The following is a 72089-nucleotide window of genomic DNA, read 5'->3' as shown; positions in this document are numbered from 1 at the left end:
CCCAAATCCATGATAAGTTTGTAGACTTTAGGGACTAAGACCCTACCAATGTCTTCACCGCTTTAACACAGGTCCAATATAGGTTCCTACACTAAATATATCTGCCTGCTTTACCCCTTAATAACAGTGGGGTGGATTAATCATGGAATAATTTGTTTTAAAAATTTGTGCTGTTGTTTTCTGGTGCCTGAATGCATTTCTCCTCGTGCTTTCTCTTGTGCTGTTTCCTGGTTTTGTCACTAACTCGTTCCTGTTTACGTTTGCCTCATATTTCTAAGCTTGTTATCTGGTTCTGACTATGCTTAGTTTCCTTTTCAGTGCTTACATTTGGCTCCCTTGCTTGCCCCCGTTGTGGTTTCTGGAATCTTGTGCGGTAAAGCATGGCATTACCCAGGTAGCTGAGGGGCAGGCCTGAAGCTAAAGGTGGCTGTTATAGGCAAACGACCATTCTTAGACCAGAATCCATTGAGTCCCCTTGTACTAAGTAAATAATAGTATTATTTTGCATAAAAAAAGAGTGTTGACTTAAAGGAATTGTTCAGTGTAAAAATAAAAGGGGTAAATAGATAGGCTGTGCAAAATAAAAAATGTTTCTAATATAGTTAGTGAAAAATTTAATGTATAAAGGCTGGAGTGACTGGATGTCTAACATAATATCCAGAATACTACTTTCTGCTTTGCAGCTCTCTTGGTTTCTACTGATTGGTTAGACTAGTTAGATTAGACTAGAAACAAGTCTGTTAAAGCATTAATCCATATACAGGATGTCAATTTGAGCAATAGAAGTCTCCCATTTCAACTATATCAGGAATAGCAACAAAAAATCTCAAATGTGTCGGCAGTACTCTCCAGTATATTTATCATGCCATATTATGATTGTTAAACCAGCAATATGTTTGCTACTGTATGATTAGACCTTTTTTTTATCTCTTGTAATTTTAAAACATTCAATACAAATTTATGGTTGAAAAAATGATTTAAAAAAAATAAAGATATACAATCCCTTCTAAATACAGTATGATTTAGAACCCGAGTGCCCATAGTTTACTAATGCGGGGTCTACTTTTAGTGATGTTGTCCCATTATGATCTACATCCATAAAGGCATTTTTAGCATTCTGTTCCATGGAAAATATTACTTAAATATTGAGAAAATGTATATTGCTATATTTAACAAACAACTATTACTTATGTAACCTTAATGTTATAAATATCTGAATGAAAAGCATGAAATAGGAGGGGTTATATAGACAAGCTGAGTGTCTTGAGATCTACTGATCACCAGCTAAAGGTCTATTTGTAGATCCCGATCTACCTTATGGGCACCCCTGCTTTAGAATATATACTGTAAATGTCATAAAAGGATTGCATTAACAAAATGCCTATTTGTGAGGCTTTTAACAATGTTAAGCAGGCACAGAACCTGAACAAGACCCCTCTATCAGTTCAACACGCTTCTCTTTTCTTATTTCGTTATCGGAAAAGAGAATACATTGGTTTTCATTCTGTGTTCTGCAGCCAGATGGCACAAGCTATTAAACTCAACCTCACTATAATAAAACACTGATAAAACTAAACAAGCTTTTTGAAGGCATGCGGCGACTCCACTACTTGTTCTGACACCAGATTTTTTAATAAAATAAAGGGTAAGGCTTTCCTCTGATGTTCTCACCATTTCCCATATTACTAACCAAAACTCAGTGGAAACCTAAGCTCACTGTTCTTTCATGAGACTGATTGATCATTTTTTTTTCTTGTGAGAATCCAGTGTGCTTTAGGTTTGTTTGATCAATGTTCTCTTTTCCATAAGGGGTATTTTGGGGATAAAAGGAAAGAACTGTTGTGAATCATACTGTGAAAGGAAACAAAAAAGATGAATGGGTAGAAGCTACAGCAAATGAGAAATGTGAACCCAAATTACACTGGAGTCTGCAATTCCTGTTGCTCGTGGCTACGTTTCATCCAGATTGATGGATATGTTATTAAAGCCAAAAAAAAAAAAATAGAAAGAAAATACCAGATGTAAAGCTTAATTCTTGTATTCTGCCTTGGCATGAACTTATGCAGATGCTTAAGAAAAAATATGTTGTAACTATAAAGTATATTACTTTATAGTTCTTTGATCCAACAAATTACAGTTTAAGCACCAGTGATAGTTTGCAGTGTGTTAATTATGTCATACATTAAAAAGAACTGTATGGGAAACAGATCCAAAGCTTATTTGAAGCATTTTGTTGCTTGAGGGAGTTGTAGCTTTGAGGAAGAGGGACAAAGATCTTGAAAATAATGGGAATCACCCCTATGCATTGTGTCATGTCAAATAACAGGGGCTAATTGTTTTTTAAAATACACAGTGCTGTATTTAAAATTTAGATCATTTCTATTTATTTTGAATGTGGCAATTTAGCTATATATAACCCCTTGGGCATTGCCCTAAAAGTAAATAAGAAGGTATTGGCTTTCTCATACAGAAAGAAGAAAAAGATGAAGTTAACTTTTCAGTGCCATCCAGATTCTGCACTTGAATTAAATGGTCTGCCTGTGTCTAAATGCCCCCAAAAGCTACTGCCAGCATGCTTTTCTCTTGTAGAATAGGCAGCACACCTTAATCTCTCTAATTTACTCAGTGCTCATAATAAAGGACCACCCTTCCAAGTATACTATAATTAAAAATATCATCACAACAGAACATTGACAAATTGTGTAAAACTCCTCAATGATTATTGAAGGAGATGCATGCAATTAATACACAGGGGTTTTACCCACTTGTAAATGCTCTGTTGTGTCAATATTTTCGATTACAGCATGCTATTACTATTTTTGCAATGTGTATTGTAGGCAAAAACATGGGTTTTTGCATTTCTGTTCTGCACTTTGCAACTTACATGACCCTTTAGTAAAATAGTCCCATGTTTCTCTTTTCAATGCATATAGATCAGTGCTGTCCAACTTCTGTGGTACCAAGGGCCGATAATGGAAGCGAATGTTAGTCACTACCTGTTTTTAAACCAACCCACTTTAAACCACACCCATGTTACCACAATACCATGTCCACATTAATGGTGAAAGCACACCAAAAAAACAAATGGTTGGTGCTTACTGCAGGGATATCACTTATCAGTTAAATGTGAAAAAGTTGTCATATTAAGATACAGTATACCTTTAAATCCATATGCCACCCCTGTGACTAACACAGCACCCACCCCCAGCACATGATTAAATACTTTAGGGGCCCCTAACAATATCTTTCAAATGCTAACAAACCCCCAGAACAAATACCATACTAATGTTCCACAGGCAGAGCAGGGCACACACAGGCAAAGTATGGCACACACAGGGAGCATAGGGCAGGCAGAGTATGGCACACACAGGGAGCATAGGGAATACAGAGTATAGCACACACAGGGAGCAAAGTGCAGGCTTAGGGGCATGTTTACTAACATTGGAGATAAATATCTGGAGAAATTTCTGGAGATGTTGCCCATGGCAACCAATCAGCAATTAGATTTAAACAGCCACAGCCAAGTTAGAAAACAAAAGCAAAGATCTGATTGGTTGCTATGGGCAACATCTCCAGAAATCTCTCCAGATATTTATCTCCAATGTTAGTAAACATGCCCCATAGTATGGCACACCCAAGGACCATAGGGCAGGGAGAATGACACACCCAAGGAGCATAGGGTAGGAAGAGTATGGCACACACATAGGGAAGGCAGCACAGAGCAGGAAACCTTTCAGGACTTCTACATACAGTGACACAATGCTGGTGCCCCTCCAGCAGTGTGAACAGGTGAACAATGTGGGCAGTGTCAGTCTGGGTCTCAGGTGTGAACAGTACAGGGTTTTAGGATGTGAACAATAAAGGTGTTACAAGTGTGAACAATGCAGGGGGATTGCATGTATGAACAATACAGGGGAATACAGTTTGAATTTGAGGTTTAAACAATGCAGGGGCCAGTTAATCTCAGTACTGATACCTTTTAAATTTTACATATGGTGAGCAGACACAGCAGGCAGACTTTCATGTGGGGGGCACACAAGGGGGTGCCAGTTGGAACAGCCCTGATATAAATAAAAGGCACAATAAAGGAATACATTAGGTAATGGTACAACCACAATAAATACATTATAAACCCCCGTACAGCAGTCTTGACATTCTTTTTTTATATAACATTTTTTATTAGTTTTTTCATATCAACGGCAACATTGGTACAGACATAATTTGTCATTGGTATAGACATTACGTTTGATTAAACTATGTTTGATGGTGGTCTAGTTTTTTCCATGGTTACATGAAGTCAGAAAGCATTTGATGTCGGAACAGTAATTAGTAGTGATAGTGTAAGGCAAACAGGAAAAAGAAAGGGAAAGATGGAAATGGAGTAAAGGGAAAGAAGGAAATGGAGTAAAGGGAGGGTACAGGGGGAGGTTTAGGGGTATTAAGTAAGAGTAAATGTGGGCGGGGGGAAGGAGTAGGATTAGTAGAGGGCTCTCTCTTCTCTGGGCTTCTCTCGTTGCCCTTTACTTGTTCTTTAGGTAACAGAGGGGTCTTTATCTTCAGTGTGTTGATAGATGGTATTTTTCTTTCCAGTTCTTCCATGTGCAGTCTTGACATTCTTACACCATAAATGTACTGTTAAACTTTGATCCATTCTGAAATAGATGTAATTGCAAACATATTGTAAACGCTCACTACAGAATCCATTTTGAAGATAGGCACAAATATTGGCACAGAATTTTGCCAGTCAAAATGCCATTTGATAAAGTAAATGCACCTACTAGTGCACCCCTATACTTGTCTTGTACTTCACACCTCCCTTGAGCTGGGGTAAATCCAAGGTTGCTTTGTATGTTGCACCCAGTGTCTGACTGGCTCATCGGGATACCAGGAAAACTCCCGGGGGGGCCAAGTGTCAGTGGACCTCTTGCTTCTAACCATTTGGCCTATTCCATGGTCATTCCCTATTTCTTTATGGGAAACAATGCTTAATAATGGAAGAATATAGTAGTAAGTAGATATAAAAGACTAGGAGAAAAAAGAGGTTGAGTGAGGAGAAGAAGAATAATAATTTGGAAACTGGCCCATGGTCTAAGATTTTCTGGTGGGCCCCTGACATCCCAGTAGGTGCTACTACTTGTCCCAACTGAATTATATACAAATTGCATTATTGACTACACATTCTTGAGCATACCCAAATTGATGTTGCACCAATAATGTCAAATTTACCAAACAGCCACAAGTTTAACCCCCTTGTATTGATGAATCCTGCGCAAGTGTCTTCTCCTGCAGTTATTCCAGAATGCTGCAATATGAATCAAAACTATGGTGATGATTGCAGTAATTGCTATCTACACCTTGGATAATTTATTTAATTATAACTCTCCTGAAATAGCAATGGTTTGATCTTGTCATTTAAAGAGACCATTAAACAATGCAATAAATCCCATTAAATACACGTCTCTAGCAATTTAACAATTCTAGTTATTAAAAACCGTCCCTCATGTTGGTTCAACCATAAACTGATCTTCATAATTTAAGTAATTTGAAAGGGCATTTTACCTGATTAAGTTCTCATTCCACTGAGGTTATTGCTCATAAAGTATTGCATTATTGTATTATCTTCCTGGATCATAAGATATCATGAATACATATAAAAGAACATCAATAATTTGGTTCATTAAGCAGCCTAAACCACCGGGGCTGGTGCTTCATTTGCAGTTTAGTTATGTGTAACCTCTCAAAGGGTGTTTATTTCTGCTTCCTTCCTACTCTAAACTGATAATATCACTTCACTTTCTTTCAAGTGGATTACAGAAATGTTACAACAAGACCAATAATCCTTGACCAACCAGTATTGAAGGATTAACGGTGTGAATAGCCCCTCGACTGGCCATACATGCCCAGATGGTAGGGCAGTAGGGTCGTAATTGTCTACACTGCCTGACCAAATCTGAGTATGTTTTGTTAGCTTTACATGTGATATTTTTGTTATGTTAATATGCCCAAATTATGCAAATTAATATCACACATACAGTAACTACTGGTAGCCTATTTAATTGTTCATTACTAAGAAGTCTTTTAATATTAATTGTTGTTAAAACTTTTTGTTTTGATGGATGAAAACTATTACATATGTACCATACTGCGTCAAGAACCACTGTACTAAAAAGCTGTCAAACTTAAAAGGGGTGGTTCACACCCGTATGTTATAGAAAGGAAAATTCTAAGCAACTTTTTAAGCGGTCTTCATTGTTTATCTTGTATAGTTTTTTTTAATTATTTGCCTTATTCTTCTGATTCTTTCCAGGTTTCAAATGGGGGTCACTGACCCCTTCTAAAAAACAAATGCTCTCTACGGCTACAAATGTATTGTTATTGCTATACTAGGGTAATTTGAACCCTAGCTCCCAGATAGCTGACATGGCAAATTGGAGAGCTACTGAATAAAAAGATAAATAACTCAAAAACCACAAATAATAAAAAATGACAACCAATTGCAAATTGTCTCAGAATTTCACTCTCTACATCATACCTGACATGCTGCACCACCAAAGCTGGGTGGGAAAGGGGCTTAAACTCAGGACTGGAGCCTGGCACAGAAATTTTGTAAAGTATGTATGCATTCTTTGATACATTTACCAACACAGAAACTGTAACTCTGGGCAAGCAGGTGATCACTTCTGAAACTATAAAAGAGCAAATGCTACAAGTATTTTCTGACTTTCTTAGTCTGCAAATCACTGCAGGGTAGTGCGGCGGGTAACTTGTTCAGCTTCAGCTTTGACTAGGTGTCAAGGGATGCTGGATGTTTAATTTTAGTAATGCTGGTTAGTAATCCCTGATGGACTTTCAACCTAATCTACTATGGAACCATGTCCGCAAAAACATTTGTGTTTCTTTAGAATGCAATGCAATAGAATGTACCAAGAGGGACTTCAGGACACTTAAGTCATGTGAGAGTAACAAAGTAAACATTTTTAGGTAAAAGTCTGTATAGCTCTAAATTGATTAGAGCATTCTTGTTTGTGATTGGCTGTAGTTTCAAGCTCTCTATCCTCGTTGGCAAATGTAGAAACCGGTGCAGGATTAATTTGAGAAGCGTGCAATTTGGGCCTTTATAATTAGCTTCTTACAGAGTCATGTGACACTTTCATCAGATGGCTGGAGGAGTGAAGACCAGGATGAGGTCCCTAACCAACCGCCCTCACTGTTTATTATATAAATAAAAAATATAAATTGTCACAGCTGTAATTATGTTGGAGGTATGCCCTTGGCTATCATTCCAGGTGGGGGCTTAGTGCTTCAAGACAGCCCACTGATAAAGGGGCTGGCTAGTACGTTTTCTGTAAGTGAACAGTTAATGGTACTGGTTTACGAATTGCAATTTGGTTATTTTCATTATTTATCTAATGAAACAGCTGTAGCCTTTCTCCACCAAACTTGTGTAAAGCTATTTCATTATTCATGGTTTGTTTGGTGTATAAGCTCTGTCTACAGCTCTCATGCAATGGCACACAGTGCAATTTTTAAAAGCCTGACTTTGCATCCCAATGGCACTTGTAGCATTTCCCTTACAGGTTTTGTTTTGGTTTATTTCTATTCTATTATTTTTATATAAAACAATACTGTTGTCAATTCTAATTCTAATTATGGCATGTGAAACTGCTTTGGCCATTCTGGCACTGGATATTTTTACACGTGGTTTCTGCTTGTGTAGAATAAGCAAGTTTGAATTAATCTTTGTTTTCTCCTATTTCAAGTCATCTCTCTTATAGACAGCAGCATTCTGAGGATGAGATTTGTTCCATTAGCTCAATTTGCAGTCTAATTGCAGTAATAGTCACCATGCTGTTTATCTTCTCCTGGGGCCAGTTGTGTTTTAGCCTGCACGCTGAAGGCGAGAATATTTCCTGGAAGAACAGTGCAAAATAAATTACTTTTGCCTTTTATTATTTGCTTCGCTGCCATTATAATACTTGACTGCTTTACAATTGAATGAATTATACAATATTATCAGCTATGAGCAATGGGATAGAATTAAAATCCAAAAACAAAGCAACAGGGAACATTTGAGTTGGCATGGATCTAGATTCCCCAGTAACATATGCAGAAATTCTTATCATATTGGGATTTGTCTTTCATCTAAATGAAATATAGAACACATTCTGGCATGCTTTTTGTGCCCTTTGTTTTAATGAGATTGCAACACATATCTTGTGTCAAAGGTGTCATTTGTTACTGAACAGAAGTAATGAACTCTTAATAATTTGTAATTTGCAACTGAATAAGAATCTATTAAGAATTGTATGTCCGAAACTCAAGTTTGCTACTAAGAGTTTTAATTAAATAAACCACTCAATCAAATTTTTCAAGAAAAAAAAGGTCTTAAATTGGCCCTTACAGCTAATCCCAGTATGAGTACTGTATGTATGTTGAGTTTATGATTGGCAACAAGTTTAAAGAGATTTATAATTTGCTTGCTCCCAATGATGACAAGCCCTACTCACCCTGCCACTAACATGAAACTTGCTATAATTCACATGCTCCTATCTATAGAGGTGTGCAAAACAAATCTGGAAAGTCCACCTTTGGTGGTGGACTTCATCCCTGTAGGTCAGTTGTTTTAAGAGTTGATAGAGGGGGACAAATCAAACCCCCAGCAAATCCAAATGCTATAATGACCTAGTCAATTTACAAATGGCAGAATACTCCAAAAAATATAATAAATAGACAAACTTAAAGAAATATATACATTTCTCATGTAGCTGTTTGCCTCAAAAGTGAACATAAAAATGTTTTAGAAACAACTTAGTAACAATGTTAGACTAGGGCTACCACCAAAATGCTCAAGTCTCTCAAAACATGTCAACAATTCTACAATTCAAGGCTGTGGCTAACCAAGGAGCTAACTAGACATGTTTAGAGAGAGAGCTCCAATAATTTTTAATTTATTTTGCAGCAGAGAGGATAAGGGAGCCAACACTTACCAAATATAATTTCTTTGTTAGTGTTTAGTGGAAAAGCAAAACGTCACAAGACCTAATCCAGAGTGCAGCATCTTGTAGTATACCATGTAGCTGAAACCCACAAACTGTAATGGGCCCGAAGGCGCAGCAGTAATAGTAGTGGACCAAAGAGGAGACAAAACCAGGTTCGAGGTACAAAAGGGTTTATCCAGAAGAGTAGTCAGGGTACAGGCAAAAGATCAATTCAGGCGGCAGACAATGGAGATACGAAAAACAGGCAAAGGTCGATACACGGATAATCAGAATTAGTAGTCACACCCAGGAACACAAGTCAAAGGAACCTATAATTGGGCAATGAAGAAAGGGGCAATGGGGTTTAAATAGTCCAAGTCTTGGCGCCAAAATATTGACGCCCCCACGCTGACGTCCTGACGCCGGCTCCCGATTCTGACGCCGGCGTCCGTTCCGTCTCCGACGACCAATCCCAGATGGAGAAGGCGCTGATGTCACAGGACAGCGCCCGGCAGGAGCCATGCGGTGGAGCAGAAGGTTGCCATCTTGGACGCCATCTTGGGTGAGTGTTGAAGTTTCCATTACAGTACCCCCTTCCCTAGGGGGGGCCTCAGGACCACCGGGACCAGGACGAGAAGGAAACTGTTTGTGGAACCTGCGGACAAGGATGGGAGCATGAACGTCGGAGTTCTTTACCCAGGAGCATTCCTCAGGACCGAAACCCTTCCATTCAATGAGATATTGGAGAGTACCCCTGGAAATGCGGGAATCCAAGATTCGATTGACTTCGAACTCCAAAGAATCATTGACGACAACAGGAGCTGTGGAAGAAGAAGAGGGAGAGGAGACTGCAGGTTTAAGAAGAGACACATGAAACACATTAGGGATCCTCATTTCGGGTGGAAGAAGAAGACGGACAGCCACAGGATTGATGACCTCGATGATGGGAAAGCGACCGATGAACTTGGGACCAAGTTTAGGAGAGGGAATCTTGAGACGAATATTACGAGTAGACAACAAAACCTTGTCACCAAGAGAGTATGTTGGAGAAGCAATCCTCTTTTTGTCGGCAAATTTCTTCTGGGAAGAAGCACTCTTTTCTAAATTAGCCAGATGGCCATCATATGAGCTGCTTGATCATTGGCGGCAGGCACGTTGGTGAGTAGGAGGTCCTGAGGAAATGCCAAAGGGTTTAAACCAAAAACACAGAAAAAAGGAGACTTCTGGGAAGAAGAATGCAGGGAATTGTTGTGGGCAAATTCTGCCCATGGAAGAAGGTCTGACCAGTCATCCTGACACAGGGACACATGACAACGTAGGAACTGTTCCAATGCTTGGTTGACACGTTCGGCGGCCCCATTGGACTGAGGATGGTAAGCGGAAGAAAATTGAAGAGAAATGTTCAAAGCTTTACACAGAGACCTCCAAAATTTAGACACAAACTGAGGACCACGATCAGACACAATTTCAGCAGGAAAACCATGGAGACGAAAAATATGTTTAATGAAGAGTTCAGAAAGTTCCGGGGCAGATGGCAGTTTGCGGAGAGGAGTGAAATGAGCCATCTTACTAAATCTGTCAATCAACACCCAGATGACAGTGTGGCCGGAAGAACTTGGAAGATCGACAATAAAGTCCATGGCAAGATGAGTCCAAGGTCTAGAAGGGATGGGTAATGGCAACAAAAAACCCTTAGGGGGAGAATGTCCAGACTTAGAAATGGCACAGGTGGAACATGATGAAACAAAGTCTTTAACGTCTTTCCTTAAAGATGGCCACCAGACCAAACGAGACAAAAGTTCGGTAGTCTTTTTAATTCCAGGATGACCAGCCTGTTTAGAATTGTGAGAGTGAGACAAGATGGCAGGACGAAACTCTGGAGGAACAAAAGCTAAACCCAGGGGAGTCTCTTCAGGAGCAGAAGCTTGAGCGGAGAGTAACTGAGAAGCGCAGGAAGGAAACAAAGCTGCGATGATCTTGGAAGAAGGAACGACAGGTTCAGGATCTTCGGAGCAAGAGTCTTCAGGAATAAAGCTTCTGGATAATGCGTCGGCCTTCCTGTTCCTGGACCCAGGGCGAAAAGTAATAACAAAATTAAAACGAGAAAAGAAAAGTGCCCACCTGGCTTGCCGGGGATTGAGGCGTTTGAGAGACTGGATAAATTCGAGATTTTTGTGGTCAGTAAAGATCGTTACCGGGACCGAAGAGCCCTCTAATAAGTGTCTCCACTCTTCCAAGGCCAGCTTAACAGCAAGTAGCTCCCGGTTGCCAACGTCATAGTTCTGTTCGGGGGAAGAAAATTTTTTGGAAAAGAAGGCACATGGATGAAGTTTACCATCAGAAGAAGATCTCTGGGATAACACTGCACCAGCACCGATGTCCGAGGCATCCACTTTGATGAAAAAGGGTTGAAGAGGTTCGGGGTGTCTAAGGACTGGAGCGGAGGAGAATGCTTCCTTGAGAAATTTGAAGGCTTCCAAAGCTTGAGGGGGCCAGTGCTGAGGTTTGTTTCCACCACGGATCAAGGCAAGAATTGGAGAAAGTCTGGAAGAGAAGTTTTTAATGAACTGTCTATAGTAATTGGCAAAGCCAACAAACCTTTGAACAGCTTTAACACTGGTAGGAAGAGGCCAGTCCAGGATTGCAGAGACCTTGGCCGGATCCATCTTGAAGCCTAGGGAAGAAATAATGTACCCAAGAAAAGGAATAGAAGAGACTTCAAAGGTGCACTTTTCCAACTTGGCGTAAAGGTTGTTTTTCCTCAGTCTGGATAGTACTTCACGTACTTGGTTGCGATGTTCCTGGAGGTTTTTAGAAAAAATAAGAATATCATCCAAATAGACGACCACACACTGCCCCAATAAATCTCGAAAAATGTCATTAACGAATTCCTGGAAGACCGCAGGGGCATTGCAGAGACCAAAAGGCATGACTAGGTACTCATAATGACCATCACGTGTATTAAAAGCGGTCTTCCATTCGTCCCCCTCACGAATCCGAATGAGGTTATAGGCCCCACGAAGATCCAACTTAGTGAAGAGACTGGCACCCCTAAGCTGATCGAACAGTTCAGAAATGAGAGGAAGAGGGTACCTGTTTTTAATGGTGATCTTGTTAAGTCCTCTGTAATCAATGCAGGGCCGCAAACTACCATCTTTCTTTTCGACAAAGAAGAACCCCGCTCCTGCAGGGGAGACGGAAGGACGAATAAATCCTTTCTGCAGATTCTCCTGGATATAGGATTTCATTGCGGAAGTCTCCGAAGGAGAAAGTGGATAGGTGCGGCCGCGAGGAGGCATGGAGCCGGATAAAAGTTCAATTGGACAGTCGTATGGACGATGAGGTGGAAGGTTTTCGGCAGAATTTTTATTAAAGACATCGGCAAATGCTTGGTACACGGAGGGGAGAGAAGAATTTGAAGACACAGAAGAAATTTTGACGACAGGAACAGCAGGTAAACAGTTCCGTACACAAAATGGACTCCACCTGGAAACTTGTGTAGAGGACCAATCAATAACAGGATTGTGAAGACACAACCAAGGTAGACCTAAAACAACCGGAGTGGAGGGGCAATCAATAAGAAGAAAAGACAGTCTTTCCAGATGCAAAGAGCCCACCTTGAAAGAAAGTTCTTGAGTGGACTGTGAGATGGTCGCAGAAGATAAGGGCCGATCATCGATTGCCAGGACTCGAAGCGGAATCGCCAAGGATTGGAGAGGAATGAAGTGGTTTGCAGCGAACACACGGTCCATAAAATTTCCTGCGGCACCGGAATCAAGAAAGGCCTGAGAAGAGATCTCTTTGGAACCAAACTGGATCTGCACTGGGAGGAGGAAACGTTGAGCAGAAGAATGGGGAGAGCAACAAATCCCACCCAGGTAAGTCTCCCCAAACTTACCTAGGCTTTGGCGTTTCCCGGCTTCACTGGGCATTCCAGAGCAAAGTGAGCTTTGCCCCCGCAATAGAGACATAACCCCGCCGCCCTTCTCCGATTCTTCTCCTGTTCGGAAAGACGGGCCCGTCCGATCTGCATCGGTTCCTCTGCTGGTAATGAAGAGGAAGAAGCAGACGTCGCGGGGGTTGGAGAGGACGAGGTGTAAGCAGGGTCGTGGAGTAACGGTCTCTGGAAGCGGGGAGCCAGGATAGGCTGAAATCGGGAACTTCTCTTTGAGCGTTCACGGTCTAATTCGACCTGGAATTCTCGCTGGCGAGTATTCACGGCCAAAGCGACCAGGTCCTCCCATCTGGGGGGAATTTCACGGGATACCAGATCGTTCTTAATCCGCATGGCTAGACCATTGTAAAAGGCAGCATGGTAACCGTCGTTGTTCCAAGAAGTCTCCGCCACCAGGGTGCGGAATTCAATGGCATACTCGGAGACAGAGCGAACACCTTGCTGCAGTTGAAAAAGCCTAGCGGAGGATGCAGTGGCACGACCTGGAGCATCAAACACGGTGCGAAGCTCTTGGACAAACGCCCTGGCGTTGTCAATCAGCGGATCCTCCTTTTCCCAAAAGGGTGATGCCCACTGCAAAGCTTTTCCCTGCAGACGAGTGATTATATAACCCACCTTTGCACGTTCAGAAACGAACTGACCAGGAAGCAGGGCAAACTGAATCTCGCATTGGTTGATAAAGCCTCTGCACGCTTCAGGATCACCACTGAAGAGAGGTGGAGCAGGAATACGAGGTTCGGAAACCTGGAGCGGAATAGGTATGGCCGGAGCAGGCACAACCGGCGGAGCCACGGGAGACAGAGCAGTCAACTTCTCCAGGATCGCCTCGAGGGCCTGGCCAAAATGGGATTGTTGAGCTTCATAAGTCTTCATCCGAGAAGCCAACCCACGAATAGCCCCTCCGACATCAAGAGGTGCTTGGGCCTCCTCCGAAGGGTCCATGGCCCAATTATACTGTAATGGGCCCGAAGGCGCAGCAGTAATAGTAGTGGACCAAAGAGGAGACAAAACCAGGTTCGAGGTACAAAAGGGTTTATCCAGAAGAGTAGTCAGGGTACAGGCAAAAGATCAATTCAGGTAGCAGACAATGGAGATACGAAAAACAGGCAAAGGTCGATACACGGATAATCAGAATTAGTAGTCACACCCAGGAACACAAGTCAAAGGAACCTATAATTGGGCAATGAAGAAAGGGGCAATGGGGTTTAAATAGTCCAAGTCTTGGCGCCAAAATATTGACACGCTGGCGTCAGACGCTGACGCACTGGCGTCAGACGCTGACGCCAGCGTCCCCACGCTGACGTCCTGACGCCGGCTCCCGATTCTGACGCCGGCGTCCGTTCCGTCGCCGACGACCAATCCCAGATGGAGAAGGCGCTGATGTCACAGGACAGCGCCCGGCAGGAGCCATGCGGTGGAGCAGAAGGTTGCCATCTTGGACGCCATCTTGGGTGAGTGTTGAAGTTTCCATTACACAAACCACCACAACCAAAATCACAGGAGAGCAATGATCAAACACTCTTTATATCTATACAGTGGAGGAATCTATAGAACAGCTCAAACATTCTCTAAGCAGCTGCCCACCCCAGTAGAAAAAAATCTCTAACTCTAATAAATCACTGACAAACCAGATCATATGTTTATTGTGAAACAAAGCTGAAAATCTGGGGCAGAAAATATTTGTGTGTTCAGGGCTGCACCTGAAACCTATTTTCTTCAACAAAGACATAATAAAAATACTGATGTCCTTGATATTCCAATTTGAATGATCCTAAAGGAAGATTTTAGTGACAGCACCAACTTGAAGTTGAATGTAGTGTTAACCTTGACGATTGTGCCTGCCATTGATTGCCATATATTAAGGGAACACTGTCAAGAGACAAAAAACGAATGAGAGAGAAAAGCACTGAATTTGCTGTCATCTGATAAAGACATAAGGGCCCATTTATTATTGGCAATGCATACCAGAAATGATGCAACAGGCACTCACAGATTATATGACCCTATGCAGGGGGCCCAGGAGGTATAGGTATATTTCAACATATATTGGTAAAACAAGGCAACCTCTGGATATGTTGGGGGCCCTACAACTAATTTGCTGTGGGGCCCAGTAACATCGAGTTATGCCACTGTTTTTCTTAAACACATATTTGGTACAATAGGCATATTGTATTAGGCTAAAAACTATGCAATCTGTCTCTAGACCAGAGATGAAATCAAACACGGTTGTCCTGCAAATTAAATTTGTCTGGGCCACTGGCTTTAGAGTTCAGGAAGTAAGGAGTAAGGAGGAAACTAGAGAAGACTCGGGAAAGGCAAGTAGGTACTGGAACAGGAAGGACAGGCAACGTAGGTAATGACAACAGGCAGAACTGAAAAGAAGAAACTAAAACCAATGGACAGGGGTAAATGCAATGTTCAAAGTGCAGGCACATGTTAGGGCAGACAGTGTTAATGATAATGCATCAAACAACAGAAGTCCAGAAACAGTAACATGTATGCACAGGAACAGGTTCAGAATCACCATTATAAGCACGTATTAGTTCACTTTGTGCTGGTATATGCACCAGAGTCATTAGCAACTCTGCACTGGGCACAGAGACATCAGCACCCAGGCCAGAGATTCAACATTACAATACAAACAAGGAGAATCCAGTTCGGATAAAACTCAACAGAAACCAAGAATTGTCCCAGCTCATGTATGTTTTCTGTATAAAGAGTGACAGAAGAGCTTCAACAAGATACGCAAAGGACTCGACATGAATGTTTGCAGAAAAATACACCCAGTACCCCCAAGAGTAAAAGTCAATAGGCAGAGGCAATAAATACAAATATAGCATTGCCTAAATGACATCCGACTAATGTCCACAACCTTTAATTCAACTAATACATTTTATTTAATCACAATTCATATTAAATAACCAGCAAATCAATCCATATCTTAATCTCTAAATAACAATTTATACTCTTTGTGCATATGATTGTTAACCCGCATTATTAAAACAAACTTCATATTTGAAAGTTCTCCGGGTGTCAAAACAGCATGCAGGAACTACATGCCCCACAAGGCATTCCATGGTGATGTTCCGTTCCTTATTGAAATTGTGTGTGGAGGGAATTGTGGGGTTTAGAGGATACAGGCTAAGGACAGCTAGCAGTTGATACAAAGTAAGAGTAGTCAGTCAGCTCAGCAAAGTAGTCAGACAGATCAGCAGAAGAGCAGGGTGCTAGCCTTAGGGAACTGTCAGAAACCATTAAAAATCATAAAAAGTCTGCATATTTTTTAATTGATGTATATTGCAAAGTTGCTTGAAATTATGTTTACTTTTCAAAAAGCGTAAGTTATGTTTTTGTGGAGTTCCCCTTTAAGAAAACAGAATTCTAAGCAACTTTGCAGTATTTATTCATTACAAATGTCTAAGGTTTGTAAGTTATTTGTATATGTATTGCTATTGAAAGCAGTGTTTGTCTGTCCCTTTCTATTCTCTGCCCTGGTGACCCAGACTGTTGATACAATGTCAGACAAGCACCTGATTAATAGACCTGTCTTTGCTGGGCAACTAAGACTTTTGCAACATAAAAAAAGTAATAACCAGTAAAACAATTGCTGCTTTCAACAGCAATTGGTTTTAAAAATACAAATAACTTTAAATAAGTTAAACTTTTTAATTAATGTATTTTGGAAAGTTACTTTTTTAAGTAGGCAAATTTTATTTTGGGGTTGACTTGCCCTTTAAAAAGTGCAGGGGTTCAGTGGTTCAGTTATCAAGACCGACCAATAATCAACTACCATTAGCTATGATTATTTAAACAAGAGCTAGCTTTGCTCTAAACTTCCTTCTAAGCAAATATGGAGCAAGATGGAAGTACCATGACCATGACAGTAATAAAAATACTGCACCCAGTCAACATAGAGTGGTAATTTTGTACTTCTTGTGAATGTGTTTTGTTTCCCCCATTTTCAGTTCACCCTCTCTAAAAACCCTCACCGTGCCCCATGAAATATCTCTATCTAAACTGTAATCTTCTTAAAACAGTTATGTTCCTAAATGTTATGAGGTGTCATTTTTATCATGTATATGATTCTTATAATGTCAAGAGCTTTAATGAGAAAGTGCACAAATACTCTGCCTATGTAAAGAAAAGAAAATGTAAATATTGTTCTTCTACAGGAGACCTACTTCAAAGAAGGTAAATGATTTACTATTAGCAATAACATCTATGACAAGATATGCTTTAGTAATAATCTAGGAAAAAGGCACTAGAGGTAATGGTACAAAGATTTACTTTGAGCAATATCAACAAGGATAAATGATGGAGATACATGTTGCTTAATGCTAATACAAAAGTTAATGTTGGAAATATAAACTTACCAAACTCTTTAGTCTTCACATAGGGGGTTATTTATCAAAGGTCAAGTTTGTGAGGTTTTTTATACCTTGAATAAACTCACAACTCAAATGTTTGCTTATTTATGAGAATACTCGAATCAGTGCATTCAGGAGGAAAAACTTGATTACTCAAATTTATTGCGTTATCGGTGGAAAAAACTTGAATCGTTTATCGAGTTTTCAAGCGAAAACCACCGAAAAAAACTTGAACATCAACTCGACCTTTGATAAATAACCATCTAAATGTACTAGTCATATGTATGCCTTTTCTGAGGGTCTGGTAATAATAATAGTAGTAATAAGAAGAAGAAGAAGAAGAATCCATTAAAATAGTCTTTCACCATGAATGCAAGGTATAAAATAGTCTAAGTTTAAATCTATAAATATGAAATTCTCCTGTAGTCTACATCCAGCAGACAGATTATACCTACGGTATGTCTGCAAGCCCAGGATTAACTTAAAAAAACCTACATCCAAGATACTAGTCAGTAGTATCCTATCCCCTAGTATCAATGTTTGCAGCATTACCAAATTAAGTGCCCACTTTCACCAATTTTATTTATTCTTTTTATGGAAATAAAACTCAATATACACTAAGGGGCAGATTTATCAATGCAAGGAATATTAATGGATAATTATCAATCCCTAGAATTAACAGTTAAGCGTTTGCCTCTTTTTACTTTAGTACTGAACCCTTATTGCACCAATTCTTTTTACCCCTCATCTCACCAAAAGGGTACTGGTTGATTCAGGGAAAACAACCTATATAAAGCATTACACACCCCTCGTTTCGCTATAAGAATATTAAATGGCACAGAACAGTTACATACATTTAGCTAGAAATTAAGCTGAAAGACAAGTGCAATTATATCATAGAAATCCAAAGATTCTTATATAATCCTATATTCTTATATCAAATACCAAGTATACTTGGCTAAACTTAGGTCAGTCAAAGTATGCATATCTGTAGAGTATATAGAGCTTAGAGTTCTGTTTTATTTTAGATGAAAAACCGCACAAATTCTATCACTATGCCACAAACGCATGATATCTTTGTAGCCATAACACAAGTGGATAACTCAGACCAGGGGTGCTGCACCAATGAGGCAAGCTGAAAAATTCACCTCAGGTGGCAGCGACAAGTAGGTTGCAGCAAAAAATGTATGCGGCCCCCCCGACCTCCTCCTCTGGAGCAGGAAAAGGTAAATGAGGGGGGCCTCAGGCGGCTCCTGCCTTAGAAATGGTGCTGACTCTTCTTCACTGTTCACCAACTCACTCCCACCAGCATAATATGAAAAATCTCCATCTAAACGACTACAGTGAATGCTGATGAAGGTACTAGGGTTCTGGAGATAAAACTCTAATACAATTAGGGATGTACCGAATCCAGGATTCGGTTTGGGAGTTGGCCAGGATTCTGCCTTTTTCAGCAGGATTCGGATTTGGCCGAATCCTTCTGCCTGGCTAATTCAAACAATAACAACAAAAGGGTCATGAAATAACCATTTACTAATTTCACTTATAGCCAGAAAATATTTAATGCCCTCAAACTTAAATCATGTGACAATGCAGAATGTCCTTACTGATAATCTCACAACAGTGTAAAAAAAATACCTTAATATCTTTTGCACATGTAATGACTGAATCTTTAATTATGGAGCCAGGTTATTACTATTATTCAGTGAGTCAACATTAGTAGCGGAATAGCAGCAGAGCATACTTAAAGGCCAGATAGGCATTAATATAGATAATGATTTCCAAAATAGAAATTTGCATATTAATAAAATAATGCATCCCCTGCAAAATAATATAGGGTAATATAAGTCACAACTGATTCACCTTTGATTTCTCCTTCCTGTATAAAATAGCTTTATATCAGAGGTTGTGGGACTTTTTAGCCTGATTTGCTAGCGAACATTTCTCTAAGCCTCGCAGTTCCTCTGCTTTATACAGTCTTTGTGCAAAAAAGTTGCCTACAAAAGAAGCCTGCATAAACTGGTAATAATCTATTATTTGTGATGGAAGCAGCAAGGCAGTTTTTTGGACTTATTTTTCTTTCAATTGTAAGAAGTTATTTTTAAAAAATGCAGAGTATACACTAAAATTACTAAGTACTCAGTGAAAATGTATTTAACCTTTCATAATAAAACCTAGTTTGACTTGGAACAAGGCATAACTGTGATGTGAATTTGAAATCTCTTGGTAATTTTTAAGTTCTGCTTGTTTACAGATGGAATTTTAAATAGACCTATGAGTTCATGCCAGGTGAGGTGATGTAATCCAATGGTCATGCAGCCTCTTTTCTTATCTAGGGTTATTTTACTTATTGGAATAATTGTTCATTAAAGAAATACACATTGATTGCAGAAAATTATGTATAAATATGATTTTTACACAAGTTATTTTATTTTAATTCCTTTTTGTTTTTTTCTGTTTTGGTCTTGAATACTAATAAAGAATATATATATATATATATATATATATATATATATATATATATATATATATATATATATATATATATATATATATACCTGTGTTAAAAATAACATATGTGTGCCAAGTTGTTCTTATTAAATTACTAAGATTAAAGTCACTAAGCTCTTTGCAGTGACATCTGGAGCTTGTGAAGGATGCAGTCTATCCCCAACTATCTTCTTACTTATGCTGGATAAGGAGATAAAGATTATCATTGAGGCTGACTGACGATACTAATACAGTATCTAAAACTGCGGTCAAATGCAGGTAAATGCTATAGATAGAGGAGGTAGAGTTCATGTACCTGTATAGTGTGGTTATGAAGGATGGAGGAACTGATGTAGATGGACAAACAGCTATATGGAAGACAAATATGCCCTTCATACAGCTGTACTCACTGTGGAAAGCCGAAGAGAAATATCATTGCCACCCAAACTCAGAATTTTGGACAAATCTCAAGGCCATACAGGTTTGAGATCACCACAGCCTTCAAGTGAACCACTGCTTGAGAAGGATCCTTTTGGTGTTCTGGCCCAACATTATCTCCAATGAACACCTGTGGAGACAAGTAAAGGAGGAGGAGCAGATCACCACTCACATCAAAAAGGAGAAACTGCTTTTGAATATTACAATCTTTGTGTATGAAGAGTAACATACTCATACTGTCGTAGCACAAAAATATAAAACTGAAATGTTCTGCTGATGATCTTACAGGACACCATAGACCTTTGCCATCCCACCATTATTTACATGCATGAAAACATCACAAATGTTAAGTTACATTCTGAAGCATTAATGTGGCCCCTTTAAAGGTCTCTTGTAGGCAAGAAGGCCACTATACACAAATAAGTGAATACATCTCTGTAAAAATATAAGGAAAGTCACAATAAATGACCCCACCAGTGATGGTGACCATGTCTAAGGAAATCAAACTCAGAAGCCATTAATTGAAAAGACAGCATGTGACTGGGCTGTTTTTCCTGAACTGTAAAACATTATTGTGGGCAGTATTTGCCATTTCAGTTGCTATTAGTTACAGTTTTGTTGGAAAGTATGGATTATGCTCTAAGCGGACAAAGCTTAACTAAAAATCCAGATGGCTTCTTATATAGCTCTAATCATATTTAATACCTTAAATGTAATGGCAGAGCAACATTCCAATTTGCAATTTCCCATTAGTAAGACTTAAAAAAAAGTTAATCGTGTTGGCAGAATAAATATGATTTACATGTTTACTTGGATTCCTGCTGCAAAGCCAAGTGTTTAATTGGCTTTCCATCTAATAACTATTTAACACCTGTTTAAATAAATAGATGTTAAAAATAGAGTCTCAAGCTCATAAATATACCCATGAAGAGCGAATTCAGAATAGGTTTCTGAAACATGGAAAATAAAATCAGTTGCCTCCTACAGGTGTTACTGACCATGTTCTGAATATATTCTGCCATAGTATCTGAACATGATACTATGAAAAGACAAATATAAGTGGTCCTCTGCACTCAACCCATTATTAATATATTTAGGACATTGAGACATTGTGTGCCTAAAAGGAGAACCAAACCCTAAAGTTAAAAAAACCCTACCCCCCACCCTACATAGACCCCCCTCCATCTTCCTCCCCCCAGCCTAGCTGCTACCCCGGGAAATGCCCTTAACTCTTAACTTACCCCTCCGTGCAGATTCTGTCCAGCAGAGTTCATGGGCGCTATCTTCAGCCGCTTCGGTAATCTTCGGAATGAGTTTCGTGCGTTTCGAAACAGAAAACTGCTCCAACGGTGCATGCGCCGCTACGCCAGTCTCATTCCGAAGATTACAGAAGAGAAGAAAATGGCTGCCGTGAACTCCGCTGGACAGAATCTGCACGGAGTGGTAAATAAAGAGTTAGGGGCATTTGCCCGGGGTAGCAGCTAGGCTTTAATCTATTAAAAAATGCCTTACCCTTTAAAGAAAACAGGGATTGTTTGTCCATATATTGAAATATATTTAAGATGGCCAACTACGCCAAAGTCATCTGACTTATTTGGCCAGCTTAAATTTATTGCAATATATGGACAAACAATCCAATTTAAAGGGTAAGCCATTTTTAGTAGCTTAAAGCACAAAATGTCTCAGTGTCCTAAATATTTTGATAGTGGGTTGAGTGCAGAGGACCTCTTGTATTTTTTTATGTGAATTTTGTGGTCACAGCCTCATTGCACCCCTGCCTAATGGTTTTAAAAATTAGTGATGAGCACAACTTTCCCTTGTTTGTTATAGTTTATGAAGGAGCAATGGCCAGCTCCATGTTATAGTTCCCACCCTTCCCAGCTATAGTCAGGTGATCCCAATGGTGACCAATAAAAGGGCAAACATGTTTGGGAGTTTAAACCTTGAAAGCAGCGAGTAAGTTGCAGGTAAAACTTAGTCCCTGTGTAAAATGTATACTAAGCAATAGAATTCTTAATGAATCAGATGCAAGTTAAGTGTAGGAACAGGCCAGATATGGGATGACTTTGACGTAGTTGACCAGCTTAAATATATTGCAATACATGGACAAACAATCCTTGTTTTGTTTAAAGGGTAAGGCATTTTTAAGTAGCTTAAGGCACAAAATGTCTCAATGTCTTAAATATATTGATAATGGGTTGAGTGCAGAGGACCTCTTGTATTTGTCTATATGTATTTTGGGGTCACAGCCTCATTGCACCCCCGCCTAATGGTTTTAAAAATTAGTGGTGAGCACAACTTTCCCTTGTTTGTTATAATAATCCTATGAAAATATATTATTTGCTCATTTCCCTATCCAAGGGAAACATATTACATATTCAGCTATTGCTTCTGTGGAAGAAAATCACTTGTAGCTAGTGACAGAAATATTCTTTCCATACTACAGCTTTGAATTAAACACTGTATGGTTTGAGCAGCAGAAAAACAAGTGTCTCTATGCCATTGTACTTGAAGCCACATAAAAATCTAGTGTTTTCTTCATTCAGTAATTTCCATGCCTAACTGTAATTTATCTCATGTTATAAAAGGAGTCAGGAGTAATCACAATTTTATAGTTTTTATTGCTAACCTGAGGCTAAATGCAACACCAATTTACTCCCTATTAGAAAACACATTGTACTGGCATTTCCATTGGAAAACTAGCAATTCATTAATGAATCCATGCACTGCAACGGCTCTTTGCACACACAGGAGACAAAATCTCATAAATGAAGTGCCCCTGATGGCTTGAAGGTTTTGTATTCTATCTTGGAAACTTCTAACCTCTACAGGCATACAGATTAAACAATCATTTTGGCAGCTTTATTTATGTTACAAATTACTCCCTAATTATTGTTCAGATTATATTAGTGCTTTTAAGATGTAAATACTATGGCAAACAATATCACTGTAATGGTAGACACTGGAATTATTTCTGAATCTGGTTTGTATAAAATTATTTATGGAAAATTGTAATATGAATAAGAGTCTGACCAATGTAGCAAAACACTGGCCAAATGGGCTTTCCACACTGTGTAACATCAGGCAAGTCACTGAAGTAAGCATATTCATGGGAGCTGCCTGTAATACACCTACTGCATGAATAATATTTCAAGAAAATAAGTATATGAGTAATAACTGAAAAAATTCTCCACAATTAGCATATCTTCTATAATAGAACCAGTCATATAGTGAACCATAGTCAAACCCTACCTTGCGTATTGAGGTGTAGGCACAACTGACAAATTTGGGAGCTAAAATGTAGATTCCCTAATAACAGCTTTAAATCTTTGGAGGTAATTATGGAACAACTTTAAGCAACGATTTTGGCTATTTCTCCAATTGTATTTCCAGTTATATCCAGGTTCAGGTTCAGCTTAGTCAGATGCATCACAAAACCTTAAGCTGACCCTAACCCGCAAAATGTTGCCACTGTAGAACCCAGGCTCAACCAGTACCCGTGTCTTCTTGCTCTGTGCGCTACTTCTGTTCCCGCGTCTGGGTCCAAGACAGGGAATGTTTGGGAGCAGTAGAGGAATATACTTCTCCAGTCTTACCTGCACCCAAGCTTCAAGTTGAACCAGGCCAACCAGTGGTCAACCCATGGGTCGTCTAGGGTTTAGGGTCAACCCGCACATCACTAAGATACACCTTAATTTTGAAATAGTGCCATAGGTTCCTCATTAGATAGAGATCAGGGCTATTACTGGGCCATTGTTGTACATTTCCTTATTTTATTTTAATAATTACAATGTAACATTAGCCTTATTTGGGATTATTGTCCTGTCATAATGAAACAGTATTTAACAATATTTTGAACCAGTCATTAGTTCTTTAACAAATTGCCTATTCCCTGCTTTGATATTTGGCCAAAAGACTCTGTCTTAGTCTCATCTGACCACTACACATTTTCACATAAAGTAACTTAGTTAATTATGCTTTTTGACAGGCTCTCACATGGTCTTTTTAAGAAATGCCAGCTTCCTATGCAGGCTGATGTTATGCAGAGCACCAGTGTTTTCAAGGGTCTATTAAATTGGCGGCTACAAGCTTTTTACACTTGTTATTTTAATTAAAACAAATCAGTTTTTATAGCTTATCCCTTCATTGCTTAATAGAAACAGCGACTAAAATGAAATAAATTACAACTTTTAAAATGTATTCTTTGCCCCTTTCTTGCTTTCTGGTAGATAAACCAGATATCTAGGAAACTTACAGTAAAATACTTTTTTTAACTTGTCTCAAGGATTTGGGCTGTGGTCAACTAGAATAAAGACTTGTTACTAGAGGTGATATACTTAAAATGCTCCTTTCCACATCTTAATGGAAAATAGAATCTTATGATGGCTTATGATTTCAGCTGGAAATGGGGCTCCTATTGCAAAAGAACACATGAAATCAGGCTTAAGTGATGCACCTTCAGGAATTCCTTGTTTTACATGATCCAGCAACAATATATGAAGCATGGTGCTGAAAACTATGGGTATTTTGAATGATATTCCCTGTAGTATGAAAGGTATATTACTATACCCTTTAGTTTATGGGTTTTCATGTGCATTCATTGTTGCAGCTGTGGCAGTAAAATAGCAATGTCTTGTCAGATTTTGCCTGAACAAACACATAGCAATAATATTTTAATTCTCAGATGTCACATTAGGTTGTAGTCTCTGAGAATTGATTTAATATATTATTTTCTTTGAGATTGTCTATCCCGCTAAGGCAGTTATGGTGCCTTACTATAATATAGACACTTCATTATCTATATCCAGGTGGGAAGCTTTGTAGTTTTGTTCTATGAAATGAACAGCCAACAGTTGAACGTGGAGCCCATGTGTTACTTATTTAAAGCAAAGTAACGACACAATAAAAACACACAACACCGCTCAGATATGACTGGGACAAATAACTCAGTTAAATGAAGCACACAGATAAAATGATGGTTTACAGATGGAGGTTTCTAAATTGGCCTGCTTGGAGTTTGAAGTTATATACAATATACAGTTTATCTTAATATGGTTTTATACCTTTGGAATCACAAGATACTGTATAGTACATTGTATGTGATTATTTTAAGCAATGGGAGCATTAAAACTATATTTGTGTTATCTATCCTTTCTGAAACAAGAAAGAAAATATCCCAAAAGCTGCTGAAAACAAAATGCCGACCTAAGTATACTTACATCTGTTATGTGCTTAATTGCAGTTATAACATTGGTAGGAGCTGAATGGCCTCACTTGGCTGAGCCAAGAGAGAACATTACCAAAAGCACTAAATGTTTCAAGACTTGTGGCTGTTTGTCAAGTGAATGATAAATTTCTATACTAGTATCTGAACATGTATTGTGTTGTAATACAACCAGTTCATTTAACAACTTGCGCTGCTTATGATTCCAAATTCCATAAATATTGCTGGGTAACATTCAGTTTATGGTCCTTGTTTGCCATAGTGAGGCATGAAATATGGCAGCTCACACAAAAGAATGATGTTAATATTTTCCAAATGTCTGTTTTCTAGTTTTTGAGCAAATTTACTTTTTATAAATAAATTAATGGTCACTATAATGACCTCAAACGATAATTTCTGCAATCACTCCAAAGAATCGCAAAAAACTAGGGATGCACCGAATCCAGGATTCGGTTCGGGATTCGGGCAGGTTTCCGCTTTTTTCAGCAGGATTCAGCCGAATCCTTCTGCCCGGCCGAACCAAATCCAAATTTGCATATGCAAATTAGGGCCAGGGAGGGAAATCACACAACCTTTTGTCACAAAACAAGAAAGTAAAAATGTTTTCCCCTTCTCACCCCTAATTAGCAAATTAGGATTCAGTTCTGTATTTTGCTGAATCTTTCGAAAATGATTCAGGGGTTCGGCTGAATCCAAAATAGTGGTTTCGGTGCATCCCTACTAAAAACAAACTGAAGTTTGTCAACAAATGTACCAATGTACACAAAGATAAAAGCATCCTATATAATAAAGTTGAAATGTCTCTGCGTCCAGTCCCTGTGTCCGTGGGATTGCGCTACTGCGCATGTGTGGGATGTAGATTAGATGTATCTTGATTGGCTGTGGCGCACAGTCATGCAGATGAGCCACATGTCTATTGGCCGCGAGGCAGACTCGTGCAGCTTCTGAAAAGCTTTCCGTTAGTTACAGGGCGGGGTTTCTAGGCTTCTTTTCTGCAAGGGGCATGGTTTTCAGAATGTGATTGGTCGAGAGGCGGGCGCTCGTGGCTTTCGAGAGCTGTGATTGGTGTTCTTTTTGCTCCGGGCCCTGTGCTCAGATTGCGGGTTTTCAATCAGCGCTTAGCCGGCCGATTAGTGACATGCTGAGCTCCGGAGGCGGTGGTGACCGAGGGCGACTCCGACATTTACTGCGGTCAAGTGTGGCTGGGCTTTGTGAACTGAAGCTACTGAGAGATAGACAGGAGGTCCGTGTCCAGAGAGCGCTACAAGGTGGAGAGGTAAATGCTATATAGAGACGTACTCTATCAGTCCGAATCACTTTCATTGTTCAGTGCCAGTAAATGAAGCGAATGTGGTCAATCTGAAATGCAGCTCTGCATAGTAACATCCCATGTGAGACATACACTGGCAGTCATGCACAATGTGCAGAATGGATAATAACTAGGCTGTTCTACTGGGGCCTGCCTCATACACTATGGAATGTTTGACAAACCTCTCATACCCGTGCTGTGTACTACCTTAACATCCCCATGTTATCCTATATAATAAAGTTGAAGTGTCTCTGCGTCCAGTCCCTGTGTCCGTGGGATTGCGCTACTGCGCATGTGCCCCACGGACCGTCTCTGGCGAATTTTTTTTAGACTAGAACAATTCTGTTTTTATAAATGTTTGACTACATATGTTCTAGCGCCCGTTAATTTAACGGGCTTAATGTCTAGTATATAATATTATGTAAACCTCGTATCATTTTATGAAAGCAATTTATAACTGGAAATAATAAAAGATTCATTGATTCAAAACGGCCATGGTAAAGCAGTTCATGGAAGAACTACCCCGTCCTTTAGCTTAAAACCACTGTAAACTGTGCATAAATAGAAAAATATTAAGTCCATTTGAGACTAAAGTATTCTCACTGTGTTTGGATTCAGCTAAATTATACTTGAGCCAAGCTCAGCAAGACCAACTAAATTTGTTCACCGTAGAATGTTAATAAGCACAGATATATGAGCACCAAAGGTTAATGACAGGTGAAGCCCAGTGGAGTTACTGTACATGTGACGTAATGTTCATTGAACAAAACTCTGTGTGCTCATGTTGTCTATTGACAATTTCACTTCACAGCACCATTAATCTCAACTATACGTAGCTGATATCTGCTAAATTCTATTAAAAGTTTCATGCATGTTGGATGAGGCATCTCTTTCAGCATGAAATCAAATGCTTTGAAGTTGGTCACCTGTGCTCCCTCTATAACGTAGGTGCATATTATAGTTGCTTTGTTTTTGGTATGATTTGGCCAATTCAATCACATGTTGAATGTCGCTACTAATAAATGTCTATGTATATTTAACTTTTGCTTCCTACTGGCTAATTTATTTGTGTGAGACAAGATTATGCCTGCTATAAGTAAAGGACATTTTGTGTGTGCAGTAGCTAAAGATTCCATAGTCCTGATCAAGAGGGTATTTTGTTTATAGCTCTGACGGTAGGTTTATTTCTTTATGTCAAAAAAAGCAGTACTCCTCCTTATCGGAAAATAGGGTTTCCCCAGAAGAATACCCAGACGAAAAATACTTCCATATAGTTAATATTATACATATATTTACTGGGTGGTACCTTATACCAAGTACCGGCAAGACTCATCTGATTGTGCCTTATTAGCAGAAATGCATATTGCAACATTTATTACTAATTTGAACATTACATTTCTGCTATACTGTAAATCACCATAGACCTTTTTATAATAAACCCTTATTGCCTATATTTTTTTAAAAGGTGCATTTTATCAACAACAACACAAACGCACCAACACAATACAGTGACTGATAAATTGGTATAGGGTTAGTGTCGGTTAGTGTTGGCTATTAGCACAGGCTTATACAGACAGGATAGTACAATCACTTAAAGGAACAGTTCAGTGTGAAAATAAAAACTGTGTAAATAGATAGGCTGTGCAAAATAAATAATGTTTCTAATATAGTTAGTTAGCAAAAATGTAATGTGTAACATGCTGGAGTGACTGGATGTCTAACATAATAGCCAGAACACTTCTTCCTGCTTTTCAGTTCTATAACTCTGAGCAAGTCAGCGACTTGAAGGGGGCTACATGGTACATTTCTGTTCAGTGAGTTTGAAATTGATCCTCAGCATTCAGCTCAAATTCAAAAGCAACAGATATGAACCATGTGCCCCCCCTTCAAGTCACTGATTGGTTACTGCTTGGTAACCAGGGTAACAAGTCAGTGTAAACCAAGAGAGCTGCAAAGCAGGAAGTAGTGTTCTGGCTATTATGTTAGACATCCAGTCACTCCAGCCTTTATAAATTACATTTTTGGCTAACTAACTATATTAGAAACATTTTTTATTTTGCACAGCCTATCTATTTACACAGTTTTTATTTTTACACTGAACAATTCCTTTAAAGGAGAAGGAAAGCTACCAAGGCAGTTTATTACCAATAGATTAAAAACAACAATGCAAGCTAGAACACCATTTTATTCTTTAGAATGCTTTTCCATACCTGAGTAATCAGCTCTAGAAACTGTCTCTGTTTGTTTAGGATAGCAGCTGCCATATTAGACTTCCTGTCTGAGTCTCTCCCTGCTCACTCATTGCTCTGAACTTAGATTACAGCAGTGAGGGGAGGAGGGAGGGGGAGAGGAGCAAACTGAGCATGCTCATGCCGAGATTTATGCTGAAAACAGGAAGCCCATGTGTACACAATAGAAGGAAAGAAATGCTTTTGACAGATGACTCAGAGCAGCATTACTTTGAGGCTTTACTGGTATTTATATAGACCTTTCTGATAAAGCTTACTTAATTGTAGCCTTTCCTTCTCCTTTAAAGTTATAGTTGTCGATATGTATGAGTCTGTATTTAGTGGTATACAGCAGGTTGCATCCAGAGAATAGGGTAAGTGTCCAGGAAGTCCTGATCACACCAGTCCCCCCACATCTTATCAAACCTATCATATGCCCCCCTCATTTCCTAGGTTAATTTTATGAAGGGAAGGGGGTGCATAATCACTGCTTTTTTAGCATAGAACTTGATCATGCATAACCGCACTCTTGCTGCGTTGTTGACTTATTGCCTATGTGTTTAAAAGTAAATAGATAAGTACTGTATGTATTACTATCATGCTTCCTTTTATACTTGCCTAAATCCCTTAAAGCAACTAAGTTTAGTTTATAATTAAATATATATATATATATATATATATGTACCTTATAATGATATGTTTTTATATCATTTACCCCTAAATGCAAGTTGCTGCCTTCTTCTGAGTTAATTGATTCCCATTTCCTGAAACATCTTTCCTCTTTCATTTCTTTTTTTATAACTCTTTATTTAACATAGAGTTTTCATTTTCATCTGTACAACATCTATGTGTATGACATTATAAACCTCAGGTCAGCATATTATTACACATTATACAGAAAAAATAAAATAAAGTAGCATGGCATCCATAATAGAGAAAGAAGTCATATGCATCCTAGGTTTACCTGTTCCCAGTAAAGGGAAAGCTCTTCTGAATAATTGCAAACAGTGGCAGCATTCCGTAAATGTATACAGAGAGGAAAAGGAGAACAGAAACAGCAGGTAGAAGAAAAGAGAGAGTAGGGGAAGAAAAAGAGAAGGAAAATAAAGGAACATCATAAAGGCAGCAAAACTATCCGAGCTCGGGGGTGAATTGAAAAAATAAAAGGATCCCTGTCCGGGAACAAGTTAACATGTCGTCGGGGGATGTAAAGTGTCCCAAGGAGACCAAACTTTCTCGTAATTTGGTAAACGGGAGGCGTGCAAAGCAGCCATATATTCCATCCGTCGTATGTCCTGGATAGCTGTTTTTAGTTCGGTTGCTGTGGGAGGTTGAAGCTTCTTCCAGTTGCGGGCTATAACCCGTCTAGAAGCAGTTAAAATCAAATTGGCTAATTTTTGGCTATGCTTCTTAAGCCCGGGGAGTGGAGATCCGAGCAGAATAGAGAGTGGGTTTCGTTGTATATCGGTACCAAACAGTGAACCCAACATGTCCCGCACCTCTTGCCAATAATATACCAAGAGAGGGCACGTCCAGAAAACGTGGTAGAGAGTCCCCACATCGCCACATTGCCGCCAACACTCTGGGGACACTGTTGGGTAAAATGAGTGGAGCTTACTCGGCGTCAAATACCATTGCATAAGAATCTTATAATTGGTTTCCTTGTGAGTCACACATACCGAAGCCCTTCTGAGATTCTCCCAAATTAGCGACCATTGCGAGAGGGTTATCACTTCCCCAAGCACCTGTTCCCAGGCCAGCATATACCCATGTTTCAAGAAAGAGGGCTCGGAATAGGTATTAAGTATGCCATAAATGTCGGATATAAGCCCCTTCCTGGATTCTCTAGTTGCCATAGTCGAATCCAAAGGACTGAGCACCGAAGGGGCCTGAGAGCCCACCATTGCCAGGGCAAAGTGTTTAATTTGAATATACTGGTAAAACAACGAATTGCTGAGCTCGTATTTGGCTTGAAGTTCCTGAAAAGAATACAGTTTACGAATGAGCGGATGATAAAGATCCCTGAGCTGCATTAGGCCGGCCTGTCGCCAGGGCTGTGCAAATGAATCCTTGAGCCCTGGAGGAAAGTAAGGGTTGCCCCAAAGAGGGCTTAGCCTATCCTCTTTCATTTCTGACCTCTCTATATTTATTTTTTGAAAAACTCAGTTTTGCTACAAAGCTTTCTGACATTAATTTACTCTCAGAATGACAACCAGTTTTAGGCAGGTCCACCTGGTAGGGTTTTGCTTCTCTGATTCCTGCCTGTTGTTAGCCCTAACAAACTGGCAGCAGTTTCCTCACTGCCTACTGAGTTGAGTTATCCTACAATAGCATAAATCTGGTTATGGAACTGTGGAACCCCCTCCCTAAGCTGATTCTGTCTTGTCTTTGGCTTAGAATGATATGGTTTTGTGAAAGCTTCTGCTAGCAAGGGACTCTGTTCCTCTGTTACGGAATTAATCAGGTGATTCTCATTCTTGAGCATCCGCCAGAAATACTCAGCTGATTTTCATCTGAGGCAGCATTTCAGGCCATTCAAGCTGGAGGTCATTATTCTGTTTTGCTTTTAAAACACTGTATTCCTTTATGTTCCACCAAACGGAATTCTTTTATGCTAGCAGCTGTAATATTCTTGATTTCTGCTAGTTACATTAATGCCCTTATTTTCATTCCAGAAATGTATTTTTAGCTGTCTGTTTCAATTATGAAGTAACTAAAGTTTTTTTTGCCAGAAATCATCCCTGGTCTTCAGTTCCTCTGGGGTTGGCATAACACTGGGAAATGAGTCATTTCATAAAGATTTGCCACTTTAGCAGAATGATTTATTTCATCTAACATAAAGGGAATTAACAAAAGTTATAACACTGAGACAAAATAAAAGTGGAGAGAGATTGGTTGAATTTCCCACCATAGTCACAAACCTTTATCTCCATGTCTGTAAATGTATCTTTTAAACAGACAGTTTCCAGATTGATTTAAACAACGATTGTACCTTTCAGAGAAGAGATTCCCTGCCACTTTGAATAGGCCAAGATGGTATGGACATATGCTTTATCACATGAACTTTGAGTGATTTTCTAATTAATGAATGCAACATTACATGAGTTAATTCTATTAGGCATAGTCTCCTGTTAAAAGGGCAGTAAAACCACCTGGCACATTTTTAGGTTTAGCGCCAGTGCACAGATCATCCATCCCCTCTCATCAACCACATCTACACTTGCACCAACTTAACTGGGGCCCATTAGACATCCAGCCACCCAAATGCAAAGCCAAACCACCATCTTTGCTCAAGTGACTTTCATTCCCATCATTTATGAAATATGTATAGAAGCCCAATATCCCACCTATTTTATGTTGGCAATTGTCACCTATTTTATGTTGGCAATAAACTACTTTTATATATAAAATATACTTTTTTGTTATTCATTTCTTATTATACAGAAAACAGGGCTTGTAACAAACATCATAACCAAATTAGACAGGTGCATAAATGTGGGCACCCCAACAGAGATATTACATCAATACTTAGTTGAGCCTCCTTTTGCAAATGTAACAGCCTATAGACACCTCCGATTTGATGAGTGTCTGGATTCTGTATGGCGGTATTTTTGTCCATACAAAATCTCTCAGTTAAATTTGATGGCTGCCGAGAATGGACAGCCTGCTGCAAATCATCCCATAGATTTTCGATGATATTCAAGTCGGAGGACTGTGACGGCCATTCCAGAATATTGTACTTCTCCCTCTGCATAAATTCCTTTGTAAATTTCTAAGTGTGTTAAGGGTCATTTTCTTGTTGGAATATCCAACCCCTGTATAACTTCAACTTTGTGACTGATGCTTGAACATTATCCTGAATAATTTGATGATATTGGGTTGAAATCATCCGACCCTCTACTCTAACAAGGGTCCCAGTCCCTGAACTATCCACACAGTCCCACAGCATGATGGAACCTCCACCAAATTTGAGTGTAGGTAGCAGGTGTTTTTCTTGGAATGCGGTGTTCTTCTTCCGCCATGCAAAGCGCTTTTTGTTATGACCAAATAACTACATTTTTGTATCATAAGTCCAAAGCACTTTGTTCCAAAATGACTGTGGCTTGTCTAAATGAGCTTAGTGACTCTGTTTGTGAAGTGAGTGCAGAAAGGGCTTCTTTCTCATCATCCTACAATACAGATGTTCTTTGTGCAAATTGCGCTGAATTGTAGAACGATGTACAGATACACCATCAGCAGCAAGATGCTCTTGCAGGTCTTTGGAGGAGATCTTTGGGTTGTCTGTAACCATTCTCACAATCCTCCTCATATGCCGCTCCTGTATTTTTCTTAGCCTGCCAGACCTTTGTTTTACAGCAACTGTGCCTGTGGCCTTCCATTTCCTGATTACATTCCTTACAGTTGAAACTGACAGTTTAAACCTCTGAGATAGTTTTTTGTAGCCTTCCCCTAAACCATGATACTGAACAATCTTTGTTTTCAGATCTTTTGAGAGTTGCTTTGAGGATCCCATGCTGTCACTCATCAGAGGAGAGTCAAACAGAAGAACAACTTACAATTGGCCACCTTAAATACTGTACTGTACCTTTTCTTTTCTTAAGATTGGACACACCTGCCTATGAAGTTAAAGGCTTAACAAGCTAATCCAACCAATTTGGTGTTGCCAGTAATCAGTATTGAGCAGTTACATGCATTGAAATTAGCAAAATTACAAATTTTTGCACAGACAGTTTTTCACATTTGATTTAAGTTTATACAACTGAATACTGCTTCACTAAAAATCTTTGTTCAGAAAACACCCCAGATGTTCCTGGGAAATGAAAGACATACCATCTTTTTTGTTGAAACTGGAGTAAATTATTATGCAGGCTGAGAGGGGTTCCCAAACATTTTCATATGACTGTAAATATCTTACTTTTTTCTAGAATCTAGATTTGCACTTGCTATTTAAGTCACAGAAGCTGGAAAAATAGGATTGTTGAAGTGGACAGTAGTTTTTTTTAGTGTTTTCTTGTTTTCATATAAAAAAACTGGCATTCAGGCACTCAAAGATTTCACTAAGGGAACACATAAACTAAATAAAGTTTTCTTTTACTTTTAATATTTATGGCTCTTGGCCCTGAGCATTCTGGATAACAGGTCCCATACCTGTCGAGAGAGAGAGATTCTATTCAACTTTATAAAGAAGCAGTGGCAGTTTTGGTTCATGCAGTACCCTCTGGACCCAGCTGGAACATATTGTGTAAACTATAAACACAATCTCATTAGACTAAATTAGGTATCCCATGGGAAAAGAATTGTCTTTTTTAAAATGTTTGCATTACAACTCTTACAGTAGATCTTGTGTTCTGTAGATGATCCTACTATGGCAATGAAAGTTTTGGACAATATACTAACATATATGTAGAGGTTTGCACAAAATAACATAAAGAGATGGAGCCAATAAAAGAAATAAATGCTGAGTTTGAAATTAATATTAAAAACATTCTCTAGATAAAGGCTTATATTGCCCTGCTATAAAATAGATATATTTGCAGCACTTTAGCAGAGTGGTAACAGGGTGTTTCACAGACGCGTCCCATTTTGACACTGGAAACAGGTCAGGTCTAATGGGGATTCATGGTTGGGGTAAACTAATTGGAATAGACAAGACTGAAATTTAAATCCTATTATAGAAAGTACTTGCTTCTGTAATCTGAGTACAAAACAGATAGAATTACCCTGAAGAGCCTCACTAAAAGCTAGGGAGAATTTCTATCATTGCATGCAATCTAAAATTACAGGTCAGTGGATTTAGGGGAATTTATTTTATGTATAAAAAACAGTTTATATATTATAGAAAGTTATACACTGCAGCAAAAGATTTCTGTCAGATAACACAGCATCATTATAACTTGCTACAAAGGGTAACTGAAATGGTTTTAATTTCATCAGTCCTTCAGTATTTCATCAACCGTTGCCAGAGACTACCTGTGATACTTAGTTGGGGAAGTGACTTTACGTGCAGAGGAAGTGATGCGCAATTGTACATGTGATGTCACTTTCACAAGCTGAGTGTGCAGTTAGCTTCAGTGTCTTGGGTGGCACCGGACCTAAATAGCACTGATGAATTCCTTCATTGCAGGAATTTTCAGAATATAGGAGACCAATTTTATGTATAATTTTAATTTTGGTATAATTAAATAATTTTCCCAGATATATAAGGGTGGCAGGCTTAGATTTTGAAACTTTCTATCTGTGGGTCACAGAGAAAATCATGGGGGTAGTTCACCTTTAAATTAATTGAGGTAGACAGATATGTATGATGTAGATAGATTGAGGTAGACAATTTGCAATTGGTCTTTTTTTATTTTTTATGTTTTTTATGTTTTTTCAGTTTAAAAAAGCAAACAAGCAGGGGTTCCAAGTGACCCCTATTCAAGAGCTTGAAAGAGGCAGAAGAGGCAATATGGGAAAATATTTAAAAAATATTTTAAAAAATATCAAAAACATTCAAAAAACAAATTGCAAAGTTTCTAATAGAATAAATAAAAATGAACCAAATGATGAACTACCCATTTGTACTTGTTTTAAAACACAAACCTACAGGAAACTGGATTTTTCTAAATATCAGCCTATTAGTATACAATGAAAGTTATTTATACTCTACAAATATTCTGTGCTAGATTCTTATCTGCCGAATGGGCGGCTGCTGTAACATATCATGTACGGTAGCTGTTACTTTAAGGCTGCCCTGTTGGCCATAAATGTGATCTGAGTCAGACCCAGATCTGCAGTTGCAGTAAGCTTTTAAATGGCAGTTAAATTTGTTCTGATATCATTAATTTAATATATTATTGACCTACATTTTTATAGTCTAGGAATACCGCAAATCTATCTTAGTAAATAAAATGACAGCCTAACTGAACAATCAACAGCAATTTAAAGCAAAACATGAGCTACCATTGAAAGGTTTAAATAATATTTTTATATGTAAAACAAATGTTTCAGTAATGTGAGTCACTTACCTATTTCTTTTCATCATCCTGTTGATTCCCCCCCACTCTCTTCACCAGGCCCGGACTGTCAATCTGTAGGTTCTGGCAAATGCCAGAGAGGCTTCTGTAAGATGCCATAGAAACTGACTATTATGTTGGCTGGTGGGGGCTGTTTGGGCCTCTATGTACTAGGAATGCCAGCGCCATTTTTGAATCCCAGTTCAGTCCTGCTCTTCACCATTTAATTGTATAATCAGTGCATGGGGATAGACACCAGGTCCCCCATTCTGGTGCACAAACAAGATTTTGAGATGATGCAAGGCTTGCCTTATTAACAGTGCCCACAAAATGGCACCTGCCTGCTTGTTAGAATTATGAATTCCCAGAGCAAAGGAAACTAGATTCAAATAATTTATATAGTGTAATTTAAGTTTTTTTCGCTTGACTAATGTGATTTGGAATAATATTTTCAGGTAACAGGTCCCCTTTGATGAGTAGAGTTTTGCTGGCAGTAATGTTGGATCTGTATGTATACAGTGATCCAAAAGATTTGTGATATGGAGGTGACCTAGAACTTAAGCCCCTCACATATTTGATGAGTACCTGACCCTGGATTGAATCTCAGCTTTTTATGTTTATGACTGAACATGTCTGTGTTATCCCAGCATGCATATCGAGCCAAAAACATGGCTGCCTTGGCAGAGTCAGACTGGGGGCCTTCACACACCCCAAACCAAAATCGCAACCCCCCTACGCCCCCCGCTAAATCCTCTCCCCTCCCGTCACATACCTAATTTTGTAACTTGTTGTGGCTGCAATTGTGCTGGGGGCAGGTGAAGGTGCAGAGCCCAGGGTTTCCAACGCTGGGCAGGTCTGGTTGGCCAGGCCCACCACGTTTATTTCTGTCGTCCTGCAAGCCCAGTCCAACCCTAAACCTTGGATCCAAATTCACAGAATAAATGCACTTTTATCAATTTTAGCCGCTTCCCCAATTCAATAGAAAAGTGTTATTTACAAAGAATGACATAAAAATTCACTGAATAAAAATATTTTTCCTTTTACAATATGATGGTAGTTCTGCTCCATTTGCTTCTCTAAATTGCAGTCTCTTGCAGGAAAGTAATTCCTCCTTTGGAGCAGATATTCAGACTGTGAGAATGAAAATGTTATGTTGTCAAGATTTCAAGTTTTGCTCTCTGGCTGCATTAGTAATTTCTCTAATCAAACTTGTTGGACAATATTCTGTCAGAGAGTAGAAAACAAAAGCTGATTTGACTAGATGCAGATGGATCTTTCCAAATCAATCATTAGATCTACATAACAGTTCCTCTTTCAAATGGTTGTCCAGGAGCATAGTGATGCTTTTTCCACAGCTTCTTTTTTCCTAGCCAGGCTTTTACTCCTTGCACAAAGCTTCAGTCTATATTTGGAACGTGCTGCCGCATTCCTTTTAACGCTACAGATTTGTAACTCTCAAAAGCTTTTTTCCCTCAAATAAACCCATGCCCTGACCCCTCAGAATATGAAATCTCATCTGTTATTGACATTGCCGTTTGTTCAACCTCCTCTGCTTGTGTGATTCTGGAACTCCACTCAATAACACATCCGTCAAATATGCATTCTTCTCAGTCTTCACCTCGTCAGGGATCAACGGAGTCAATAAATTAACTGACAAAAATTAATTAGTTAGCAATTAATCAAGTAGCAAAATGATTGCCTGCAAATAATGCTTCCCACCCTGGCCTGTCCAATTACTTAATCTAGCTAAGATTTCAAGATTGGGAAAGCTAACTACACACATACGTATCTGATGATTTTAACCTTCACAACATGATTGTCGTTTGCTGGAGGACTAACATTTCCTAGGCTAGATTATAATCTTCTGAAATGATTTCATAGAATACTCTTTATTATTACTCTTTAATCATATGTATGTATATAAAATATGGAGAGGATTTGTTTCTGCTCCTGTGGCTCAGTTGCACACATCTCCCTTCATTAAAAAGAATTTAAAGGGGCGGTTTACATTTAAATTAACCTTTATTATGTTATAGAATGGCTAATTCTAAACAAATTTTCAATTGACCTTCATTCTTTCTTTTTTTTAGTTTCTGCATTATTTGCCTTCTTCTTCTGACTCTTTCCAATTTTCAAATGGGGTTCACTGACCCCATAAAAAAAACAAATACTCTGTAAGGCATACAATTTATTGTTATTGCTGCTTTTCATTATTCAAAGTCCTATTCATATGGCAGTCTCTCATTCAAATCATTGCATTGTTGCTAGGATACTTTGGGACCTAGCAACCAGATTACTGATATTGCAAACTAAGAGCTGACGATTAAAAAGCTAAATAACCACAACTAATTTGAAAAAATTTAAACCATTTGCAAATTGTCTTAGAATATCACCACATCATACTAAAAATGTATTTTTAAAGGTGAACACCCCTTTATTCCTTGCTTTATTGTAGTGATGCTAATAAACAGTTTGTTTGCTAGAGTAAACTGCAAGCTAAGCATCTCCAGCTATCCAACAGCTGGAGGGCCAACGTAATCCCTGCTGTGTACACAATAATGTCTTCTGATAAACTCAGATTTTGTAGGCAGCTTTCTACAGCATAAGGCTGGGTTATTTGTAGTAGGAGGTGAAAAGGCTTGTAAAACAAAGGCAGAGCATTATCTGCATGGAGCCAGCTGCCAGATCCAGGCAGCACTGAATTCAATTATTCTAACCGTTCTCTTGCTCCAGCGAAGGCTTTAGCTGCACTTTTTCAATGGGGGCACAAGAGAATTCACTAGTATCTGCAGCAGTCATGTGTTCCCTGCTACCTCCAGCTAGGCAATGAAAGATATCTTCATGTGTCAGCAGAAAGATGCCCTTGCAAGCCAGCAGCTGTTCAGCAGAGATATAGCACCATTACAGACCAGACGCAGTCACTAAGAGGGACTTGTTAACGATTCCCTTTCAGAAAGCTATTTGCACAGTGAAGGCCTCCAGTCTTATAGCATAGCAATGAGCGAATGAACACGAAAGGCCAACAGCTGCACCCAGGTTGGCAGATACACTGCCATATAAAATCTACACAGAACATTAACTACGTCCCCAATACTTCACACTTCATCTGGGAAAGCACTCTTCCATTCTGCAAACTGTGTCAGACCTCCCAAGTTGCTGAAGGCTCCACATATAGCAGAGAAGGGGAAAGCTGTAGATTCATTGATTATTGGAGGGGTGTTAAATAACAAAAGGCTGTGTTAACAGAATTATAAAGCTGCATACAGACTTCTAACCAGGGTCAGAACTAGGGGTAGGCAGAAGAGGCACGTGCCTAGGATGAAAAGGTAGAGGGTCACTAGACACATGCCTCTTCTGACACCTTCCCCTAGTTTGGACCCTTGTGGCCCCCCAACTGCAGGAGAAATTCAGCACATGCTCTCTTTCATGCATGCATGCTTTCTCGTCTTGTGCTTGCACTTGTTCGTTCGCTCGTGCATTCGTGCTTCCTCAGACCACGCGCTCGTTCACGTGTGCGCACGAGGAGGGCGGCATGGCCAGGCGGGTTGCCTAGGGCGTCCCACTGGCTTGGCCCAGCACTGCACCTAACTCTGGTTTGTTAAAACATTTCCTGACAATCAATGATGTTGGGATTTATGGTTAAGATGGAAGTCTGCTCTGTTTCCCGCACTGACCACTGTGTGTGCACATTAGGCAGCAACATCACATCAGCATCCTTGTCTCCATCCCCCGAGCAGTTGAAAAATACCAGCACTAGTGGTTGGTTTTTATTTCCTAGTGACATCATATAGGGGTATAACTAGTGTCTCAATCTCAGTAGCAGGAAGTGTGCGTAAATCTGAAATCTCTAAAGGGAAGTGTCCCTAAAGAACTCATTTTAAAAATAATCTTATGCTTGCTAAACACTACTATAGACTGGAAAAAAATTCTTTAATCAGTGGTGATGTATTCTTGCATAGCTGTATAGAATGTCATAGAAAGTGCATTTAAAGACAGATTCTAGAGCCACTGCATAAGTCCCCAAGCACATCTCTACTTTCTGTGCTTGAGCAGCTGTATCATATGTTGTGTAGAAAATCTAATCAGTTTCCAAGTGCAATTTACAGATCACATTCAAAGACTAATACCAAAGCCATTTCTTAGAGTGCAAAGGCTCCCACTCACAATATATTCAATGGCTTTGGTACAACAATGCATGTAGAACTCTACAGAACTGTCAACTTTTAAAATCTGGTTATAGGTGGACCTGAAAATTTTCTGGCCCAGAAGTGATGTCAGCAGAAGTGATGTCACATGCATGCACACAACCTCTCTATCAGTTTCCAAGGTGTTAGGCAGCAGCCATATTGCATGTTTTCTAATTGCCCTTCCAATCCTGGTTAAGAAATATTCACTGACCAACTGATTGACCGTATGGAAGATTTTTACAGTTTTGAAATGAACTTCTTCAGGATCTACATACTTGTGTTTTTGTGGTGTATTCAGCTGTCTGGAGGTCTGCTTATAAACGTGAGAAGTGTTCTATATAGTGTCCAGCCCAGATCTAAGAAAACTATTCATAAGTAAAGCAGTTTGAAAAATTAGGATAATTCCAAATACTTATGTTATAAATTCAGTTCTGTATTCAATATAGATAGGATCTCATGTAAAATGAGGCCACGGATCAATGCACCTGCTTTGGGGGTATTTACAAAATCAGCCTAGCATGACTCAAAGTACAAATCTCACCCTAGCTAGGTAAGTGCAAGATAACCACAGGGATAGGGTTGTCACCTTGTTTTGACCCAGACAGCCTGGTTTTTGTAAGGGCTGTCTGGGTCAAAACTGCCTTCCCAGTTTTCCTAATTATAAAATTGGACAGAACTGTACTTGAATGACTCTTTCATCAGCCAATCACCAATTTCCCATTTCATAATCCTGCCCCTCAACTTCATGAGCCCACCAGTTTTACCCCCTGATGTCACCTGCCTTGACTTATAAAAATAAAAAGGTGGCAACTCTATATAGAGTAGTGGCACAACCATCCCCTATAGCTCTGGATTTTAGATTTCAGTGCAAGTCTATAGGGGAGGCACTTTGAATCTACCTTTATGAATAACTCAAAAATGAAATACTCAAAGTACTTGAAAGCACTCTGTGTGCCACTACCCTAAATGTCATTGTAATACTCTGACTATAAAAGCAAGTAGGAAAGACTGAGCTGACAAGTCCAGAATGCTCAAAAGTTTACCAGCCTGTCCAGTATCTTACTGCATGTCTTGCATTATGAAGGGCTCCTTGTAGCCTTTCTTAGTCTGTAATGGTTTTGGTCATATTAAGGACAGGTAGGTCTTGACGGAACAATAAAAGGGGTTGTTCACCTTTGAGTTAACTTTTAGTATGATGTAGAGAGTGATATTCTGAGACATTTTTGCAATTGGTTTTCATTTTTTATGGTTTTTGAGTTATTTAGCTTTTTATTCAGCAGCTCTCCAGTTTGCAGTTTTAGAAATCTGGTTGCTAGGGTCCAAATTACCCTAGCAACCATGCATTGATATGAGTAAAATACTGGAATATAAACAGGAGAGGCCCTAAATATAAAGATGAGTAATAAAGAGTAGCAACAGTAAATTTGTAGCCTTAGAAAGCATTTGTTTTTAGATGGGGTCATTGACCCCCATTAAAAAATGAACAGGGTCATAAGAAGAAGGCAAATAACTCGAAAGCTATAAAAAAGAAAAAATGAAGGCCAATGGAAAAGTTGCTTAGAACTAGCCATTCTATAACATGCTAAAATCTCCTGATGAAGTGGCGTGAAGCTACGAAATGGCCCCTATCATGTCTGGGCACGCTACATTTGGATTTTAAATATGCCTAATAAATTTCTATTTTTTTTAATGAACTATTTCTGGCCTCCACTGGTGCTCCGTATTCTACAATTTCTCTATAACATACTAAAAGTTAACTTAAAAATGGACCACCCCTATTTCTAAAGTCTAGAGCAGGGGTCCCCAACCTTTTTTACTCGGGCGCCACATTTAAATGTAAAAAGTCCATGTGGATGTCAAATAAGGGCTGTGTGACTGGCTGTTTGGTAGCCTCTATATGGACTGGCAGCCTACAGGAAGCTCTGTTTGGCAGTACACCTGCTTTTTATCTTTTATTAGTTTTCAAGATATTTGTAGTTTTAGCAGTTTTTAAACTGCTAATATGATTTAAAGCAACAACACCACCTGCTGGTCATTTTGGCCAACATGCTACATTTAGCTGAAAATTTATTTCCTAAGTAAAGAAAAATCCTATGATGTAGATCTGCTTGTAAAATGAAGGAAGTGAGCAGAGAAGAGTCATCTGACTTTTTTATGGTCAGTTATAAGTAGAGTAACATCACAAGATGTTTATTTTAGTGATGTGCAGGCTGTCAAAAACACACCCTTGGCAAGTTGCTGGTGGGTGCTGGGAACTCGCTGGCATCATTATGCTCCACTTCCACTTCTAGCAGTTGTTATTTAGACTCACACTTCGCTTTGCTCTGCCCACTTCAGTGATGTCAGGGATGGCCGGGTAGGGACACGGGTATTTAAATATTAACTTGCTGGGCTGGGTACTGTTTTTTTCCTCAGAAATTCATTAAATAAGTAGTCTGCTAATTGTTGGCAATTTCTTGAAATTACTTAACAGCATTGTGCCCAACTACAGTATTTCAATATATCAATATTTAGGTTCACTAGTTTGGGCATTTATAGAAATAAAATAAAAAGATAGAATTATGCCCCTTTAAATACATAAATCCAATATACTGCAGCACACTGCAATTTGTATAAAATTCAAAAGTGTACTTTATTGGCTCAAATAGGAGCAGACATGTGGCAACGTTTCAGGCCTCGCAGGACCCTTTCTCAAGCCTGTGAAATCACATACTGTTCTGTGTTAAATAGAGTAAAATGTGGGTGGGGAAACAGTGAGGGTATTGGGCGGGAACAACAGTATTCATTAGTGATCCTTAATTGCATTACAAATGTCCCAATGTGTTCCAATCCATTTAATTTTCGAATAGCTGAACCAGTGTGTCAGAATCCCATCTTGATTCCTGATAGTGTTCATATTTGTAATAGTGTCCAAAAAGGTACAAAGTTTCTTTCCAATAAGTGTCCCTGTGAATCTGTAACAAACCTCAAGTGATCAAAAGCAAGTGCTAAAAAAGGAAACTAAGTACATCATTAAAATCAGAGGATCTGAGAAGCTTCAACATTACCTTATATGCACATTGTGTTCTGCGTTTCATTCTGTGACCACTAAATCTGTGCAGAAGGTACTCAGCACTCAGAATGTTCCAATACCTAATCATTGTTCAATAACCTTGAGAAAAAATATATTCCAATTAGTAGTTGTTAGTACAATTGCCTACAGCATAACAGTAACAGTAAGATCTATATCACATTGCCTGTTCTCCTACTGGTATATATAAACATAGCCTGAGTATAATCTTTATTTAAACCCCTGGGCCAGACCGTATCTAATCTATGAATCCATTGCATTTCAAGTTTATGCAGTAATGTCAGTCTATTCCCTCCTCTCCTAGGTATCTCAGCCGAATCAATCACCTGGAATCTCAGTTGACTCACTGAGTGCCCTGCCTGTTTAAAATGTGCAGGAACAGGTAATGTAGTTAATCCTTTTCGTATGGTTGACTTGTGTTTGGATATTCTGTCTTTAAACTTTTGCGTTGTTTCCCCCACGTAAAGCAGACCACACGGGCACTTAAGTAGATAAATGACAAATGTTGAATCACAAGTGTAATATTGTCTAATTGCATATTTCTTTCCAGAGTGCGGATGATAGAAATTTTCCCCTTTTACCACTGAATTGCATTGTGTACAATGTAAACATGGGAAAGTCCCAAATTTGGGTTTATTAAGGAAGCAAGTGCGATCCCTCTTCATGCCCCCTATGTCCGCCTTAATTAATCTGTCTTTTAGATTTTTTGCCCTTTTATCAGCCATCATTGGTAGTGTCTGAAAATTGGGAACATCTGGTAAACACGACTGTAATATGTGCCAATGATTTTGTATAATTTGTCCAACTTGTCTGCTGGCTGTACTAAAATTACTTACAAATACCATTCTATTGTCGTCTTGTTTTCTTTCCGGCACCTTAGACAGAAGAGTTTCCCTTTTTTTATAATGTACTTTTTGTTTGCTTCTCTCTAAAGTGTCCCTACTGTATCCCCTCTGATTAAAACGTAATAACATATCCTCCATTTGCTCATCACACTCCTTAGGATCACTTGTGATCCGTTTGACTCTCGCAAACTGTGATACTGGAAGAGAATTTTTTAAGGGTTCTGGATGAAAGCTTTCAAAATGTAAGAAATTGTTCTTATCTGTCTTTTTCCAAAAAAGGCTTGTCTTAAGTGTTTCACCCACCCTAGTAATATTCACATCTAGAAAATTTATTGTTGTATTATTTGAATCGACTGTGAATTTTACATTGCTGTCAATCTGGTTTAGAAAACTGTGAAAGAGGGACAAACTTATATCCGGAAATAAAGAAACCAAACTCTCAGATTTCTATAAACATGGGAAAATCATTCCCTTGGGTGACATACAGAAGAAATGGGGTTGCCACCCGAGAGATGTTTGGTGTTATAATCAGTTACACAACTTCCTCACCAAAGGTTATCATAGAATACACCCATTACAACCTACTGTCTGGGAAAACTTTCTGGAACTTAAGCTCCCATTTTTGAGACCTTTATCTCAAACTTACAAATTACTACAACACAATAAAGCGTATCCTAGTCTCACATTTTTCGACCAATGGGAACGTGAATTAGATATTAACCTTTCTGAAACTAATAGACATAAAATAATGTTGAATGTACACAAAACATCTAGAGCTTCTAGAATAAGAGAGATGAAGTATAAAATCATAACGAGGTGGTATTATGTACCGGCCAAGTTGCATAGTATCTTTCCTTCTTCTACGGATAAATGTTGGCGGTGTGGGATAGGTGTAGGGACATTTAAGCACATCTGGTTCTCCTGCCCGAAAATCACTAAATATTGGAAGCAAATTTGTACCCTTATCTACAATATTACCGGCTATAAATATGGCCATGATGACCATACTCTGTTATTATTCCACATGGACAGGCAATCCAATAGATTAATACCGGATATCCTTTCACAACACTTACTACGAGCAGCCATATCTTTAATCCCCAAGAAATGGAAATCACAAGACCCTCCCACAACCTGTGAATGGACCAATTTAGTTGAAGAGACCAGGAAACTGGAAGAGATAACTGGGTTGTTACATGACTCATTGCACTGCTATAGAACGACCTGGTTACCTTGGTTAGAATTTTATAACTTGTTGTGAAACTCTCTTATTATCTAAAACTGCTCGGGGTGTAACCCCATGTTATACTGTGCTCACTATTCCCAGTCTACGATTTCATTGATGTAAATGAACCTTGTGTAACAGAGATATGACTTGTTAATAACCCTGTACTTATTATCTTGGATGTGAAAATGTGAATTTTTTTTTACTGTCCTCCCCCCCACCCTCTTTCTTTCTGTACCCCCTCTTCACCCCCCTTTTTTGAAAATTTCAATAAACAGAGATTTGGAAAAAAGAGGGACAAACTTTCTTGTGTACCAACCCAAATTAATAACAGATCATCGATGTACCGTAAATGTAAAAGACAGTGTGATTTCCAAAGATGATTCTCATAAATGATCGTGTCCTCTATAAATGACATAAATAGGTTGGCATACGTGGGGGCCACATTACTTCCCATCGCCGTACCTCTCTGTTGTATGTAGAAGGTGTCCCCAAATAAAAAATAGTTTTGATGTAACACTATTTCTAACAACGAAAGTAAAAATGACTTTTGTTCAGTGGTGTAATCTGTAGTATCCAGATAATGTTTAACAGCTCTCAGACCAAAATCATGTGTTATGGATGTGTACAAACTAGTAACATCAAAGCTGACTAGTAGTATATCATGTGTGGGCAATGTTAAATCTTTCAATAATGTGAGCAAATGAGTAGTGTCTTTGACATACGATCTTGTATTCTGTACTAGTGGTTGTAACATTTTATCTAGGTAAATAGCCAGAGGGGACAACACTGAATCTGTACCTGCGCCAATAGGGCGGCCTGGTGGTTTTTGCATATTCTTATGTATCTTTAAATACATAAAGCTTTGATATCACATGTGAAAAGGACCTAAAGGAAAAGTGCAGAGATGTAATAAGGCTTGAATATTACCAGAAAAATTAGATTTTGTTAATGGTATATAAGTTGTTCTTTTGTTTTGTTATTGGCTGAAAATGACAGGCTCTTGTCACAGTAGCAGACAGATGTAACACAAAGACAGACACACCTGATTAACCATGAATACAGCAGCTGCTGCTTTTCTTGGTCACTATTCTCACCCTGCAAAATGGTTTTATATGTTTTGGATTTGAAACCTGCTATTAAATTTACAGCTAGTGTCTACTCTAAAGGTATCAGTTTTCTTTCTTACAGTATTGCCAAAGCACATCAGATTTCTTCTTAATCAGTCCCTCAGCACCCTGTCGGGATTCTATTCCCAGTTTAAAATGTTATAAAAAATACTAAAGCAAAACAATATACGTAGAATTGGGTAAGCATTCTCTTGCTGCTACCAGATTTTCATCTTGACATTTTATTTTGAGTTTTAATATAGAGTTGTTTTCAGTCCTATGGAAACTGGTAAAATGAAATAATGTATTTTAAATTATAATCTAATAAAATATTTAAAATTTAAGTCAGCTTTGATCTTACTGTGGCTTAGCATGAAGGTGGTCATTTGTTTTTTCATTGTTGTGAAGGTTTTATTCAGCTGCTGCTTTGTTTAAAGGAGAAGTTCACCTTAAAATTAACTTTACTCTGATGTAGATGAAGTATGTATGTGTATTTTGTGTATGTTGGGCTACAGTGCTGTACAATGAGCAGTATATGCAATTGCATTCAAGATTAAGTCATGAGAATGAAGACATATGTGATAGAACTTACAGTCTAAGTCATTAGGTAACTTAAAGGGATACTGTCATGGGACAAAGAAAATTTTCAAAATGAATCAGTCAATAGTGCTGCTCCTGCAGAATTCTGTACTGAAGTCCATTTCTCAAAAGAGCAAACAGATTTTTTTTATATTCAATTTTGAAATCTGACATGGGGCTAGAAATATTGTCAATTTCCCAGCTGCCCCAAGTCATGTGACTTGTTCTCTGATAAACTTCAATCACTCTTTACTGCTGTACTGCAAGTTGGAGTGATATCACCCCCTCCTCCCCCCCCCCCCGCAGCCAAACAAAAAAACAATGGGAAGGTAACCAGATAACAGCTCCCTAACACAAGATAACAGCTCACTCAATAGTAAAAACCGATGTCCTACTGAGACTCCTTCAGTTACATTTAGAAGGAAAAACAGCAACCTGCCAGAAAGCATTTTTTTTCCAAATTGCAGGCACAAGTCACATGACTTGGGGCAGCTGGGGAATTGACAAAATGTCTAGCCCCATGTCGGATTTCAAAATTGAATATAAAAAAATGTGTTTGCTCTTTTGAGAAATGGATTTCAGTGCAGAATTCTGCTGGAGTAGCCCTATTAACTGATGACAGGATCCCTTTAATGACACAAATGCAATAAATACAGTCATTTACAGTTGTTGAGCCATTGCTGGATAGATGCTTACACATGGTTTTATTATGTTAACCCATTCCACACCTCCTAACCCAGTCCCTGCCTGATGTGGTTTATTTATTATTCATAAACCTTGTCACTGTGTGTCACTTGTACTGGCCACAGGTGTCTGGTGGGGTACTGACCCCCAAGGGGTGGAGCCATAGCTGTTTAGCTAGTTGGCCTTACTAGCCAATGGTATAAAGGTCTCCAGGCTCTCACCTGGGCACCACCACTTAGAATTGTCCCTCAGGCTTCCCTATACCTTGCATTGCATCTGCCAAAGAGGGATTCAGTGTTTCTTCTCCTCATCTTATGTCTGGGCTGGAACTGAAGAACATCCTACAACTGTAATCTTCCTTCTAGGAAAAGTCTTAGCTTCCTTTAACTGACCAATCCTCTGTGTGCAATTACTTTTAAGACATCTTAGTGACTTAACTTTTGCAATATTCTTTTAAAACATCTAAATTTGGACAATTCTATAAAAAATAATTTGATTTCACGTGTACAAGGTTGCCAATTGTTAATATTGCATGCTGTCAGTTCATAATACTGACCAAATGCTAGAAAAGTTGAACAGAATTACAGGAGTACCAGTGGCGTAACTAGCTCTGGTGGGGCGCAGGTGCAGCATATGCACCCCCCGCCAGATCCCTCCCCTTCAAACTTGTGGGAACTGCACACAATGAGGAAAATGTATGATTTGCGATGAGCCCTGAGTTGTTAAAATCACATTGTGCATGTGCATGTCACAGACACTCCTAACAAAATCCAAGATGGGAACCTATTGTGACAAATTTCTGGTTCAATAAGTTCAATATATAAGATATGGTATTTCTAGCTATATTAATTTTTAGGGTTTAGTTCTCTTTTTATGCAAGATCCTACTTTGTACTGTGTAGCCCTAATAGAAGTGTAATATAAAAGGAAGTGTTGGGCTGGCTCAGCTAAGATTTTGCCTTATATTCTTGAATCTTGAAGAAAACTGATTAGAAATACAGAATGGGAGAGAAGGAAAGAAAGAGAAGTGGAGAAGAGATGATAAAATAACCAAAGGATAAAACCCAAGGTTTTCTGGTGGGCCCTGGCCTGAACTACAGTATAAGTTCAGTATATAGATTAACCTCACCTCTTGCCTTTCCTATGACTTTCCTGCACTGGTGGTGCAGATCTCCTAGACAGTCAGCACAATATGTGAAGAGTTTTTAAAAGAATCGCACATACACCATATTCACTGCAGGTGGCGAGCTTAACCCTTTTATTGTGACCACTGCATCAACGTTTCGGGGGTACAACCTTCCCTTCATCAGCTGGTCACAATAAAAGGGGTAAGCTCCCTGCCTGCAGTGAATATGGTGTTTGTGCTACTCTCTTAAAAATGCTACTCATACTGACCTACAGTATAACACAGGAGTCGTTGGTGGGCTATTAATGACCAGGGCTGTTTAATTTATCAAATAAAGCAAAAGAAAAGTACAAATGCATGTTTAGAATGGAAAGAAATATAACAAGTTGCATGTATAAAGCACTGCGTATCTTGACAGCGCTATATAAATAAATGATGATGATGTATGGACATAGTTTTCTTTAGGTTCCTATACACATTTTGTTGACACTTCTGGCAGTTGATTCTGCAAACATTTGCGTTTAGATTGTCTAGTTGTTGGCCTGTGAACATTCAAAAGCACTGCTCTGATTCTGTGTATATTTGTCTGCAAAATACAAATTTGAGAATGCAGAATGGTGATTTGCAATGTAGTGCCTAAAATCTCACACACTCAGGGTTGGACTGGCATGTTAGGGTCCACAGGACTGCGACTATAGGGCCCTTCATAGGAATTGACAGACCCTTCTCAGATTGCTCCTAACACGTGCCCCACATATTTCTGTGCTTGTGCCTATTTGGGGGAGAGGGGCCAGTGCGGGTGAAGGAACTGGGTCTGCCCATGCCAGGTTTTTCCTGGTGTCCCGCAGGCCCAGTTTGACACTGCACATACTCAAGAAATAAAAATGTTGAAATTATCTGGTAAAGGAATTCTTTACATACTGCAAATTCATTGCTAACAGGAATAAAACCAAGCAGCTTCCGTTTACTGCGCGTGAAAAAGGGAAGTTGAAATGTTCATTGCATTTTTTGTACATGTTTAGTTGTACTGGTTTGGAAATATATTATAAAAATGGCATTGTATTCTCTGCAAAACCAAACTCGGATTTCAGATGGTCTCTTTCTGCTCAGTGCAGATAGTTCACTGAACTATTTTTGTAATAAAAATAAATAATAATAATGTTAATCCATTGCTGCACATGTACAGTACCTGGGCAACATGAAATAATGCTTTGTGCAAGCTTCAGTAAGCGCAGGTATTTGAACTATTTATGTGCTGTTTCTGAAGCAAAATTATCCGCTACTATTCCCTGATAAATGTGACAGTGTAGCTATTACATTCGATATAAAGTAACTATAGATATTCACAAACTCTATAACTAAGCTGAACAGCATATACTTCCCACTGTTGAACCCTTAATGTGTAAAGCTAGAGGCAAATGAGATAAAATGCTGTACATCATCCCTTTTGGTGCTTGCATTTGGTACAGCATTTCCCAAGCAAAGAAATGTGGAGTTGCTCAGAGCTTTGTAGTCAGAGGGGACTTATCTACTGATATACCCTTCTGCATATCCTGCCACTGAACATTGTGCTGGGCTCTGCACAGTATAGTTGGCTCCGTTGCTAAGGTTAGCTTTGTCAGATAGAGTCATGATGGCTCTAAAGATTTGATTGTGTTTGTACATATTAACTATATCAGCTATATAGGCAACCTTTCACATTCAAGCTACTGCAAAATTATGACCCCATCATCTTTAAATAATCTTGTTAATAAGCATGATTCTAGTACCTTTTTAGGGGGGCTGTATAAATCAGAAATCAAAGTATGAAAATATGCATCCCCTATTTTTGTTGTGCCTGAAGTTTAACAGCAATAAAATATCAATAACACATAAAATAACACATTGCATAATTATAATAATAACCTCAGAAGTTTTCTCTTAGAGCTTAGTTTCTTAATAACGTAGAGTGTTTACATCACAGAGATATGTGCGGATGGGCAATAGCTTCACAAGGAGCAGCATTTGCAATATATATTACCAAACTGCTTTTATGAAAATGGCATAAGCTTTGAGCTGAAATCTGTACTGAAGGCTTTTATTCCTTGCAGCAATCATGTATGACAACAATAAACTACTCTAACTCTTGAGAAACTGTAAAGCAGATGAACCTTTCCAGATATATTTTATTGCAGCACTGGGAAGGAAAAATCAATGGTTTACTTTACAGATCAATTTGTCTTCCGTTAAAGCACAGGGATAGACACTGCCAAATGGAAGAAAGGATTCATGAAGGCAGCCCATATACAATAGTTATCTTATAACATCTACCAGTTGGCCATCTTTATTGATCTTTTAAAAAATATATGTAGCTGTCAAATTTACTTTTCTAGCTAATCCTTAGGAAAAAAAGAGACAATCAAGGGGAAACTTTAATGATATCTAGCAAATCCATTCAGTGTTGTTAATCCCAATTAAAGATGGCTATACAGGGAAAGATTAACCCATTTGGTGAGATTGCCACATGAGTGGATCGTAACCCTATCCAAACGATAGGCAACATTAACTGATCCGATCCCCCAGCTTGTGTTTACAGTAAACAGAAAAACTAAACATAATATAGTTGTCAGAGTTGTCATTGCATCTTTTGGGTTAATTCTCACCAACTACTCATTTTATAAAACATTAATGCCTACTTGCAGGGTGGTTATGTTTCCAAAAGTATTCTATCCATGGTCACATCAGCAGCATATAGACCCATGTATACAGTGCCAAAACAGTAGCTCCCCAACTAATGACTGGTCCTGAATTGACCAGATATATAATGGGCAGGTTTGAAAATCCCTTTGGACAAGGACTGCATTATTTTACGATCTCAGTGTCAACACAGTTCCAAGCTCCAAAGGTACAACCACTAACTCTGTGTAAGGTTCCCACCTTTTTCTCTTTGGATTAGCTCTGCAATTGCTTTGTCAACCTTCTGGCAGTTTTGTACTTGGCTCATTACATTATTTGGAGTCATAGTTGCTATACCGAGACTGGGCCAATGTTTCTTCCTAAGAACCCTCTCCCTGAACTAAACATCAATGGCAGAGACAGAACAGTCGTTCCCAAACCATGGGGATGCCCCCAACCCGTGTGTGATGTAGTTGCAGGTAGGCTCAGTATGAAGAACAAGTAGGCTCAGTATGAAAAACAAGTAGGGTTGGATTTGGAGACAATTACTATTTCCTTTCCTAGATACACATGAAAGTCCAGCTAAAAGGTAAATAAAGGTGTGTTTTAAAGTGAAAGCCTTTTTCGATTCTCTAGATATTTCTGGAATGGTGACTGAATGGCTGCTACAACAAGGTTCTCATTTGCAACCTTACTATGAGCTAACATTTTTATTGTGTTATAAAGCATGTTAAAACACAAAGAGACAAATTCACTATCCTCCTAAAATTCACCAGACAGCTTCGCTCACAGCGCAACACTTCGCAAGGTGTAGATTCGCCAGGACAACGCTAATTCACTAAAATCCAAAGTTGCGTCTAGGGTGCTGAACGCTGGCGAAGTTGTGCTAGTGTTACTGCGCCAAGAGAAGTGAAGTTTCGCTAGCGTTGCCTAATTTGCATATGGCGGGAAGTTAAAGTTGAATGGACGTATATGTCGCAGCAAATACATTACACTACACAAGCCCGGGAAACCTTAATAAAAGAAAATAGAGTTGTTATATTGCCCTACACATGAGCTCACTGTATAATTTATGTGCCAAATGTTAGGAAGTGTATTGGGGAAGCCGGTTACCCCAAAAAAAATTTACGCTCCTTTGCAGCCTATCACCCTGAAAAAAGGAAGAGACGCCAGCGTTTTTTGGGACTTAGAAAAATTTTCAACTATTTTTTTTAGGAACTCTTATCTACTCTATTGCACTTCGCTTGGTCTGAGGTGGCAAAGGCAAGTCTGGCGCAAGAGGTAACATTCAGTAAAATCCGCATCTTAGTGAATTTGCATAGTTACGTCCATTCGCCAGAGCGCAACTTCACCTGGTGATTGAGTGCGAATGAGCGCCAGCGCCAGTCTCTTTCGTTAGCGAAGTTACGCCGTTAGTAAATTGGCGAAGTTACGAAATTACGTCACACTGGTGAATTTTCGCCAGTGTTAGTCACTTCGCCCTTAAGTAAATTTGCCCCAAAGAGACTGTATACAGCTGCAGCATGCCTCCTGTCACATGCATACTGGTAGTTATAACAGTATTTATAATCAACTTAAATAGAGATATTTCTGTGGGCCCATATTATAAATGTGCGACTGCCTATTAAATACTAATAAAATCAGTAGAAACATATTTATCTTTAGAACCTATATCAAATCAAACACTTTCCCCCTTTATTAGCAGCTCTTTGATTTATTTTTCTAAAATGACTTAAAGAAGACTTGCCATTTGCACAGAAAATGACTCAAGCCTGATGGTTTTTTGCTGATAAAACAGAAAGCAGACTAAACCTCCAGATTAATGAGAAAGCAGACGACAGAAATTCTAGACTGCTCGGTGTCTGCTCTAATTTCACTTCCTCCTTTAACCGTGTCCAATAAACCTGGCCCTCAGGGCATTGAAGAATAACTGCCTGACTTACACAAATGAACCCAAATTACTATTGAGCACATGGGAATCTGTAGTACGTCACCCACTGAAACACTAGCTTTTGCATAGAATTATGGTTTTGGTTGGCACTGAAACAATGGAACAATAATAAAATGTACTAAATACACAGTACAACAAACGTTTCACACCCTACTGAGTTGCAATATTGCAATAATTAAGCATAAAATAAATGTAAAATAACTTAAAAGTAGGGATTCACCAAATTGATTGTTTTTGGATTTTGGACTTGGTCCACAAAAGATTCATTGGGCTACTGAATCAAATCCAAAGCCTTATTAATACAGATTGAAATAGGGACAAGTCTGAATTCTAAGTCCCATAAAATCAAGGATTGAGATCTAGTTCATTGGAATCTAAAAGATGTTGATCTTATCAAGGTGTGTGATATTTTACGCCAAGCATACGCCAGATTTTTCACCTCTATTTTACATTGCTTCAGTCCTTTGTAATGAAGTTGCTCAAAGAAAAAGCACGTAAAAAAAATTATGCCATTTTTTATACACAGCAATGTTTGGCAAATTATTTTTTATACCACATAATAAATCTCCCCCTTAGACTGTAGATCATTTTCTTAAGTTGGAATTTATCTGAAATACTTAAAAAAAACATATGATATTATAACAATATATGTGGAAGAAGTTAACTATTAACAGGTTTTGACATGGTGTTTCACCCTTACTTACTGTAGGTTACTAGAGATCCTTAATAGCAACTTATAATTTTTTTTTTACAGCTGTATCCATGCTTTCATGCAAGTACATCAGCATATCTGTCTGCTCATTTGACACTTTCTAGAATTACTAGGAGGATATCCTTTGCCTTAATACCCAACTATTGCTCCGGTTCAGCACTCCCAGAGATATTAGGGAGGTTGTAGGGGTGTCAGTTGGATATAAAGATGTCCTGGCTAATAAGCTAAGTTCTCCTCTCGTGCTAAAGGCTGAAGTGGCAAACGCTGGTGACAATTCGCCAGCATTACCGCCCCCAGGGACATCTCCGATTTAATAATGGGCGCAGGCTCCATTTCGCTAGTGAAAGAGATAGGCGCTATCGCTCATTCGCACTCTATCACCAGGTGCCAATTGGCTCTGGCGAATTGACGTTACTCCGCAAATCCACTAAAATTCGGATTTTACTGAACCTTACTTACTTACTTTGCCAGCTCAGACCAGGCGAAGTGCACTGGAGTACATAGATTTTCCTCAATCTTCTGTTACTTATATATTATACTTTAGTGGAAAAAGCATCAAAGTTCAAAAGACGCTGGCGTCTTATCCCTTTTTCAGAGTCTGAGAGAATTTTCGCCTGGCCAAGTATAGCTGGGTGCGTATCGGTCACTGGCAACTTTTCATTCTCAGGTTGATCAGTAAAAAAATGCTGGGAAAGAGGGGTGACTGAGCAATCCATACATTTATTAATTTTCATACTGAATTCCATTATTGATGGTTTCTCGGATCTGTTCCAAATACTACATTGTGTGCCATAATTGTTAACCAGCTTTCACATACTGGATAGCAAAGTTGCTTTGAGTAAATACATTTTACATTCAGTTCCTATACCATCTCTTCTTCTATTTATTGGATAAAACTGTAATCCTTTTCTCGAAAGAACAGCATAACATAAAATCATCTAGCATCTAGTACATCCTGTTCTTCCCCATCACTTCCCCATCTCTCCTGTTTGTTCAGTCTAGTAATAGACTTTTTATGATATCCTGAATGGATATTGACTTGTCAGAGCTTTAGGAGTTCTCCTGTGAATAAGTAATTACTGTCTCACCAAGTACCTTAGCAATGTGTACGCATCAGTGTACCCAAGGCTTTACAAAGGAAAGAAATACAACGATAAATAAACATGTTGGCCAAATAAAAGTAAACACAGGAAAGAAGATCATGTTCTGAGCTTAGCTCCTAACAGTGAGGTATGTACAGTGCAGTCATAAGCCTTTCCTCAAGGGACCTCTCTGCTGTGTTTAGTTCTGCATTCATTAATCACACAAACAGTGAAGACATCCTTCATATATTGTATCCTTCTAGTCAGCACAAAGCTATTAAGAAGATAACTGCTCAAGCTGATATTGATATAATATGCTTAGAGAAGGCACTTCTTAGCACCTGTGAACAGATGTGGCCATGTGCATGTTCTTGGGTGCCAAACGCCCACTGATATGTGAGTGCAAATGTGAGAAGTCACTGAGGTATGGAGGGAACAAAATTATAGACTCATTCATTTATAGTAGCTTACAAGAGCTTTAACTTCAACTTCAACATAATAAATGCCCTAAATGTAGAAGCCCACTACCCAATACTATCCATCTGTTATGGGACTGTTCTTATATCAAAAGCTTCTGGCTGTTGTGATCGGCTCCCTAAAGCCAGAACTGGTGCTATGCTCCCTATCATGGCTCAGTCTTCCGAATTTAGCACCTGCCTTTGTCTTCGGGAGGAGCCCTCAGCTACTCAGATAATGCCAGGTCTTAAAATTAGAGGAGCTAAACTGCTGGATAAGCAAAGGGGTCAGATTGTATACCGTAGTTAGGACGGAAGGCAACACCAGCTCACCAAGGAAGTACTGAGAATACAAGCAGGGTCAGGCAGGCAGAGGTTTCCAGGCAGAGTTCAAGAAAAGTCAGGCAGGCAAGGGTCGGCCCAGGCAGAGTTCAAGCAAGGTCAGATAGGCTAAATTTGGTCCAGGCAGAATTCAAATACGGTCAGTCAGGCAGAGGTTGGTTCAGGCAGAGTTCAAGCAAATCAGACAGACAAGAATCAAAAACTAGGAGATCTGAGTAGAATAAATGCACCCAGGTACTAACAAAAAAGAGCTAACAACGGGTAATGAGATTGGCCCAAGGCCCCTTTTTCACCAAATGACATCATGACGCTCGGCGTATAATCCCAGAAGCGCGCGGCCATAGGAGAGATGCACACCAGAGACCAGGGATCAGGGATCCCAGCTGGCCCCTAGACCCCACTAGACCACCAGGTAACCTTACACTGGAAAGAAGTAGAGAACCATCTAAACACTAAATTATGCTCTAAATATAAACTATCCCCTAAAAGCACTATTAAATCTCTCAGATTACTGAGAGCCTAAATTTTGGAGCATTTCCTACTCTTTACATTACCCAACATTAATTTTAATTGCAGCTAAAAGGATTATCCTTAAAAAACGGTGTTGAATGAACCCCCCCCCCAGATATAACAAATGTCATCACAGAGCTAAAGTACCTATGCACCAACTAAACCGTAGCTTTCAAATATGACAATTATGAAATTTCTGGCAAAATGGAAAATCTTCTTGGGCAACCCCCATGGAACCTTTATATTATTGCACTAGCTTGAACTATTACAAAAAAATAAAGTTAAAACTGGACTATATAATAAATAATTCATTACAGTATTGTCTTTTACTTTTTGTTGTACTAGAAAACTGATCTATTTGAATTTAAAATGTATATTTTATTAGAATGTTAGTATGAGTTCCCTTATTAATCATTGCATGGATTTGAATGCATTTTCTGTCGTAATTTTCCGTTGTTGTTGTAATTAAATATATACAAAAAAACTAAATTACCTTTCTGTCTAACAGAAAGGGAAGCATAGCCATATATATTCCATTTAAGGGAAACTAAATGAAACACACAATTGTTGTATTGCCTGCCTTTCTGTTTACAGATTTATTTTATTCAAATTTACAACTTGTGAACAATGATTACATATTTTGTACCATTTTTGATTACATGTGAGTATATCTCCCTGTAACTCACATCTTGTAAATGCAATGACATTCTGTTTAAATAGCCTCGGCTAATTGCCCACTTACTGGACCCGCCTATACCTTTAATCAAAATGACTGGCAGCTCCCCAAGACTGGTGAGGATGGACACAAATTGGATTGGCTTTTAAAGGAAAGCAGCAGAACTGTTAATCCCTTCAGGAAGCCTCTACACCATATAAAAAATGTGTCAGTGTTGATAATTAACCATTAAATGAAAATGAGGTCTAAATGTCAGAAACCAAAGGAATTGATCAGTTTGCTAAAACATTCTTTTGTAATGCTGGAATCTGAAGTAAGGTTGTATGGTTTCGTTTCTAGATTATCTCCTATTCCCGTGAATACCATTTAATCAGTGTCGCAGATACAAGAATGATATTCGAAATCTGAAATTAAAATAATAAGGGAGCTGTTTAAAGAGGAAATTGCTCTTTAAAAAAAATGAATAGGGTAGTCCATTAACCCATATTTAGGTTGCGCTTTTGCTGAAATCAAATACCGTGTTTAAATTCATGTGCAGTGTAAATGGTATTATATTTATTTTATTATTATTATATTATAACCATAACCTTACAATATGTAAAATGAATGAAAGCTTCTTGTATTGTAATATGAAATACCTCTCTGTCCTACACTTTCTGTAACTTCATAGTAACCACTACCATACAAGCCTGGTGTACTCAAGTCAATCAGCCCAAAATATTGCTGCCCAACTTTTTCTTTCTAGGAAGAAAGATATTCAATATACAAGTTTGGGATCTGTTTTAAAAAATGCAGAGGATCCGAGTTTTTCCAGATAAGCGATTTTCCCTTATTTTGGTATCACCCTTCTTTAATTTTACCTTAAAATAATTTAGAGAGTAAATAAACCTAATAGGATTGTTTTGCCTCCAATAAGGGTTTCTGGATAACGGATCCTATACGTGACACAAATTTTATAATCAGACAAGAGTCCAAAAATGTATTAGATAAATTTATGACTGGCTGTATTTGACTTCTAGGGCTCTAGCCTTCATAGCTTTGATTCACATAGGGGCATATTTACTAAAGGATGAAAGTGAAAATTTTGTGTAGTTTCACCAAAAATTAAGATTTCCCTCAACATTGCCAATTTACTAAAAGGAGAATACACCAAGTTGCGGAGAAATACTTTGCAGTGGTGAAAATTCTCTTTGCATTGGCGTAAATCCACCTCTCTTCTACAGGTGAACTTTCTTCAGTGAAAATTCTCCAATTCACAAAAAGCACAAGAGCGTATTTTCACCAAGAGAAATTGCTCCAGGTCCTGGCTGGTGAACTTCCATTATAAAGTAACCACTCTTAAATCTCCATCATTGCCATTTCCATGCTAATTTTTTCCCTGGCGAAAATTCAGTAAAAAAAATTCTCTAAAGAATTTTCCCCACTACTATTGCATTGGGAAATACACTGGCGAATTTTCACAACAAATTAAGGCCAAGAGAAAAATCACCAGTGTATTTCCCAATGCAATAGTAGTGGGGAAAATTCTTTAGAGAATTTTTTTTACAGAATTTTCGCCAGCTGAAGTTATGATTTTTAGTAAATATGAGATCTGTAAATGTGCCCTATATTCGTTACTCTATTCTGATAACTTTTCTTTTACTAATTGTGCCTAGGTCAGATAAACACATATGGTTTATCCTAAAATGGTGTGGTAGCAGTTCATGATCACAAACTTACCTTCTTCATCTACCTTCAGTATGTGTTCCTAACATGAAGAGGTGTCTCTTCTTAGGAGGGGGTTATAACATATAACTAAGATTTTCAAACTGAACTCAGAACGGATAAACTTTTTGTTTGACCTCACACTGTTCAATGTATTAGATGTTTTACTTGTTGGTATCTTATATTTGTTTACTAGCATATAACTCTTCTTGTAGTTACTCTATACAACACCGTGGAACATGGGCAGTGTATTTGTAATAAGTTACCCTGGTGGTGTAGTGGTGCAGTGGGGACTGCTCCTCTTCTTCTGTGCGCCGGTAAACTAAGGGCTCTCGCATCTTCTTTATTCATAGGTGCATCTGACCTGGTGGCATCCGATTAGCCGAGGGCTCCTCAATAGGTGAAAGGTGGCTGTTAAAGGCGGAGCAAGAGCCGGTTCTGGATTTTGGGTGCCGACTGTTACAGTATTAGGTGCAGGAAGAACTTAAGCCTCCCTTACAATCGCAAGTTCAAGTGCGGTGTTGCTTAACTGGATGCAATGGGGTGCCACTGAAATAGTCAGAAAAAAAAGAGTGACAAAAAGAAGTCTTTGGGTTGATCTTCAGAACCAGTCTGAATGAATTCGATTTTCATAGGGACTGCAAATCAAAGCTAATGCCGAAGAATGTAGAAACACAAATTCTTAATTTCTATTCATAATAGGGCTTAGTATCTCTTTACAGAAGGCAACATGGTGGCTCTGAAAGTAGCACTTCTGCCTTGCACCACTGGATTTCTCAATTCAATCCCAGCCAGGGCATTTTCTGCAAGGAGTTTTTATGTTCTCCTTGTGTTTGCGTGAGTTTCCTCACAAACTCCAAAAACATCCAGGCAGGTTTATTGGCTTCTGCCTAAATTGATGATAGTATGTGTGATTGTTTAGGGACCTTAGATTGTAAGCCCCTCTGAGTCAGTGAATGATGTACAATCTTTGTAAAGTGTTGTGTAAATGTGCCAGGCGTAAAAAGATGTGTTAAAAAATGGTGCATTTATCAAGGTGTGCTTTTTATTTTGTGCCATCAATACAATGGATTTGACACACAGACTCACATCTATCTTTTTCACCACACATTCAAACACATTCTCCTCTAGAATCAAATTCAAATAACTAACACTCACTTTCAAGGCCCTTTATAATGAAGCCCCTCCCCATATTTCATCCCTGATCTCCAAATACACTCCTTCACTAAACCTTCGCTCTGCTTCTGATCTTCGTCTCTTTTCTCCTCTGGTCACTTCTGCCCATTCTCGTCTGCAAGACTTTTCTCTGGCTTCTGTTTTTCTCTGGAACTCTCTGCATCGAGCTGTCAGACTTTTTCCTTCCTTTCCAAACTTTCAAGCGCTCCTTAAAGACCCACCTGTTTAAAGAAGCTTATTCAATGTACCTTAATTAATCAATGTACCTTAATTAATCAATCATTGCTGTATCTTAAATCACAAAATTGTTTCTAAAATCCTATTGTTTCAATTGTACCCTAACCTTTAGTTTGTAGTTTTGTAGGACCCTCTAATACTATTGTACTTTGTAACCCTTGTTTGTTATCCACCATTTATTCCCTGTTTGTTATAACTAAGGTAAAGCACTGCGTATCTTGTTGCCGCTATATAAATAAATAATGATGATGACACCATTATTTTACACGACTTCAGACCTTGTGTAATCCATTAAAATCAATTGAAATTGTGTTGCATTCAGAACTGCAATAAAGCAGTGTTGACTGGTAACTCACAGAAGATTCACTGATAGTAAAGTTATCAGGCCTGGATTTAGAGGTAGGCAGAAGCTGTAAGTGCCTAGGGTGCAATAGTTGGGGTGGCACACAGGGTTCTTCTGTTTATTTACCCCTAGTTCCAGCCCTTCTATATACCTCCAGAATCTGTCGGCTTATGGAGCAGGAGAGTTCAGGAGAGCTATTGTGCCCTTCTCCTCCTTTCACCTGGGAGCGCAGTCAATCATTGGACTTGCCTGAGGCCCCAGTAAGAGTGTTGGCTTTTATTGCTTAAAAGTTTTTTACTTAAGGCATTGTGCTTCACCTTGTGGAAAGACCCCTAATTTTGGAATCCCCAGGTACCAAGCTTTTTGGGTAATAGATCCACCACATAGCGCTTTACAACTACTTATGACACACAACTTAATAAAAATAGGATTTGATATACTGTATATAAATACATACACATGTGGCTTTTACCAGCTTATATCTCTCTCTCTCTTTCCTTGTTTTCAAACTGTTTGCAAAATCCTTCTCTTCATTTTTTGGAGAATATTTCTGGAAACACAACGTCTTTCTGCTAGCAGTGTAAATCAAACCTCAAAGCAATTCCTCGAAACCAATGTAACTTGCTTTGGCAGAATATACTATTCCGCGGTGTGACTTTCATTGTTAATCTTTACTAATGTGTTCTGCTACAAAACATTCTCTCCGAACACAGTAAAGCTGAGCCCACTGACATCACCTTGTGCTTTTTTTTGTCTGAGTTTGCACAAACTGCCATATGGTTCCTCACACTTCATAATCATAATGTTTCCATGCTGAGTGATCCACAACAAAGGCTTCATTGCACACATTTGTACAGTAAACTAACAGTAAACTAACGTGTTGTCTTTAGATTGTCATCTTATTTTGTTTTAAAAAAAAAAAAATCTGATTAGAATTTCTATTCTCTATTGATAACATTATTGAGCATTTTCACTATACAATTATTTCATTGATCTTTTGCTAGTTTCAGGTAATTACAATTTTTTTTTATAGTTTTTAGTTACTTTTTGTGATCTCTCAGGTTATTCTGTATCCTCTAGCTGTCTGCAACTGAAATGGGAGAAATGGGGAGGGTAGCTAGGGGAAAAAAAGTAGAGGGAACAGAAGTTCTCTAGATTCCATTCTTACCAAGGAGCACCCAATCTACTACGTTGCTTAGGTAGTCTCTGAAGCATTGGTATCAGTCTCAGATTGAATTTTTCCCAGGTATTGGGCCCACGGAACAATATTTATTTTTTAAATCCATATTCTCCTAGTTGGTGTTTGACGTACCACTGTAGTATTAGCTCTGGTTTATAAGAATGTAATTAAACACAATATTATTCATATATTTCCTGAAAAAAATATTTTTTCAGAGCTAATCCAATTAATGGGTGACATTAAGATGTATTATTCCTTGACTGACATGAACACAAAATAAGTGGATGACTGAGGAGTCCTGGAAGGCAACTCTTCAAACATATGAACTGGATCAGCATTGAACAGATTCCAAGTGGAGTATTATGCTTTACTTGCATTGCACCAACACCACATTACAGATATTGTACATCCTTTGCATCAGTCTTTGCCAAAGTAGAGTTTATTAAGGTTCCCTGGACATGTATAAGAAAAAGTGGTAACTTCAAGCATTTGCACCAACAAAAGACCTCCATACAACTTAAAATTACCCGCCGTATGCAAATAGCGCAAGATCACTAGTGAATTTTCACAAGCCACAAACGAACAGCTAGCACATCTTCACTATGAAATGCTCGCACTGCCGAAGCAACTAGCGAAAAGTCACCAGTGTTCAGCGACTGGGACGAAACTTTGCATTTTAGTGAATTTGCGTATTCGTACAGCATTTGCGCCTGGCGAAGTGGTGTGATGTGTGAGAAACAGTCTCTGGTGACAATTGGCCCTTTATTAAATCTGCTCCATAGAGATAATCAATTTGTTAGCAACATTTAAGTTAAAATTCCACAAGAAAGCAAAGAATTTCAAAATCACTTAAAGAACAATTTAATAAACTGGTTAGGTTTTCATGGCACAAGAATAACACAAGTTCAAATCTGCCAGAACATGTCTGCTTGTAATTCACGGCAACACTACAAGATGCACTAAGAAATAACACATATTTAATAATAATGTTCCTGAAGCTTATACTTTGACTTCTTAGATCAATCACAAATATTGCTAAGCCTGCACGTAGTCTTGAGTGTTGGGAATACAAAGAGAAAAAAAAAATCTGAATCAGATTGGTCCTTGAATGCCTGCTTAACTACAATACGGTTTGTAAGTTTACTCTTGTGCTACTTTTCAGAAGTTTGCATTCACCTGTCATCTCTATTATCGCATTGCAGTCTTCATCTTCAGTTTGAAAGCTCACTTCTTATTAATTATTGAAGCATTCAGTGGCTTACAGTGTTTCCATTACTGGCTCCTTTTTCCACTGCCTGCAATCCTTTTGCTCACTGGTATACTTTCTTAGTTCCAAGCTAATATAGATATACACGGGAAGTTCAAACTCTGATTTCACCATATCCACACTAGGTATGATTTTATAGCCACAAACATCTGGTAGTGGTGTGAGCCTGAAATGAACTGATAAGGCTGATCTGGAAGCTTTTCTTACAGATCTCAATAATTAATATTTTCATTTTTGATTTAATGTTTCCATCATCTAGATACTTCTATTTACAGAAGTCATCTTATTTCTGTTCTAAATTAACACACTTGTGCTATTCCATGCTGCACAAGAGCCAGACATCTCCAAACATGCTCAATAGCTTAAACCAGAGTTCTCCAAAGGTCATCAAAGCACTTGTTAATGCCACTGGTATTCAGAAACTTTCACAGGAATAAATCTGCTCTGCTCTCTTATTAAGTCAACCAAACCTACTTTACTACACTTATAAACTTACTTCCTACTCTCATAACATATTTTAAATCCTCTGCTTTCCCCATGAAAGCCCAATTCATGACCATCTACTTTAAAAGCAAAATTCATGCAATAAGAAATTATATTTCTTTTAATCATACTACATTGCATCCACCTCCTTACCTAAACCCTTGCTGGCCTCTCCTTTTTTCTTTCACTTGTGAATGAAGAAGTATAGGAACTTCAGACGGCAGCAGCCCCGAAATTGTCCCTGCTCATCTTAATACCTGCTACCCAGATAATGTTATTTCCAATCTACTTTTCAAACCACCTCCTTCCTCCTTATTCAAACAATTATATACCATTATATAGTCTTTGCAAGCCATATGTAAAATTTCCTTCTCCACTTAATCTTTTTGTTGGGATGCCTCAAGCCTCTCTTTTAGGACTAATAGCTTACCAACTTACATGCTTTCCATTACCACATCTATGCCAATGAAAAATAGATTTACCATACTACCCTCTCATCCTCAATCTTGTGCTGTTAAAGGAGACCTTGGTCATATAGTAACTCCGTCTTCTGATTTTGTTAGGCCTCCTTTTGAGTGCCAGAGACACTGCACATGCTCATTTTGCTCAATCTGCTGTTAAGAAGCTAAATTTAGCAGTAATGAGAAATAATCAGAAAGAGAGGTTATATCAGTCATAGAAGCTGTGCTACAGGATTGCTTTTTTGAAATCAATTGTTAAGTGATTCTGAATTAATTAGTAAACAACTTGTAAATTGTAAATGTTATATTGTATTTACACTAAGTCAAATCACTGACAGCAGTCCACAGCATGTGTTGTGAATAAGCAAAAAAGAAGAGGAGCTACTAGGAGCATATTCAGTGGCACATATCTTCACTGCACTGGTACGGAATACCCAGATAGAAGGCGTTACATTTCTAGCCTAATTCTTTTAGTTCTACCTTAAATTAAAGACAGAAATGCCATATTATGGTTATTTCTTTCTCTTATTACAAATAATATTTATTTTTAATTATATTTAAAATAAAATTAAATCTTGATTTATATTAACAAGCCCACACCCAACTGCTCTCTTCATGCATGTTGCCTTGGCATTATCTTTAACTCTACCATCATTGCTGCTCCTGTTATACCGTCACTAACCATGTTGCTTTCACCTATAAAATTCTGCCCCATCTTCCAAGTTTATCTAAGTAATCATCTAGCCCAATCTTGCAACACCCTCATTACCGAATCACCTGCACTACTTTAAAAATTCTCCAGAGCTGCAAATCTTTTATATGTCACCTTATACATCCAGTCTTTAAGAGATCTACCTATATTTTAACATTACTTTAACCTCTATCCTTTGCTCTTGTAATGATGAGGATGTCTTCCTGCATCATATTGCAGGAAGGCCTTCTTCCAGTCCATTTTAAACAAATTATTCAAGTTTTTTTAATATTATTTAAATTTTTCCATAATAAACCAATACTTACTATTTGGTTCTAACTAGCATTACTCTCTTTTGGTGGCAAAACAATCATATTGGGTTTATTTAATAAAATGTTTTTCTCAAGATATGGTGATCCAAACAGAGGTGCTGCTTTCATGAGAATGTTGAGAAACTTGCATTTGGCAGAAAAAGAGGGTTAACAAAAAGCCACTCCTGGTAACTTCTAAGGAGGGATATTTGATTTTGAAATACGAATTTCAGGTCTTGTACTGCAGAGAGTCGTATTGTGCTCTCTGCATTAGCACCTCTGAATAGCACCCCCCCAGATCTACTCCAATGCAAGAATTTTGGGTGAGAGGAGACAGCATTGCTGGACCACCTCAGGGCAGCACCAAATCAGTCCTGGATTCCAAAAAACAGACCCCATTTATGTGCTGTTAGAAAAAACATCAGCTTTTACACAAACACATTTCCAGAATATTTTATTAATAAATACAGTACAAGGTGCTAAGGTTACAGGACAATGTAAATATTAAAGATACATTTCCTAAACAGTTTTACATGCACACCAAGTAAGGAAGCTTGATTCCTTCCTGCATCCTGTTACATGATGCTAAGTATCCTCCAGGTCTCCTCTCTCTGGAATTGCTGATCAATATCCTTGAAGGAGAATGTACTTCTCTTGACTGTCAACTGCGAGAGCACTGGACTGTAAATTGGTTCTGACAAGCAAAGCCTTTGACTTCTCCTCCCCTGTGGATAAAGGCAAACTTGTTTTGTGTGACCATAATAATCTTGTTGAAACGAGTGCTGTGTACTGTAGTTTGTTCAACCTTGTTGTTGTTAAAAAAAATGCTCCATCTACAAAATCATGGCAGAATCCATTATATGAGATTTGGTTTGTATTCCCTCTAGTGACTATTGCCAATTATTACGTCAGACTTTCAGGATACCGGCCCCAAAGGAATTGTAATCAAATATTCCCTTAAGTAGTTCAGTTACAATAAGACAAAAACACACCAAGGTTGTTATTGCTAAAGAACAAAGCGGCTGACTATGTGTTTACGGTTAACTCTTTCACTGCCACCATGTCACTACTGATTTGTTTCATACATTTTTAATTAGAAAAACTTACCCATCTTACCAATATAATACATTCATTCTTTCATTAAACCCTTTAGTGGTAGTATGTTATAGAATGGCCAATTTTAAGCAACATTTCAGTTAGCATTTATTTTTTTATAGTTTTTGAATTATTTGCCCTCTTCTTCTAACTCTTTGCAGCTTTCAAAAGGGGGCTACTGCCCCATCTAAAAACAAATGCCCTGTAAGGCTTCAAATGTATTGTTATTGCTACATTTTATTACTCATTCTTCTGTTCAGGCCCTCTGCTATTCATATTCCAGTCTCTTAGTGAAATCGCTGCTATATTTGTACCCTAGCAACCAAATTGCTGCTGAATAAAAAGCTAAATAACTTTTAATAACATAAAAAATTAAAACCAATTATAAATTGTCTCAGAATATCACTCTCTACACCATACTAAGGGTCAGATTCACTAACCGGTGAAAAATGACAGTGACCGCTTCGCACCCATCGATACACTTCACCAGATGAAAATTCACTCAGACAATGCCAATTCACTAAAATGCTGAGTTTCGTCATGGGCACCAAACGCTGGTGACTTTTTGATAGCGTTACTTCGGTAATGCGAGCAATTGAAAGAGAAGATGCGCTAGCGTTCCTTTTTGCCTAGTGCAACTTCGCTAGAGGTCTTGCGCTCTGGTTAATTTGCATACGGTGGGAAATTTAAAGTTGAATGGACGTCTTTATGTTATATGTTGCAGCAAATACATTACATTTCCATTGTTAATTACACATGTCCAGGGAACCTTAATAAAGACAATATAGTTGTTATAATGCCCTACACATGAACCCACTGTATAATTAATTTTCCATATGCTAGAAAATTTATTGGGGAAACCAGTTACCCAAAAAAAAATTTTTAGGACTTTTGCAGGCTATCACTCTAAAAAAATGAAAAGACGCCAGCGTTTTTTGAACTTTGATGCTTTTTCCACTCACAGAATATGATGTAAGTAACATAAGATAGAGGAAGATCTATGCACTCCAGTGCATCTGAGCTGGCGAAGGCAAGTCTGGTGAAAGAGGTAACGTTCAGTAAAATCCGCATTTTAGTGAATTTGCGGAGTAACTTCAATTCGCCAGAGCGAATTGTCGGCCTGGTGAAAGAGTGCAAATGAGCGCAAGCGTCTATATCTTTTGCTACCGAATTGGCGTCTGAGCCCGTTAATAAATTGCTGATGTCCCTGCGGGCAGTAAACCTGGCGAATTGTCGCCAGTGTTTGCCACTTCGCTCTTTAGTAAATCTGCCCCTAAAAGTTAACTCAGTACTTGTGTTATGATATAGTCATTTCTCCACTGAGTCAGGAATATTGGAATATGACATGCTTTATCCCACTGGCTTAAAAGAGTTGACGGGTGCTTCTATGTAATGGGTTGCCTTGACTTGCATTCACCTGGATATGTTTTGTGAAAAAACACATTTCTTAGGGGCTTATTCACTAAGGGTCGAATATCGAGGGTTAATTAACCCTCGATATTCGACTAGGAATTAAAATCCTTCGACTTTGAATATCGAAGTCGAAGGATTTAGCGCAAATACTGCGATCGTACGATCGAAGGATTATTCCTTCGATCGAATGATTAAATCCTTCGAATCGAACGATTCAAAGGATTTTAATCCAACGATCAAAGGAATATCCTTCGATCAAAAAAACTTAGGAAAGCCTATGGGGACCTTTCCCATGAACTAACATTGACTTCGGTAGCTTTTAGATGGCGAACTAGGGGGTCGAAGTTTTTTTTAAAGAGACAGTACTTCGACTATCGAATGGTCGAATAGTTGAACGATTTTTAGTTCGAATCCTTCGATTCAAAGTCGTAGTCGAAGGTCGAAGTAGCCCATTCGATGGTCGAAGTAGCCCAAAAAATACTTTGAAATTCGAAGTTTTTTTACTTCGAATCCTTCACTCGAATTTAGTGAATCGGCCCCTTCAAGTGTGAGGTGTTACAAAGAAAAAGTCCCTTATGAGCTCATTTTCTCATAGATGAGCAATAACTTTTTTATACTGATAATAGCTAATTTATTTTGGACTTCTGATGTGTATTCACTGAAACAGAAATATTTCTAAAAGTGGTCAAATTTAAAAATATACTTAGCAAACTGGTCTGAATGCTTCTTTGTGGTTTATACATGCCACTGTCATGTAACTGTCGAATTGAAGAAGGAAGTGGATGAGTGAAACAGTGGAAGGGAACTAGAGACATTGGGCATAATCTTGCAGAGCATAAGGCTCATTTATGAATGCAAGTTCAATGTGCAACATGCTAAGGAAACCCTGGTAGTCTCCTTAGGGCAGTTTTTAATCTAAGGGTCCCCTTGTGTTATTTAGGGATATTGTGCAGAGGGGGGTTATTTCAGATATAGAGACACCAAGAAAGGCTGGTGTACACTTCTAGAAGCCGATACTAGCAACATAGTTTTTTGGGAAAGGTGTGCAATGTTTTTTGATGATAAAATATTATACCCATACATTGCCCTTCTCCATCAAACTCAGTTGAAAGTAATAGAATAGAACAGCAGCCAGTAAATACCTTTTACCTGACTTAAGACATGGCTGTCCAAAATATGGAAAGATCCCCAGGTCTCAAGCATTCTGAATAATAGATATTATAGCTGTACTAACTATCAAGTATGGATAAAGGCTGCTAATAATGAAATTAAATTAAATGCTGTGCTTCATTGATTAGTGGGATTGACCTCAACGCTATTAGTGGGGAACAGATTTAGGCTTGATAACATTCAGTTCTAACCGGCATATAAGAGTTGGGTCTAATTTTTAAATCTTAGAACGTGATGGAAATATTCATTTGTCCTTTGGGTTTGGACTATTGGACCTGAATTGAAGGATGTCTCACTGTCTACAGACTACCAGTTAGCAAGCTGTATAGTTGAATAGGCAAGGTGCAATTAAAGAAGCCCATAGTAAAATAAGCTATATGAAATTTACTGGTTAGTGTGTTGTAGGGTTAATAGATACCAAACCTTTGATGGCACAGCTATAGTCACTTGAGAAAGTTTTTTTTATAACTCTCTGCTGCTTTATGATTGTTCAGCCTCCTCTATCTGAGCCACAGCACACATTCTGTCCTTCCTAGAATACTACAATTGCAACTATGTGATGATGTTAGAGGGTTTAAGCAGGTAAACTGAACTGGGGTGGAGATAGGGGCTGGGGCTCAGAATAAAGCCATGCTACTCACTGGAGCTTGACAGAGAGCCATGTAGGCCTAGATGGCATTGACTCTTTCAACCTTTATTTTTATTAGGCCAAAAGGGTCAACAGTAAGCATTTAAGTGTATTGCCATGTACTTCCTACCCTCTAAGCTGATCCAGTGATAATTAGAAACTGGTTCTATGAATCTGTGAAAAAGAAAGCTGTGCTGGAAGTGTCCTAGATAGCTTTCAGAAAAAAGCTAATCATAGATTGGTTACTATGGGTTACAGCCTGGGGCAGATTTGTCAATTTTTTTGGCAAATGAAAGATGTTTACCAATGACTTCCCCTCTAAAAAGGAGAAGAACATGAAAAAAACATCTTTATGAAATATCTGTAAAATACAGGTACTTATGAAGCCTTATATTTAAAAAGTGATAACAGAAATGAGAGACTCAAACTACACTGTGCTTTGGCTTGATTTATTTACCAACTTTGTAAATGGCTTTGGCCTTTAAAAACAAACATTAGACATAATGGTTGTATCAGGGTTAGTAAATGAATGAAAGCATCAATGCATCACTTGTATATTCAAACAAACTTCCCAAGTCTTGACAGCACTAATGGGTCCAAAAGTTGTAAGGAAACTGATGCTGATTCATGTTTAGTAAACAGTGCACGTAATGTCACAGTATATGTGCAGTCATCAAAATAACACACTGGAGTATACATTTTATGTAAATGTGGATACCTGTTGAAGGATGATAACGCATTAGTTAAAAGGCAAATTTCAGATTTATTGGGAGCTTTTTTTATTCTTCTGGAGTAATTAGGCCAGTAAGAGTAATGCCTTGAATTTGTTGGGTTTCATGCTCAGAGACACTAACCAGCTTGTCGTTTCAGGGATTGTACGGCAACAACAAATAAGAGTAGTGTGTTCACAAAGGTTTCATTATTTATTTATTTATAAAGCACCAATATATTATGCAGGTTTCTGATTGGTTGCAATGGTTTGCAGCTGCTTTTCAGTTTAGTGAACTATGTTATTACAGGTTTGCCCCAGCAGCTACATTTTTACTGGTCTAATATCTGTAGCAACCAGCAGGTAGCCCTCACTTGTCCCACGTTTAAATGTAAACAACTAATTGGCCCTCGCAGTCTTGGCATTTCTAATCTCATGATAATACATTTTACCAAATAGTAACATGGAATTAGAAATGTAAAATGCCGGTGGGTCATTATCTCCATGATGACAAGGGATTAGTTGATGTCTTTGTGCTATACGTATAGCACCTGGTGCAAACTTTGCGACTTTAATTACCCAACTCAAATAATTATAGCAAATAGAGTCATTGCTATGGGTTACTGTACTGCGGCAAACATTGCATATATAAAAAAAAGGAAGAAACCGATCACATGGGACCCTTTTTTTCTACAAAGAACAGTTGTAGTATAATGGAAAGGGACTTCTGTAAAGGGTGGTTCACCTTTAAGTAAAGTTTTATAATGACTACTTCTAAGCAACGTTTACATTTTTTCCTTTTTACAGTTTTTGAATTATTTGACTTTTAACTCTTTCCAGCTTTCAAATGGGGGTCACGGACCCCATCTAAAAAAAATCTATGTAAGGCTACAAATGTATAGTTATTGCTACTTTTTATTAACCTTCTTTCTATTCATATTCCAGTCTCTCGAACATATCAATGCAGGGTTGCTAGGGTAATTTGGACCTTTGCTGAAATTGCAAAAATGGAGAGCTGCTGAATTAAAAACCGAAATCACTCAGAAATAAAACATAATAAAAACAATTGCAAATTGTCTCAGAATATCACTATGCACATCATACTAAAAATGAATTTAAAGGTGAACAACCTCTTTAACAAGGTAGGTAAATGAAATGGTATTGCATAGCTAAGAATGCCTTGCAAATAGTGTAATTTTGCCAGCACATTGACTCCAATGCATTTTGACAAAATTTCACTTTTGCTGATTTTTCTGTGGTTTTGCCAACCACTAATTATAATCCTAAAGGCAGTGAGTTACTGTGAGTGCAACAGTCTGTGTAGCCGTGTGAACACAGGTGTTTAGCAGTTATTTAGTTGTACTTGACACATATACACACCTCTATTTGCCTGAGGTACATGACCTCAAGCTACAGGCCAGTCCTGCCTTTTATCCTTCTGTCTCAGGATAAATAAGTGAAAAGCATAATAACTATGTTTAGCCGCTCCATCAAGCAATCTGAAAAACGACTGCCTGGGTGCTTTTAAAGTTGTCATGACAGGGTTGGAAGATTATGCAGTTAATTAATCTTTCCATAGTGGGGGTTTTGTGGATCCTTATTTGTCTTACTGAGGGGTTGTTTTAGGACAAGTCTGTTAAGAACATCTAAATATATCGCACCAGCTGGCTGTACATTGGCTTCAGCCAGGCACGAGCATCATTTTTGTACTGGCCTGCCGTAAATAAAAAGGTTTGCCAGTAGCTTTCTAAATATTATTTCACATTACATTAATCATGTGCTGTGTACAGTGATGGACACAGTTTTATTTGTATTAAATGGTTCCACATTGTTCTTTGCTTTCTTCTGTGTTGGCTGCATTTAAAGTCTACACCCGCAATCAAGTTCTGATTTCAGACTTAAAGGGAAATAAATAAACTTCAATGATTAGCATAGAATCATAATATCAGTGATTCAGTAAATTCAATAATATCAGATTTTCTTTGCACCTTGATAGGTACAGGTATTGTATCAGTTATGTTGAAACGTGT

Source organism: Xenopus laevis, chromosome 6L (assembly GCF_017654675.1).
Source record: "Xenopus laevis strain J_2021 chromosome 6L, Xenopus_laevis_v10.1, whole genome shotgun sequence".
NCBI classification, from domain to species: domain Eukaryota; kingdom Metazoa; phylum Chordata; class Amphibia; order Anura; family Pipidae; genus Xenopus; species Xenopus laevis.
The sequence above is the reverse complement of the archived record's forward strand: the minus strand, read 5'-3'. Positions refer to the sequence as shown.